The sequence below is a fragment of the Columba livia genome, chromosome 2 (assembly GCF_036013475.1).
Source record: "Columba livia isolate bColLiv1 breed racing homer chromosome 2, bColLiv1.pat.W.v2, whole genome shotgun sequence".
NCBI classification, from domain to species: domain Eukaryota; kingdom Metazoa; phylum Chordata; class Aves; order Columbiformes; family Columbidae; genus Columba; species Columba livia.
The window spans coordinates 155,987,407-156,059,495 of record NC_088603.1 but is presented as its reverse complement, the minus strand read 5'-3'; positions in this window follow the sequence as shown (position 1 = coordinate 156,059,495).

The following is a 72,089-nucleotide window of genomic DNA, read 5'->3' as shown; positions in this document are numbered from 1 at the left end:
AGAGTAAACATCTTGACATAGGGATCAGTTATTCTGTTATCCTGGTAAGTGCTAAAGGCAAGTATGCAGTAAAAAATCATATGTTTCTGCAGAACAAATATCCTCAGACCTTCAAAAATCTAATCTTTCAATAGCAATCTGTATTATATACTGATTTTCTAAGGTGAATAAGTTGCTTGACTGGATGATTGGTCATCAAGCACTCTTCTGAGATTTTGCTTCTCTCCATGCTGGAGAAAAATGAAATAAGTTCTTGACAGAGGATGCCTTTCCCTTTCATATAGCAATAGCTGTTGAGATTATTTAATGAAAACAATTGAGTGTCCACCACTTTTCTGTCTATTTTCACCCCAAATTACATCAGTAGGATGTTGCAGTACATCCTGTGGTTTAATCAAATGGAGTCTCTGTCATGTCAAGGGACTCTACACTGTCTTCCATCATGTGATATAGCCATGCTCAAAGAAATACTTTAAAAAGTTTAAACACTGTTCAAATCTTCACAAAAACATAAATTTTCTTTTTGACATATGCATGTGTACATCTTGAAATTTTCTCCTTTGAGCAGATGCAGAACTGTACGGATTTGAAAGAAGAGCTCAGAATATTTCTCATTTCCAAAGACCAATCAATACAATATTCATCGAGTCCCTCAATGGGTTTAACCAGCTAGGATCTCTTATTTAATAACAAAAACTGTCATGGTTGAGGTCTTTATAGATGTACTAGAGCAACAGACTTCTTCTTTTCATTGTAGTTTTCTTATTAAGATGATCCCTAGAGGAAGAAAATGATTAAACAATGGAAGTGACTTCTTTGGAATGTCTCAGAGATGCAATTCAATTATGGTCTTAGCTAAAATATAAAAACTGTCTTCAAAGAAGGAAAGACACAAAGACCGACTTCCCATGATGGGTCCCTTAAGCACTAAGGCAGGATGTCATGTTCCCCTCTGCAGTCGTTCTGGTCCACTCATTGAATAATTGCAATGTCATCCTGTAAGAAGGCATATATGGCAGATGAGTGGTTGCAGCTTGTTGTCAACTTGCTAGATGAATGTTCTGTAAACTGTTATGAGAAATGTGTTTGATGATTTTGAGAGCATTGACTTAGTGTATGTTTGTGTTTTATGAATTTTTAGCTCCATCACCAAGGCTGAAGCTCCTTCTCCTTTATCTTCCCTTCTCCATTACATTTTTCAGTCCTGAAGGCAACTGGGTATCTCTGTCTCCTTGTGTCACCTGTGTTTTTCCAGTATATCCTCAGCTCATTCTCAGTACTGACTCAAATCTGTGCTTCCTGGAGCTTTGCTATGCCATGCCTTATGGTTTGTGTGGGAACAATAATCAGTGAGCTTCTAGTCAAGTGGGGAAAAGCAAACAAAAATAATTCAAATGTTTAATTGAAATTGTTTGTAATTGAAAACTTTTTTTTTTTTTTTTTTTTTTTTAACCGGAATATAGTCCTGTTATAGGCTTTCTCAACAATCTAAGCATTTCATGTCATGAAATCTGTAGGAAATTAGGAGCTCTAATGTTCGTTCTTTTGAACTGAGCTGAGACTTGTCTATTAATTGAAGACATAAGATCAGACTGACAGACAGATAATGGCTTGACAGGCAGATGGAAAATGTGATTCCATTAAATGTTTCCTTGGAAAACCACTATCAGTCATAGCTGTGTCTGATATTACACTTCTCATCAACCAACAACCCCAAGTCCTTCCCCTCCGGGCTTCTCTCAATCCATTCTCTGCCCAGTCTGTGTTTGTGCTTGGGATTGCCCTGACCCACGTGCAGGACATTGGACTTGGCCTTGTTGAACTTTGTGAGGTTTGCAGAGACCAGAGATCTTTTCAGATAGTTATATACTTTTTCTGCAGCCATACTGTGAGGCTGACTTTAGTATTTTACACTATTAAAATTTAATATTGTGTAGTATTGTATACACAGACCATTCTATTTGAGCTGGCCTAGGTGCCAGAGCAGCATTCTTGTCCATGTTTCATAGCAAATATACACAACACAGAAGAGACAAAGTGGAAGCCTGGATTAGTACAGCCAGAAGACACCACTTAGGTTTGAGCAAAAATAGAATTTGAAGCAGAAAGGGAATAATGAAGTATGTAAGGAGATAAAAAGGAAGCCAAAAACCTAAAGAGAGCAGTAAGCAGCAAGAAAGAAGTGGGAGGGAATGGGAACACTCGAATTAACAGCATAGGACAAAACCACTCAGAGATTTGACAGGGAGCTTGAACTTTATTTGAAAGTCTGCATGTACCTTTCATATCATTGAACATTATTTTTATTTCACAGCTACTATGTTTCTTGACTAACAGAAACATTATAAAATCAAAACAACCAAGCTAGAAAAGAAAAGAACTGAAAACCTGAGATTTTAAAATAACACATTCTTTTTTTTCTAAGCCTAATTTTACCATTTATGATCAATTCTCTTCTGTGTTTGTAGCCTGTGGTTACCTAATGTATAGTGTTGTCCTATTAATGAAAAGAGTCATCACCCTCAGCTAAAATCCACCCACTCTGTCAAGTGCACATACATAAAATTCCCTTTCCCAAGTCCATTAGTGCACAGGGAGAGTTGTAATCTAGCTGAGTGTGGAGAATAGAAGCAATTATTACAATTACAAACATCGTAGATTTCCAAGTTTTCCATGTGATGTAAAACTTTTATTGAGATATTAAGAGGGAATTAGGTGAAGGCAAAATTTGGCTGAAGATCATGGAAAATTAACAAGATTTAACAGTTTACAAAATCATGCCCTTAGGGACATAGAAAGAATCCTACTGTTAGGAACATTTTAATCTAGAGAGGATAATTTTTTTCCTGCATATTAAATGCTTTCAAAAATATAATAAAAACTGTGTCTTCTTTCTGCTTATCTTTTTACTTTGCATAAGATATTCCACGTAAAATTTGTAAAGCCGTTATCTTCTTCAAAATCCTACTTCAAAACTTGGCTGGAATGATGACACTGGAGTTCCCAATGTCATTGGTATGTCTTGGACCAGCTCTGACAGCTAACATTTTAAATGACCAATGTGTATTATTGTATGGGTCACCCTATCTAGTACACTTGTACTGCTGTCTTGTGCACCAGGAATAGTGCAAGATGGTATTAGAAATAGCGATGGATAGGAACAGCACCTTTATCACTGTTACCTGTTATTCTCTGAAGGGAATGCTCTGTGCCCAAATTACTCTTTTCCACTTCTCATATGAAGTTAATACTCTTACATCTGTCTCTGTATTTCAGTTAATATTTGGACTATGGAAGAGGAGAACAAAGCCTGTGAAAATCCAGATAAATAGGACAAACTGTTTGTTTGTTTGTTTGTTTTGTTTGTTTGTTTGTTTTTGAAAGGGTCTGGTGACCTCTCCTTCCATTGAAAACAACAGTAAAATTTCCATTAACTTCACTATGGGCACAAATATGTTTCTTTGAGTCATTCTCTGCCTCTTCTCTCTCTTCATTCATATGCATGAACAGTACCTTAAGTAATCCATATTCATATTTTAGTAAGTGCTTTACATCACAAACAGCATGTCTGCATTTACAATCCTATTGCATTGGTCCTACTGTGCAGACATTTTCTTCCTTTCAAAACTATAATAAAAATCACTGTCAGCTTATGCTCAATCACAGATTATGCAAGTATATCATGGTGTGACTGGAAATAATCCTTGTGGATCCACTGAAAAAATTGCTACACTTTCCTACCCTCCTAAATTCACCTCCTCTCAGGTCTCACAGGATTTATTTTCTCCCATGTACTCTGACTCCCTGCGCAGCTAGACTTGACACTAGTGTTTCCCTCCTCCCACCTACCACTGTTGCTACTGCATGTATCTCCTACCAGGCGCAGCATTGTGTTAGTAGGAGCAGCAGCACAGTTGTAGTGTCAGGAGTCATGACAGCAGAACCAGGAAAAACCTATCTCAAGGCTTTAACACTAACTTGTCCAAAGGAGCAAAAGGGCTTACACTAGCAGCCAAAAATGATTTGTTCTGCTTGGGATGGGGGGGATGAGTCAGTTCATAATGAATTCTCAGTAAGTTTATCTTGATAGTTATGAATCATTCTGAACAACTGAAGTCTTTTACTCCCATGAGCAGTTCAGCCTTAATCTTGGCTTTCCACCTATTCTGTGAACAGTGTTGAACAATTTGGGTGGCATTAACTGCACGGATGGCTGGCAGATATGTATCAGGATATAGCGATTTAACTGAGGAGAGACTGGTTCTCCTCCTACCTTCAGCTAGTGCTGAGAACTGCCAAAAAAAAATATAAGGCTTATAATCAGCAGCTGTAAAAAACATTGATCCACACTAGTCATCTCAGATAATAAACATCAGAGCTAGACAGGTCACACTGTTGTTATTCTGTGGTCTCTGCAGACATGTCCATGCCTCTGTCAAAAGCAACAACTGCTGCTCTTCTGGGCACATCTCACCTATCATCTCTCTTCTGAGTTATTGACGTGGTTACTTCTATTTTTATGGTGTGTTTTAAAACCCATACCAAACCTGGAAATGCACTGTCTGTACAGCTATCAGTGTCTTAGGTCATTTATAGCAGACACATCCACAGTTATGTCTCCATTAGTTGTTTTTCCTTCCATCACTGGAACAGCTGAGGACTTCTAAATCAAAAAGAGAAGCTCAATACTGTGGTTTTAGAATAGGTTCCAGGGTGGCATATGGGCTTGCACCAGATGTTTCCAACCTTTATGGGAGGAAAAGCTGTATTATTGACCTCAGTGACATCTTTATAGGGCTCCTGGGAGAGGAGGAGCAGTGCTGTACATTTTAGAATATCACAGTTGCTGTTGTGCCCCTGGAGAAAGGCAGAAAGAAAAGTGGGAGGAAAGCACCCTGAATGGAAGAGACAAAGTCACTTAAGACCTGTCACTATTAAATATGCTTGCCCATGCTTCTCGGCATGTCCAGGCATATTTTCTAGCCCTTATAAGCTGGGTTGCCCATATGTTCCCAAACAATCATTTTAAAAGACAAGTTTACTTACTAGACAAGATTCCCCAGTCTCTTTGAGCTCTCTCACTGTTTGCTTCATTTAAAATGACATTTAATTAAATGAAGAAGGACAGACTTTGTTTCTCCATGGGAGTAGGGGTATGTGCAATATCTTGATGAGTTGTTAAAAAGAAAGAAAAAAAGAAACAGGAGTGGTCAGAAGATAATTACTTTTTATGCCTTTTCAGACATGAGCTCCTCTTCCAGACAACAATGTCGAAGTAACATTATTAAAAGTCATTTGTCTCAACCACGACTTTGCTACTAGCATTGAAATTTGAGGAGGCAAAATAAACTTCCATTCAATGCTTGCCAATTTTGTCTTAACAAAATAGATTTTTTTTTTTTTTCAAGATTTTTATCTTGCAAGGCATCATTTGTAGGTCATTCAGTCTAACCCCCAGCTCAAAGCAGAGACATCTAGAGGAGGTTGCTTAAGGCCACGTCCAGTTGGGTATGACTGTCTGCACGGCCTCCCTGGACAACCTGTTCCAGAGTTTGGCCACATATGACGTAATTTTTTATTGTTATGTTTAAATAGAATTTTTTGCGTATCATTTTCTGTTCATTTGTTCTTTTTGCAATGAAAAATTTAGTGGGTACTACCAATCTAAATTAAACTATATTCCCAGCTATGTCTGTGGAAAAAAGACCTTAATGTAATAATATCAAGGAGATGAATATATGTTTGCACCACTTTAAATGGTAGAGTGTGTTTCTTTGTTTGTTTTGGTTTATTTTGTTTTGGTTTTTTTCTAATAAAATTGAGCAACTGCCACCAAGATCAGGGCTAACTACAATATTTAGTTCAGGTCCAGTGGGAGCTATGTTTCTTGCATCTCATTGCTAATTGTGATATTTCCTCAAATTGTCTTACACAATAGTCTGGCCTTTCTGTTGGTCTGCTACAATACCAGCAGATCCATAGCAGCCCATTTCAAAAGCTCTGGAGAGTAAGCGGAAGGGAACAGAACAAGGGGAAATTTACAATTTGAGTCAAGCCTAAAAGAATTCAAGAGAGAAGAGTTATTTTAAATCTGAACATTTAGACCATGAACCTTTTGTTGTAGCCTCTAGCTAGAAGCACAGTAGAGTAGGTCTAAATAGCATGTTTCGTTGATCTTATTATACTTAAAAAAATGCACGTATACCTTCAGTTCTGAATTTCTGGTAGTTGATGCCATAAAAGCAGGCTAATCACCTCCTTGCTCAACAGACCCTTCAGTTATTCTTCAGGTTGTTGTTTGTTGTTGTTTTGTTTGTTGGTTTGGTTAGGTTTGGTTTGTTTGTTTGTTGGTGGTGTTGGTCATGTTTTTTTGTTTGTTTTTTGTTTGATTTTGTTTTGTGTTTGTTTTTAACAAATAGATAATGTTTACATTTCAGTCTACATTTTTAAAGAAAGGAAGAATTTGGGGGAGTTAATTTCAATGAAAGAATCCATGCAAGTGAAGCAGTAGAGCAAAGCAAACCTCCAGAAGCAAATTATTGTATTCCCTTTTGACTGTGCAAGAAGAACACCATGCTGAGGCTTCATCATTCAGTGGTGCAAAACCAGACAGTGAGCAGCAGGCCTGTAGTGTAATGCTGGAGAAGTGCCTTTTTTTCTATAAGGCAAAGCTGAAAATAACTCAGTGATGCCCCACAGTCAGTTTAGTTTATTGCTTAAATGGAATATTTAAGCTTGAAGCAAATCAAACTGTTAGATTTGGTTCATCTGAATTGGTTTTCAAACTTTTTTTAACACCTTATTTTTTTCTTTTTTTTTTTTTGGTAATAGAAATGGTGTAACCTTTTTAAACAGCAATTCTTTTAAATGGTCACTGGACCTCGAAATCTGAAGAAGTCCTCTGAAGTCCTTCAGCTAAGGAAACAGAGGAGTCCATTCACTAATGCTAGGTTAGATCTGTGTTGTAGAAACATATAAAGCTAAGAGTAAACAGTTAAATGGCTTTCCACAGAATGGAGCTACTGCATACCATTCTAATAAATGCAAAGTTTCCTATGGATTATAATTGCAAGATGTTCTGTCTCATAATGAACAATGAAAAGGCCAAGGATGAAATGCAGTTAGCTTGACCATTCCATTTTATTTCCCAAAATATAACATAACATAACATAGCATAACATAACATAACATAACATAACATAACATAACATAACACAACATAATCACATCACATCACATAACATGTACTATATAATATATGATGGATATTATATACTGTAGGAACGAGATAAGGACTCAGCAAAACAAGTCGATTCAATGTGAATCACGCTAAAGCCATTTATTACAGAAACAAGTCTCTTTATATACGTAACTATAGTCTAATCACGCGTCCACGCTCCAAGCATGGATTCGCTAAATGAGTATCGTGGGCTGTCCATGCGCTGGAGTCTCACTGATGATACGTCCGATGATTCACGCCACGCCAGGACCCCAGTGATTGAGGAACGCCTCTCTCTCTCACAGCAGATTCTGTTCTCAGCTTCTCTAAGAGGCCTTGAGATTCCTTTGAGCCTGACTAATTCAGCAACAAATCTTTATCTATCAAAACCCCTCCACAATATACTATGACCATATAAGGTATACCGTAGAATATTAATATATATGTGTGTATATAAAAATCAATAAACTTATACACACACCATTTTTATGCTTATATACATACAAACAGACATACTCCATTTTTTTTCCTTAATAATATTCATTGTTAATTAAAAAAAATAAAATATGAGAAGGTAAGATGTTGAGAACAATGATAAATGTTCCTAGAGAGAATCCTGTGCTTGCCTATGTGAAGAGAACAAGGTTCTTGGCTGATACTAAAACGTAATAAACACTGATCAAATATATGTCACTATTCAAGAGTCATTACAGATGTGTGATTTCTCTTTTGAGAAATTACTGACCAAAAACATGAACCAACCAGGAGCAGTCTTTTCCTGAACAGCTTCACTCAAAGTTCAATGATAGCAATGCCAATTGACTTAAGCCATTGGTTTGGATGAAGACTTTGGATGGAAACATCAGGTTACTTGTCACATTGAATTTTAAATATAGTCTTCACAGGTGGTCATGAATGACAAAAAAATCCATAACTAGAAAAAAATAAATGTTTCTTGGAACTTCAGGAAGTTCAATTCAGTTGCACTTTGCGCAAAATGCATTGCCAAAATATGAGCGTAAAAGGAGTTCTGCAAGATATGGAATTGAATCCATAGGAGACAAATCTTCTGGATCAGCTGCTGGAGGGTAGGTGCATATGATAGGGCATCTCCAAAGGTACAATGTACCTGTGTTCAGGCATATCCACTTTGCCTCTTTTGCAAAGATACACAATTACTTTGAAGATCTTGATGAAAAACTTTGCTAGCAATACTTTGTATTTTTTTGACCAGGTCTTATTGTGCCTTTAACAAACTGATTTCTTCAATAGTGTTTATCATTGCCTACTTATGAATAATCCCATCCTAAGTCTTTCCTTAATCAGTACTTGTGGAATATATCACAAATGGAAATGTCTAAAACCACACTGAGAGATAAATAAATAGAATGCATAATTGCACCTGATTTCTCACTCCAGCAGGTTAATTCAAGGAGTTGAAAGTACTGTCTTCACAAAGAAGGAAGGCTGACCTAGGGAATACATTTTTTTTCTTAGATTCAAGACGCTGGGACCCAAGTCTCAGTCTGCATCAACCTTTCTTTTATGAATATGTTAATCATCCTCTTTGTTCTTCAGCCTTCCAGCTATAAAGATGACTAGCTTTACTTTACTTTAATAGGATGAATATGCTAAAGACTGAGAGGTCTCGGTACCATAATAATGATGAGACATCAGTTCTCACACAAAGTTTTTTTTTGTCTCTGTTGGGATGAAGGTATAAATTTTATTTTGACTGTTAAAACAAAACAAAACAAAACAAAAACCAAGTAAACTTAAAAATTGTCTGGTTTATGTTCTGCATCTGTCTGGCAGTTGTTACTAGTGTTTTGGTCTCGTGAACATTTCCAGGCCTGTTTTGATCAAAATGAGCCCAGCTAGAGAATTCACACGGCTTAGAACTAGCAGTGTTCTCTGCGGCTACAATGCGTGAGGCTGATTAAAAAGCAGGACAACTACAAACAGAGTGGCAGCAAGTTGCTGAGGCAAGTTGGAAATGATAACTTCTCATTGGCCAGTGATTGCCATTGGTCTACCTTGAATCTTTTTGTTGTCTGAAATGACATAATCAATTGCATCATTTCCTCTTACTCATGTACAAAATATTCAGAAACTTGACTGTAAAAACATTTTTTTTTCCCCAATATTTCAGGTTTTCTTATTTTCTTTTTTTTTTTTTTTCTCATTCTTCTGTTTTCTGTTTAAACCAAAAACATAGCTATTATTAAAACATATTCTTTATATAATAAATCCATACTTTTACATACAATACTCTTCACTGAATGAAGATTGCTTTAATGCACGACCATTTTTTACCTATCAAGGAATCAAATGTATAAATGTTGTTTAATAAAATAACTTTAACTAAAGATTGATACAGCTACTAAAGGTATTCTCCCATATATAGTTAAGATGTAAAAGAAAAGAATAAAATTTTACCTTTCATAATAAAAATTAATTTAAAAAGTAGTTATTTTTGATCTGATAGCATTTGTGCCCAGTGATCATACAGTTAATTCTGTTCAGTTGATGGCAGACTTCATCAACTCCAAAAAAGTCCACTCACTATTACATTTTCATAAATCCAGAGATGAAAAATTGAGTAAAAATCCTGATAAAAGGGGATTTAAAACGGGATTCATAATCTTCTAAAGGACTTTGAGTTCATAAGGCTGGATGCACTTTTGCATTTGTCTATTGTACAAATCTAGATATACACACAGGCTTATACTTTGCTTTATTATGAAATGCAACACTTACAAATACTGTTCATTAGTGATTTCAGGTTAACCTCTTACTTTTTCTTTTAGAATCACCTGCTTTCTAAAGATGTAAGACTTTTCCATTGCCCTGTTGCTAGCCAGTTTCTTGATTTTAAAATTACTTAGACTAGTTAATTATATACAAGATTGTGAAATCTCCAGGGAGATAAAAAAAAAATCCTGATTGAGCAGATACAGCAGAGGCAAATGAATATTTGAGTTAATTAGATAAAGGTAACACATATAAGAGCACTTTAAGACTGAGACACATTATGTGATTCTCAAAAAAACTAAAACTACAATGTTGTTCTGTGGGAGAACTAGCACTCCCAGTTCATCAGCTTACAAAAACCAATATCAACTCAGCAGAATTAAGGGAGGAGAATGTTAGGGTGTTGAAACTATGGAGAGAATACGGTACTGATATAATCCTGTTATCAAAACCAACCATATTACAATATGTGTCTGCACGCACACACTACTAAAGGGAATTATATCATTTGAAAACAGATAACATTTAACAGCATTGTCTGCAAGTCAGGAGGTTCATCTAGTGTTTTATTGTTATATTGAAGAAGCTCTATCTGCAGCTCTTGGACCACTTCACCGCATCTAATTCTAAACACTTACATGAGGCTGTTAGCTCAGAAAATCCGGCTGTATGCAAATATTTGGTACTGTTTGAAGTGCCCTGGTACACCTTACCTGACCACTAAGAGGTCAGATCTTTCATAGGCTCTGTGTCAAAATGTTTGCCTTTCTGTAGGTATTTTGGATATCACAGAGCATCTTTGAGGGTTTTAGAAGTCCATGTGTGAGGATGTGAATCAAACCACCTGTCTCCCTTTATATTCAATCAAAAAAAACCCAGATAACTCAGTAGGGCAGCTGGGATCTGAATGATCATCTACATGTGATGTCCCTGCCTCTTCAGTAAATTTGCTTTAAGAAATTAAGTTGGCAGATTCTTCTGGCTAAAGATGGGTGTTTAATGTGAAGTTCTACAGCTAGGAAGACCACTCCTGGCTTCCTTCATAATCAGTAGAGAGTTAATTCTTACAGAAGTTGTTATTTAAGATGCATTTATTGACCTAAGGTTTACTTTTGTTTAGAGGAATTATATGTAAATTTTAATGTCTGTTGACAAGATCTACACTAACTAGAGTGGCAGCTGGGATAATTGGCTCAAAAGAAGATAATCTACATTATATATGCTCAAGGAGTTATTTAATTTCCTGAATAAAGAAATTTCTACTTTTAGCTGAGGTGCCCAAAAATATCTGAAGCATCAATACAGGACCTACATCCTTCTGGAGTACAAAAAGTAAAGATGCCTTATGAGTCTAAAATGACACTAAATAGGTATATGTGGACAATTGGGGTCCTCAAGTAAAGCTAGAAAGATTACTGTTCAGCTTATGCTCATAATTTCAACACTTCATTTTAGTAAAGTCAACTGAATTTAGGACTTGGTGTGGGATTGAGACTAGTGGCCATGACAGTGAGGAACAACATGAATTTATTGCTTCGTTTTCAGAAATTTTTGTACACTTTTGTTCAAGAAAAAGTTATTATATGGCAAACCAGTGTCATTTCAGGAAAAGAAAAAAAAATGCATCATGTTTTAATCTTCATACTGGCAGTTAGACATTTCAGAAATTTTCTTAAGGCTAGGAAAACACTTTCTATCAGCCTCAACTGCAGTTGGCCAAAATATCTTACATGACACTTATGTCTGTTCAAGCATAAATACCACAGTGACTACATATCACAGCCATTCATCAGCATGTAACCACACTCCAGCACCAGGACAGGAAAGGAGCAGTGCTGCAACCCACTTAATGTGCAAAGGAGATCAGCAGGAATCATCAGAATGCCTTTGGATTCAGATGCAGCAAGACTAATTTGTGTAAAATATCTGTTGATATTTAATGCTGCTATATGGGTTTGATTATGCTACTAGCAAGTACAACATAAAAGGAAGCAAAACACTTTTTGACATTCTGGGAGGTTATTTCCTTAAAATTGAATCATGGAAAAGAATTACACATGTGGAATCAAGAACTCCTGCAATAACAAAAGCCAAAAGTTTGGCATAATCTTGAATAGAAAGGTGTAGGTTTTGTATGGTTAAAAAAAATAAACTAGCAAGATTTTAGAAATATACCTCCAGAGATAAGGATACCTTGACTGGGTTGAATAGAGAAGATGAGGATTAGTAAAGTGGTTTCATTCTTGACAGTGACTTCAGTGACAGGAAAAGAAATCAACATAACAGGGAAGCACATTCACATTTCCATTTGTGATGCCGACAGAGACAATGACACGCTCATATTTTTCATTCCGCATTGCAAATGCGGTTCAGCTTTAACACCTCTATTTCAATGCAAAGAAAGCTGGTTACACACTGGCACTGAATTACTTCAATCCTCCCAGCTGCCAGCTGTCCAAGGAGCACTATGCCTTGCCAGTTGCTAGAAAAGATTATTGTCAATTAATTTTCTCAGATTTTTCAAACCAGCACATATAGCAGTTATGTATTTACTATGAATGTTTCCCACTCTAATCTGTCATGCAATAAACAGATTTTCTTCTTTCTGCTACGTAACCTAGTATTAACTTTCTTCATAATGGAACACAAGGGGATGAATATCACCTACCATTTGTCTCTTTGAAGTTGGAATACATTTTAGCAATGTTAAAAGTCAAGAAAAATATTTATTTATTTTGCTGAAACAAGGCAAAACAGGTGACAGAACACTGGCAGTGCAATCTCTTATTTCAAATATATTTTTTCATTCTGTTAGGAAAATGAAATTATTTCTTCAATGTCTGCTTCAGCAAATGCTGCCATCTCAAGACTGCTGTCTCTAAATTCAGATCATATGTATTCCTCCCTTCCATGAAAAATAGAAAATAAGTCATACTGTGAACTGGTCTCACTCCATTGAAATCAGTGACACCAGAAATGTGCATCTGTGGCTAGGAATTGTGCACGTAATGACCCTTTTAGAAATGACCAGGATGTATTTTGGGAAGATTTGTGGTCATAGTATAAGGGACTCTGAATATTCTTCCCTTAATCCTGATTTTACACTGGTATATGCCATCAGACTTCATCCTTTACACTCCCAACTTACCTCACATTAAGTAAGAAGGGAATCAGTCTTTTATAACTGAACAGAACAGATGTGTGGTTTCAAATTACTGAAAATTATATTTCTTCAGTGTAGATTAAACATCCTCCTACTGCTTCTTAAATGCACTTGTTCATTTGCTTGATTGACTAGAGATTCAAACAGTCTTCTTTTTTAGAAACTGATACCCTTAGACGTGGTAGTCTTAGCATTCAGTAGTATGTTGATGCTAAGTTTTCCACAGTACAACATGCTTTGAAATTTTCGCAAAATATTGTGTAGAATGTGAACAGAAAACAAACCAAATCAATCCCCCACCCCGTATCCCCAATATTGTTACCAATGGGCAGAAACTAGGTAATATAAAACAATAAAGTTTTATGGACAAATGAAGCCAATCTACACCTTTCTTATCCTGTATTTCCATACTGGGGAAAGGAAAAAAATCACATTTCACATAACAAACAAATCACATTAATGTGATCTAGCATCCACTGACAGAACCCGGGTTATTGTCTAAGTCTCATCATATGTCTCCAGGACTCCTGCATCTGGAAATTGACATGAATATGGCTTTTCTTGTAGAAACCCTGAATCTCTCAAGTCTAGAAACAGTCAACACATAATGTCCTGTTCAAAGACTTTTCAAGGTCACTCTAGTCAACGCAACATAATGTCGGGATAATGGTGATCTAGTGTCTTCCAAAACTGCTATCAGAGTCTACTGGGGAGTCAAGACACCTCATAAAGTCTAATGGCATTTTGGTATCTGCTCTAGAGATCTTCCCTGCCCCCTCCTTCCTTCCCCTTGTCCCTTCCTAAGAGAAGTGCAGCAGCTACATGACAGAAGGCTGGAAATGTAAGCATTAAGCAGCTAACCTGTGGTTCCTGTTACTATTTTTTTTATATCCTTTCTGCTTCTAAGGTTCACATAGCTCTGTCAGAATTTCAGTTTGAATGGAATAAGAGCCAATTCAGTTGATTCCCTGGTGGATCTGTAGAATGTGATTCCTGTGGAGCCAGTGTCCTTTACAGAACCTCTAAATCCTATATAGGTTGGTGCTACTTATTCCTGGATTAAATCTTTGCTTTCCGCCGCTGGTACTGACACATCTCAAAATAGCTCCCATTCATTTAGGGACTTTGGTAACCACTAAGGGAATTATCAAGGGGTTAGAAACAAAACAGCTCTCAGAAGAGCTCCGATTCATCCATCAGAAGCTTGCACAATTCCTCTGCATTTATTTTGACATAATATAGAGTTCTTAAACACAGCAAAGCTCTGTGACTATGCTGGATATTTTTGCACTGTATGAAGCAAAGGTAAAGGCAGACATAAAGTAATACCTACCAGCTTTGTTTAAAGAGATCTCAGCTATTAACTTAAAATGTGACATATGTTCAGTCTCTAATCTTCTGCTCCCTGATGAGAGCGTCACCACCAGATACAATAAGGACAAAGAACGGTATGGGAATTCAAAATGAAAAGACAGCGATGTGTGCTCTATCATAAAAGGCAAACTGAGTGCATGAATAGCTCTTCGGTGTACTATGTGAAGACAGAGTTCTACTTGTGAGTTTTCAGATGAGGAACTGATTTCCTTCAAACAAGTTATTGATGCTTTCTGGATTTATAGTTTGACCTGCCCCCATGTCACTGAGATGTTTACACAGTCAGTTCACAAGGCCATGCTATGAGGTTTTTAGACATATTGGTTTAGATTTTCTTAGGAGACACACTTTTGGGGAACAAATAGAATCTCTACTGCTCTCTGTTTCAGATAGTCTTGAGGGTAATTAAAAACTTTATCGTCATACTGAAAAATGAAACTGAATTAAAAGCTCATAAAACCTCTTTTCAAGTGCTTCCCATAGCTTGAGTCCTTCATTTTTATACCTTCATGTTCTTCTACTGCAGAGGTGTAACTATTACAGTAAAACAATAAAAATCTGAGTCCCTGTTCTATCCTATGGACTAGATATTCGCCTTAGATAAATGTTTTGCTCTTCAGACCAGTAGCATGCCCTCCTATGAGCTGGTGTACCACAGAAAAACTGCTCAGTTCATGCAATTTCAACCAAATCAAGTTTAAAGACATTTTGATTTCTTAATGACATCTAATCCACCCATAAACAGTGAAGTAGGCATTAAGGATCAATAACAGCAATGAATCGCAACAGATGAATCGCAATAGTAGAAACTTGTAAGATGTTAATAAAACTGTATGTTTCTAAACATCATTCAATATCTTATTCCAGAAAGTTATAATCATTTCAGTTATAAACACACAGTGGCATTCAGTGTGCATGTGTTGGTGTCTATGTGTCAGCAAGGAGGGTGTCATTATAGCCCGTGGGGATATAGTCAGTGAAGCTTTGTGGTAAATATGGTTTATTTGAAGGTAGACGCACAGGAAATCCATTCACTTATTTAAAGAGAGGCATCTAATCCCATTTCAGAACCTCTCCTTACCTTCAACTACTGCTCCAGAAACACATGGGTCTCTGACAGGTTGTTTTCTTCTGTCACATCTGTGAGCCCCATATGGATATTACATTTATAATCTTGGGTAACCTACAGCATTTAGCTGTGCCTATATTTAGCCAACTAGATCAAAACTTCTTTGCCTAATCAGCTGAGCATTTCTCAGTGTGCCAGTGGCTAATAAAGAGAGAACTCTGAAGCATGGTTTAGCTATTCAAATAAAAAAGTTTTCATCTAGGCTATTTGAGATGCTCTAGCATATCTATCACCAGTATTCAGCTGCTTCTCCAGGAGGACATGGATCAACCACCGGCACTGGATCAGGTCTGGAAGTCTAATCTGGATGTCTTCAGGCGTCAATAATGGCATCAAATTGTGATGTCTGATCAAATGAACTGAGCACAAATTGGATATAGAGGGAGCTTGAACTTCTAAACCAGATGCACATATGCTGATTTGGAAGATAATTCCGTTCTTTCAGCAAAATCTAACCTCTGCTCTCAGCTTTTACTATCCTCCCTGACTCCCATTCACCCATTTTTGTCCTACTGCACAATTATGGCTTTCTTTTTCTTAACACCCCTCTAACTCCCGCCAGAGAAAGGTAACAACAGCAGCTGTGGCTTGCTTACCTCCTGCAGTATAGATCTGCAGCAGACTCTTAACACACTGAAACTTTATTGCAGTTAGGTGACAAACATCAAAATTAAACATAGGCAAAGAGATATTTCAAGACAACATGTCCACCTTTGGGTTATATTTTGCAGGGATGCAAGTATTCTTTCACTGTCTCCAGAATGCACCCAACAAAAGGTAAAGTATTTATTTAACAAAGCTGCTGTAAGAATCTTACTCTGAACAAAATAATGCCTTATTTTCTTTTGCATTTATTTTCTTTTGTTCTCAAGAACAGATGGATCATTTCAGTTGAATCATAAATCAGATCATGGCTAATGATTGAAGTCAGGAAAGTTTTATGCTTTTGGAAACAACACCCTACCAGAAAATATCTGTGGGTATGCCATGTATACAATTCATGAAATTGCATATAGTTTCATAGTATCTAATATATATAATATGAATGCATATCTTTCAATATGAATGCGGATTAATGTGAAAAACTGGACCAGAGGCATAGGTGGCTCGAGGTTGCTTATTATTTATGTTTTGGTTTCATTTGGTTTGTTTTTTTTCCACGTACTTTTGTTATATTATTTCAAGAATATTTATTTCTTGAGAATAAATTTTCACAGTTGTAAATAAGCAATACATAACCTGGTCCTCATTAATTTTACAATCCAGATCCAGCAGGTCTCCCTAAAGAATGACGGAAAACAACATGTGGCATAAAATGCTGAAAGCAACTTAGAAGACAGTCTGGTATTTTTATTTGTAAGTACCAATATCATAACAACTGTAAATTTTGTTTTGAGTTTGGGCCACATATGCAGAGGGATGAGCGGTTAGATTTATTTTTTATATCTCTATTGGCTTCAGAAGAAGGTGAAGTGCTGGACTTCAGGAGGTTTTGAGCCTCATCCCTTTAAATATGGAACAAAACTCATTCTGGACTGGACTTCCTTGATTTCAATAATACCATCCATTTCAGCAGAACAACTCATTTCACCCACCTTGCAACCATGTATAATTTTGACCTGATGTACGTGATCTTGTGCAAATTTATGAACATAGATTTTCATATAAATCATGCAATTTTGCCTAACATTTTGAGGACTGTGTGGAAATTTAAGTGGATTATACATTTGAGGGTAGAGAAGACAGCAATACCATTTGTACAGTTCTCTCATTTTCAAACCGATATTTAAATAGGTTGAAGATACAGTAGCCATGTCCTTTTTTGTTTTTCAGTGTGAGCTTACAAATGACACTGATCATTATGGTTGAGCCTTCTACCATAAAATGAAAAACAATTCTCCTTTCTATTTTACAACAACAGGAATGAGAGAAAATGGAGTTTCTTGCTGCTCTGAGAATGATCTTTCTCAGTGCCTGAAGAGCTCTAAGCCACCTGCACTTCAGTTCTGAATGAAAAGTTGGGCAGTATTTTGAAAAGGTGTTTGACCAAGTAATGAAAAGAAGAGCAACGTAGTGAGGATAACTCATATAAAGGACTTGAAAAGGATCTCAAGGGATTCAGGGAATGTAATAGAAAATCGAAGACAGAAAAACTACCTGCATTCAAGCAAGCAAGTTTAATATGCTGAAGTTGGCAAAACTATTCACTTAAAACTGTCAGAAGAATTGATGCTGTACAACAAGAATATATTTCAAGAGGTCAAATAATAAAATAGAGGCAACAAAAGGATAAAATATCATTTGAGCAACAGAAAATCCAAGGTGACAGCTCTCACAGATAAAGATGACAGATAAGTCACTGACAGACAGAAATCAAAAAAGAGATGGAAGAATTCAATCAAGGTCTAGTTAACAAGAAAGTACACTTACCACTGAACCTTCATGGTGATGTATGAAGCAGGGAGAGGGTAGCTTCCTTTGAAGGACTGTAGGAGTCTGTTAAATATACATTTTGGATGTGGAAATGATGACAAGTGAATGAGGACAGCACAGCATCCTAATAGAAAATTTCAAAAGATGTACAGAAGTTATGAATACTGTGGGAGTATTTTTTTCCCCTTGGATAGATATTTAATTTATGCTTTCTGACTTTTTTACTTTTTTTATTTTTTTTTTTTTTAAGACAACCCCAAAGCAAAACCAGCACAAAGATAGTTCCTCTCAGAAGAATGTGTGCACTGTTCCCATTTCTTCAAAATTTGGAAGGTTTGCAGTTATACTATCCCCATCCCTCCAGGAGGAATGATAAAGCGGTTTTCCACATTCTGCGTTCAACAAACTTGCTAAGGCAGCATCTCGTAAAGTCTACCTAAACACATGTCCCTAGGAAAAAGACCTCATCAGCAGCTGATTTGTCCTTTCTAGGAGGATGTGATGCTGGGATCTGGACATTATTAACCTCATCAGGTTTTCAAAAATGAGCATTCAGATCTAAACTGAAACAGTGTGAAGAAATCAGCTTATTTGAAACCAGCTCTCATTCAAAGGTTTCCATATCTTTGCAGTGCTGGGCTATCTTAATTCAGAAAATATTTCAAAAGCATCTCTCAAATTATGTCATGTATTTCAAGCCACAGGAGCTGTTCACATTTATTTCAGCTGCAGTTCAGTGAAGGATTTGAGATCTTACAGCCCTCCACTCCCTGAGTGCAGGTTAGCGAACACATGCAAAGTTAAAAGAGAGCAGGACAGGCCCTGAAATTTCTAATCGGATGAAACTCCCATGCCTCAGTGAGAACTTTGGTAAGGTTAGAACTGCTAGACTTGGCTGAGCTCCAGTGCAGGATCTGTGAACTTTGCTTTACTTCAGGCCGATTAGAGCTTAGGGGCACAAAGGTACTGCAGAGATTTCACTGCCGATAACCCGAGGCCAGATCTTGAAGGTTTTCTTACTTTCTTTCTCAGCATATAGGCAAACTGCCACCGACTCTGGGAGCTGGCTGCCTAAGTGAAAACATCAGGGAGGGATTCATAAATCTGTTGCACAGATTCCGGTGGGAGCTTTGCTGGAGGGGATTTCAGCATTTACTTCAGACGCAATAAAAATCAATCAAAAATGTTAGCCTCAAAAATGTTAACCCCACACTCAGTTTCATTATTTAAATATTAGTAAAACTGGCTAGAACAACTCTACACTGTGTCTTATATGGACATTTTACACTCCTTTCTGTAAGTCTAACACTGTAGCTTAAATACGACAGATAAGTGATATATGAGAAAATTTTTCGATATTGTGCTATATGCAATTGCAGTAATCTTAGTCCCTGTTCATCGCAGAAGAATTATTTAGGATTGTGCTTTCTGCAGAGCAGTATTCAGATGATGTAAAGTGCAACTTAACAGAGTTTGGTGGTAAGGTTCACTCTAATACTTATTTCATAGAGGAAATGTGTCATGGAGAGTTAGGTAAGTTGTTTTAGAGTTATTTCTATGGGGACACGAGATGTGAAAGGGTAGAGAGACATCCTGCCATTGAGTCACAAGGTTCAGAATGGACCCTCTTTCTTTCTAAACTCCTTCTCAGAGAGAAGCCTAGGTGTGGCTGGATCCAAGCTTAGTCCCAGACTTGGTCAACGGTTCATGTCTAAGAGACATAAATGGCAAGGTAAACAGGTAAGGGATCATATGTATGTATGGCCAAAGGATTACATGTGAATACCCAATTCTTTATATTGCTTGACTAAGATTTTAAAGTTTCACCATGCTGCATCTCAGCCTGCTTTCCTCCCCTCCAAGGGTCTGGTGCCATATAATTTTGAAGTCTGGATCCCAGGTCTGTTGAAGTAAACTCTCAGTCATCAAAATTCATAGAAAGAAATAATTTAATGTAGTAGTAAAGCAGCAGGGTTGGTTTGAGCTGGGTGCCTTTGGAAAGGTGTCAACCAAATATAGAAACCCCTGAGTAATTATACACTTATAGCCTGTTTATCTGCCCCTCACGCAATGATTCAGTCCAGTGGCAATATTTGAGTCAGGGGTCTTCTTGCTTCTTTTTGGATTCTTTGACTGTAGTCAGAAAAGCCCCCATTTTGTTTAGCTGCAGACGTTGTTGACAGTCCATAGCCACTTCATGCTGGCCTTGAAAGCATTATTTTGTCCAAATGGATCTTACTTTGCACAATAAGATACAAAACAGGCCTTATCTTGCAGGTGTTTTTGATGGTCTGTAGCTGCTTTGTTTTACTCAAGTAGATAGAAGTTTGGTGAGTATGAGCAGAACTTTACAACACACATTTTAAGATTTCAGCAAATATAACTATTAAGTAAGGTGAAGAGGACAGTATATTAAAAATCACATGACTTTATAATTCTAAGTGATTAATTCTATTTCAAATGTACTTAAGTTAAAAGGTTAATATAAAACTTAAATTACGCTCATTTGGTGACCTGGCATTAGTAAAAGATCATTTCTGTACAGCCATGCTTGTCCAGAAACGGAGCTCAAGGTAGGCTCACCCACACTGTCATGTTTATGGAATAAAGTGATTGGCTTGTAGTCAAATGCATACAGTGGGAAAGGTCTGCACAGGACCCCTTTGCACTCACAACTTATCAGTGTTCACTGTGTCCTGTATCTTTGTGAGCTTCCTAAAAGTAGTTCTTAGCCTGGCTACAGCTCAGGCCTTTGCCTCCTTTGGAGCCTGTACCCAACTGCTGTTACTTTAGTTAAAGCGAGGGTCAAGTGCATCCATCACACTGTCTCATGACAGACTTATAGTGAATGCACTTATAGTGTATGAATTTATAATAATAATAATAAAAAAAGTGATTATATCATATATCTTATTCAAATGTTACCCTTATGACAACAATTATCATGATGAAATTATGTGTATACAGGGAGTCTTGATGATAGTGAAATATTCCACTAAATGAAATAGTGCCCAGAAGGCTTAAAGAGGAAGATCAGAATTTAAGTAAGAAGAATTTATTAGAATAAAAATTGTGCAAAATTGCAAGCTTTAAAATTGCAAGCTTTAACTTTCTTTACATGCTCCATTTTTCAGCTTCTGTGTGCTGTTTAGGAAAGGCTATACTATATTTTGCATTGAGTTATATAGTATTGGATTATCTATTCTAGGACACAGCTAAACTTTGTAAGGTTCTCCTGCATTGATACATATACAGACGTGTCCTAACAGAAAGCAGGCACCTCTGTCATCTGTGATTTTAATATTATTCAGTGGAATTCATCACAAAAGCCAAAAGTTGTTGGCATTTCAGAGCTGTAGGACTTCACATGTATATGATATATGTCAAAGAATGGAATGAAAAGAATGTCAAAAACAAGCAGTGAACCCAAACTTACACCAAAAAGTCTCATATCAGACATATCTAACACAGGTATTCTTGCTAAATGATGAAGTAGCAGTGGTAAAGTGCCATAACCACATTTCAGCTTTTTTCCTAGGTTTTGGATGAGTAACTTAACTAAACAGCAAGCTAGATTTTGGAATAAACTATTTTCATGCCATTCACTAAACCACAGAGAAATATGATAGCTGCCATGAATGGTATTTGAAGTTCCTGAAATACCAAAAAGTACAAAAACCCATTATCTGAAACAGACATTGAGTCTGAATGGCACAAACACACGCAAATTTTGCTATAAAAGCAGAATCAAGGGCAATATTAGCATAGTGAGCACTGCATGGCATGTTGGAAAAGAAGAACATGCCATCTCTTCTTGAACTGAAATCAGGAAGAGACTAATTTCAGTTTCATTGTCCAAAGCTACAAATCCAAGGTTTGGTTGTTAAACATCAAACTGCCTCATCATATCATGATGTCTGCTTTTGCTCTTCAAGAAGACTGTCCACATGACTTCTAGTGGTGTCTCTCCTTCAGGGAACTTCAGTGCCATGAAAAGCTACTGGAATAACCAGTCTGAATTACAACTCATCTGCGAGAAATGTGAGGGCCTCTTGTAAACTCTGTGTACTATTTTCATGCCCTCTGCAGATCTGCTATTTACCTGGGGGTATCTAAACTGGAACTACACACTTGTACTTCATCATCTTACTGTCTTTCCCAATGGTTCTTATCTCTGAAGTGGGATGCAGTGTTTTTCAGCTGGTGGAGAGCAGCTAAGAACCCTTGCTTATTAACATATGAAACTGCATGAGAAGTTTGGCTGTATTTTGAGAATGAAGTCAGACTGAATACGTTTTTGTGAATTTACAATTATATGAAAGTTCACAGTTCCTTTATTTAATGTCCAACTAACATACAGTTCCCATTAAATTGACTCTGATCAGATGGAACAATATTTTTTTTCTCAGCAGATTTTACCATGTCTGAATTTTCTTTCCTTGTGAAAACAACCTTCTGATCTGAGAGATCCAACAGAAAGGAAACTAAAGGGAGGATTGATTAAAAGTAAAACTAAATTAAAAAGAAATCAAACAAGTAAACAAAACAGTGTGTTACGTATGATATCACAGGCTATAGCTACATTAAGTTAAACAACCCTGGTCAATGCATCTAAGGACTGGAAATCAGCCATTAATATCATGTAACTGATTTTGTGTGTCCCCATATGGCTCTTCCAAGCAAATCCTGAGTAATTCACAAATCAATGTAGGGCACGAGCCATCCCCAGCAAGCAGGTTTGATGGCACTACCCTGTTTTCAAGGTTAAGAAAATTTAAGAATATAAACACAAATTCTTCTGTGCTCATTGGCCTTAGGTATCTAAGAGAAGTCCTAAACATATTTATTAAGAGTACTAGGATTACTTTTACACATGAGTATACCTCAGGTCTCTCATTGTGCTCATTTTCTGAGTCTGAGGTAGAAAACTATACATGTCCCTCCTTTGCAAACAAAACAATAAGCTGAGATACACAGGTGCAGACACTCAGATGTATTTCAATGCCTCAGTTTGCGAGTAGGCAGGCACTCAAATGCCTTGGGGAAACTCTGCTTGATCAAGTTCCATATAACTCTGCAGGATGCTTTTGAGAGAGCAGAGCTTGGTCTCTGCTTACACACCCTGTGCCAGGATCAGATTCTGCACTATTGTGCGACAAATTCTATACAAAGAGTTGTGCAACACATCTACTGGCTCTAAAACTGAGGACACGGCTGTGTGGGGTACAAGCGCTCAGCCACTGAGGTTCCTAAAACAATGCTCTGCCACCAGAAACTGCATGGCCAGAGCTATGTAACAGTTAATTAGATCCACAGAGAGGCAGGGCTCATTAGATGCCAGTCCTCATTGACACATTTTTGCTGCTTTTGAGATCCCAGCATCCTTTTATAAGGTTTAGTTTCCTCAGAGTTAACTCAAGGTCTTTAGTCCTGCATTGTCTCTGGAAACCTGCCTTGAATCCTTATTAGCTTAGCTTATTCTTTTTAAATCCTCTTCTGGATTTCCATTTTTTTAAGGACTAAAACCTGGAATATGCCAATCATTACATTTTTAAAATATATTTTCCAATAATGAGACAAAATCCCTGGGTGTAAGTATGTGGATGCATAGAAATTGATGTTCCTTCAATGAAGAAACAGTTAATTTTTCTTTTGATATTAAATCTATTATTCATATTAATATGACATGCATGTAACTGTCATTACAAGATCATTACAAGGAATTTCTTTATCTGAGACTATGCTAGGAGGGATTATAATTATTATTGCTAATAAAAGTAACTGCTATTACTTGGATTTTAAAACATAACTACATGCCAGGAATACTTTGCTGCCATTTACTTACACAACCCATGTAATAACCATATAACTAAATTATAAATGGATGAGGTGGATAGTGGAGATTAAATCAAGATTTACCCCTTCTGATAGTATGCAGACAGTTTTTTGAGTCACTGAATAAAGAGCACAGAGTTAGTGGGGAGACATTTTCAGCCTCGCAACAGATACAGATGATCAGAAGATGAACAAGGCAGTCGCTCACACTGGGCTGGCTATTGCTGCTGACAGTAAATCTGAAGGCTCCTCTGTCAGGTTTATGCTACTGACTCCCTCTGTTCCTGTATATCCATATGGCTGTTCATACACACATGTATATTGCTTCTGTAATGCCTTCTCTGTTCTTCCAAACCTCCCTGGTGCCAACTGCTCCATGATCATAGGATGCTGTGAGGGTCACCTGCATTGACAGGGCTAAGAAAAATAACACATATATTTCTCCCACTCAAAAAAACATAATTAAGAAAGTCTATGATTTCTCTGTACTACAGAAAGTTTACCTGAGGAATGTGGTAAATAATAATGTGATTTGTTATCTGACTAAAGCTAAATATAGAGTATATAAATACCAGACACAGAAAGAACATTTTCTATCTGCAGTAGTTAGAGTGTAATAAATATTTTATTGTCCACAAGTTATTGTGAGTGTGGCATTTTTAACTGATGGAACTGAAATATAAAGTGAGGGCCAGATTCAATCAAAAATATGTCAGGCTTCTGTAACATGCCAGTGCTATTAAATTTATTTTTATATGTGTATAAAAATAAATTTTATGTAGCTCTGCCATGCACCACCTCTTTACCTTTTCTCATTCTGTTTCTCTGCTCTGGAAAATGATATAGCTATGTCTATATGTGTGTCTCTGTGTGTGGTGGGGATCTTTCTGTTGAGGGAGAGACAGAAAAAGGTAATTGAATGAGCTTGACGAACTTTCCTTGATGAGCTAAGAGTGAGAGATTTTGAGAACCAGTAGAATCCTTTGGGGAATAGGGGAAATCATCCCATTCCTTACAGTGTGCCTGTGGTCTATCACAGACACTTCTCACCTGGGATTATACTTAGTGCCTTTGTTAATTATCTGGAAGACGGAGAAGATTAATTCACCTTGCAGAAGTGGGAAGTGTTGCAAAATACAATGTAAGGAGAGAGAAACAACAGAAGGGGCCTAAAAAGGAGATTAGGAGAGGCAGGAAATGAGATTCAAGCAGGGAAAATGCATTTGTGGGAAAGAAACAGCTCAGAACTCAGCTGAAGCTGGGGAGTAATTTAAAGTCTGATTAAAAGCCTCTTGACATTAGTAGAAAAGATGCACACTGATTTTAATGGGCCTTGAAACTGATGTCTTTTAAAGCACTTTGAGTTCCTTGAATGAAGGAGGCAATACGCTGCAGGTCTGATCCCGTAGAGGAGAATTTGCAGCGTATGCCAGTAGCAGGAAGAGTCAGGGAAGCATTTACAGAGTTATTTGGGACTATGGAAGTAATAACAGCATTTTCATTCTCTCTTGTAACCTATCTCCCATGTTTCTTGCAGCTATGGAGGTGAATAGGGCATAAGGGGGCTTGTTTATGAGCACAGGACACTCCAGTTATGTTCACGAAATCCCCAAAGTCACCTTTGTTATTATGCTCATGTTTGAAAATGATGCCCTTCCACCCCAAAAATATTCTTTAATGGAGTTGGAATGGTGCAATAGAGAACGGCATTTCAGTAGTGTGTAGTACTGCTGATATATAATAACTGCTTGGAGGATGTCTTGCAACAAACTTTGTAGACGTACTTAGTAGATTATATAAATGAAATATATATATGAAGTAGTAAAATAATTATTTTTCTTCACAAAATCTTAATACAAAGGATTCCACCACTGGATTTATTAAACAGACATTATAGGTTGTAGACGAAGTCATACATTTGAAGTAGCCACTATTTATCCACGCCTTGAACACTTGATCCTTTTTGTTTTCTAAATCGAGGATATGCACAAAGCAGGAAGATCATCTTTGATATTAACATAACCACTAGCTCACCTGGTTGCCCATGAACACTACTTAAAGCTAATTTATTAATTTTAATTGTGCAACATGCTGAGACATTAATGAAGCAATCTGAAATGTTATTTTAGAAGCCAATGTGACCACTACAACTGTGTATACTCACATCAGTGTTAGGTGTTTTGGACATCTCTGTACAGAATGTTTTTTAACACTTAGTGTGAATAACCTAGTTTTGAAATATGGATATGTATATTATCATATTTCTAAAAAATGTATTTTATCTGTACTATTTTGAATGTTTTTATTTATTTCTGTGTTGGCTTCTCACTTTGATTTTTTTTTCTTTCCATTTTCACCTTTCCTTCTGTATTTTTCCTTTTCTTTTTGGTCCCAAAGAGAAGGAAATGAAAAAGACTAAAGAAAAAATAAATGGGTGAAAGAGAAAGTGAAATATCAACTTTCTTTAAAAAATTAGCACTACAAAACTAAATGCAAAACAAGGGGAAAAAATTTTATATGTTCCCTTTTTGCCAGTTTTGTTAAAACAAGTAGCAAGAAGAGAGGATGAAAACTTCCAAGTTTTAATTAACAAGAAATATCTTAATAAACATACACACTTATGTAAGGTTTTAAACTTTGTTAATTGGAAAAGTAGGGATGTACACTAATGTCGCACTTCACTGAATCCAAACAATTATAAAAGACAGTGAAACTGAAAGTGATAATGAGAATCTCCATTTGCAACTGTGCAGAAATGTCTGCCTAGATCCTCTCTGGGGCATTAATATACCACATGTTTCTAGTGAATTGGTCACAGAATTTTCTTCAAAATTTACATCTCTCAAATGTTAAAGGCTTGATTTTGGTTTGTACTTAGCATCATTCTACAAATGCAAAATAAGTCATTTATTTTTGTCTTACACCAAGGCCTTTTCCCACTTCAAGAGTCACTAGCACAGGTAAGATGCTCAGGTTTCCTGCTGAGCTGCCCACTCAGCAGGGTGCCTGCGTGGGTGGTAACCACAGTGAAAACCTCTCACCATCAGCAACATGACAGTCAAGAAGTTTCAAGGGTTAAATTCTCAGGTTTGTCATATTTTCTGATTCGACCATATTCTTTGTTGTGTTCTAGCAGAGAGTTGTTTTTGTTGACGATCTTGTTGCCAACCTCAGTCGGAGTCACCTGGCTCAAAAGAACATCTAAACGCAGTGCCATATTGGAGAGCCCCATTGTCATAGAAGCATAGAATGTCCTGAGTTGGAAGGGACCCACAAGGATCATCGAGTCCAACACCTGTCCCTGCACATGACAACCCACTGATAGCCCTGTATCACCATGACCCAAACAACTACACACCGTATGCCTACTAGGAAGAATAACCACCTTTGCTTGTTTGCCCTGCATGCCAGCTGGCAGGGACATGTCAGATGCTTGCACAAGAGTGGAGAACTTCTGCTTCCAAGCAGATACCTGCATGAGTGTGACCTTGGGTAAAATATGTAGGAGAATGTCCTGCAGGAGAGGGTGACCGCCTTCTGCTTGGAGGGCTGCTTCAAGGGTCAGGGTGGCAGCGGACCTTCAGGTGAAGCCATCTGAAAAAGATCTGAAGAGGACAAAGGAGCCCCTTAGTGCAACAAAGGAACACAGGGCTGGTAAGTGTTGCATGTCAGACAAATGCTGTGACACTCAAAACTCCTTCAGCTCCATGGCAGCAAAGTATGATTTACAACAGTTGTTGCAACTACATCACCCCTAAACACTTCTAAAGTACAGGTGGTGAAGTAGCAGTTTTTTCCAGACATACCTTTTTTTGGCATTTTATATGACTTGACATGTGATATAACAAAACAGCTTTTTTGACCCACATGGGAATTTTCCTAAAGGGCATCTTCCTTTAAGAAGGATGAGCAATATGACTGAAAATAATTGTGGTGCAAGAAAACAGAACACATTCTATTCCTCCAGAGCTGACACAAGGATTTTGGAAATAATGGAAATCTCTCCAGTGATACAACTGACCACAAAACCAGGCCTTTAGAAAAGAGAAAAAAAAATATATCTATAGAGACCATGACAAATCCTTAGCTGAGCTAAGTCAGGATCTCCCCAGTGACTTACACTGAAAATCTAACCTTCTGACAGCACTCTATTCTCATTCCTGAATCTTTCTGGATTAAGGTATGGAATAACTCTTCTTTCAGAATTACTAACTTTACATTTGCTTGTTAATTGTTTGTTTCAGTGTATAGAATGTCTGTATCCAGGTGTTGGCAGTGGAGTCTGCAGGGGTGGCTCTATGGCCAGGGGCTGCCCTGTGCAAGACACAGATTTTAGTGATAAACTGACATGATACTGGCAAGGAAAGGTGCTCTGTGACCAAGGAATGCATATCCTCTGCTTTACCAAATGTTTATTAGAAAATGTAATCCTAGTATTCAGGTCTTTAAAATAAATGTTTGCCTTGGAAAAAATGTAAATAGCAGCATGAGGTGAGGGTAAATATGTACATGAAATTTAAAAATAGAAGAAAAACAATATTGTAATGTGATTTTTATACAAACTCTCCCTGTGGTATTTTTCACCTGGGGATTTGATAGTCATTTAGCAAATGTTAATGAAATAGAGGTAAGTCATAATCAGTCATGATTTGTTATTCATAAGAAATTAATTCTTTTGGGTTAAAATCACATTGTGATTGAGCTGCTGAAATAGTTGGAAAAAAAGCTATATCAGTCTTTACACAAATATTTCCATATTTTTGTTTAAACTGAGAGCTAGTGGCAGAGCAAACTAAACTAGAGGACTAAAACTTGCCAAGTGTGCATCTCTAACACCATTCATGGAATATTGTGAGTGAAAAAGAACATAAAGTGGTTCTTTGCTTGCATTTCCTAGGCTATTATTTATACTCCTTTGAGTCCTCTTTCTGATGCAATTGTAAACAGTTGTTTTACACTATATTGTTTCCTACTTCCATACTCCATTTTCTCAACCCCTGTCCCCATCCAAGCCTTACTTTGACTGTGGGCTGGATTTAATTTCCTGTACATTTAACCATCTAAAATGTAGAAATCCAGAGTATAAATCCTCGATGTGTTGTGCATAATCAGCTAACCCGCTTTGCATTCCACTGTGGAGATTTAAGAGGACCATGGTGTTGGATTATGTGATAAAAACTCATTTTATACTCACAAAGGAGTACAGAGAGACAATAGCAGGTGGGAGACCCCCAATAATACCCTGTCCTGACTGCTCAGAGGCCAGTTTCAGGAGCTGATGAGTCCATCAAAGGCCCATCCTCCATAGGAAACATAGAATAGAATCATTTTGGTTGGAAGACACCCTTATGATCATAGAGTCCAACCATAACCTAACTCTTGGCACTGAACAGTGTTTCTAAGGACTTAATCTATATGTCTTTTAAACACCTCCAGGGATAGTGACTCCACCACTTCCCTGGGCAGCCTGTTCCAATGCCTAACAACCCTTTCTGTGAATATATTTTTCCTAATATCCAATCTAAACATCCCCTAGTGCAAACTGAGACCATTTCCTCTCGCCCTATCACTTGCTACTAGTCCAAGTCCAGAGGAGCACAGGGGCACAAAGGCAGGTGGGAACATAGGTTAAGGACTCTGAAGAAGTGACATCCTGATTGGGCCTCTCCCAGGGTTTTCACAGGAAACCCTCAGCCCCACTGTCTGGGAGGGAGACCCATCCTGATGAGTCAGTGCTGGAGCAACTTTGGGACCAAGGGTTTGCTGCCTGGGGCTATAGGACACGCTACGGGATGCAGGGGAAAACATTTTGGGACTGAATATTATTTATTGTGGATAAAGTTGGGGAAAGAGAAGGATCTCGCTAGTTTGAGGAGAAACGACTGTATGAAAACATGGGACAAAAGGATTGGTCCTGTGTATATAGCTGCGTCTCAGTATACTGAATAAATTTCTTTCTAACAGCTTTCTTGGGTCTGTATTCTGCAACCAATGGGGTCTGGGTGCCAGCAGCTGGGCTGGGACCAAAGCTAGAGGTTTCTTGGCTGGAGAGATGAGAGTGCGTGAAATCAAACAGAAGCTACTGGGATGGGACCAGGGAAGAGCGGACCATGTGAACCACTTGGAGCATGTGTGAGTGTGCGAGTGAGTTTGTGAGTGTCAGCAAAGATCAAGCTGGAGTATCCAGAGAGCAGGTGATGTGCTCAGGGAGCCAGATGTGTCTCTGGGGATACTGAGATTCAAGGCAGCTGCTCAATAGGCTGAGTGCTGAGCCCAGCTGCTAGCAGGAGCCACCTTGTGTAGATATCTATCTGTGTGATTTCAAGAATGTCTTTTATCCTGCTCAGCCAGAGACAAAAACAAGATGAAGCTTTTGGTGCTGTGTTTATGTGACTGCTCTGTGTGTCTGTCTGTAGCCTGTATGTCCAAGCTATGTATATATGTATATATAATATGGTGTATATGTATGTTCTGTGTACATGTGCTTACTGGGAATGCATTTTCAGCATTGCTGTTGGTTAGACCCAGGGGACACGGATCTGCAGCAGCTTCCCTTTGTTCAGGCTGCCAAATCTGGCATTATCCCCTAATGCATGTGATGTCCTAAAAATACATGAACTTTGTCTCAGAGCTGAGACCCCCAGCTTTAGGCCTTTCCCCCACTTAAGGGCTATTGTTATTCTCTCAGTCATGCATGTCAGGATGGGCTGAATCTGGAAGTAACTAACCCTCCTTCATTCCTTTCAGGAGTCTATGGTGACTGCTTTAGATGGGTAGTTAGAGTCTGATGAGGAGTATCTTATCCTTGTTCTGCTGTTTAACTGAGCGTTGGGGTGATGGGGGGGATTGCTTGCCCAAGTAGAAGAACCAAAATCAACAATTCCAATGTGTTTCAGCTCAGATTCCAGAGAAAACAGAAACTGAAAAAAAGTCTGACCTTAAGGATTCCCATAAAGTGTAGGGAGAAAAAATCTTGTGTATTTTTCATCACACCTTGAAATCTTCTTACTAACAAATGGTCATTACGTAAGCAATGTGTGACCATTGACTCCTCTGACCTGAACTTTCTAAATTATTCTTTTGCTACTTAACTGGACCCTTCTAAGGACTGGTGTGAATTTATTTTCTCTTCCCTACCCTTGTCTTCTCTTGTGTTTGGTTGGTTGGTTTTTGGTTTTGTTATTTTGTTTTAGTTTGGCTTTGGTTTGTTTTTGCTTTGATTTGTGTTTGTTTTGGGTTTTGTTTTTGTTTATTTGTTTGGTGTTTATGTTTTGTTGTTGTTGTTTTGGGTTTGGTTTGGTTTGTTTGTTTGTTTGTTTGTTTATTTCCCTTCACTGGCATGCCAAGTTTACTTATTTGTTTGTGATGTGGTTACTAAGAGAATGACAGTTGCTAGAGTGTCAATATTATAGTTTTGAGAAACTTGTTCATTAGTTATAGCTGGTTCAACTTCTATATTAAGAAACTTATGAGTGCACTTAATATGCAGACTTTCAATTTTCTTTTTTTTCAGTTCATTAATCTGAACAGTAATTTCATCCATTTCAACACTCAACTGCAATCATACACTGTCTGGGTAGAATACTCTGCTGATAAATCCAATAATTTTCCTTAGACTAGCTGTTGCACTTAGATTATATATATTAGCGTAACCTAAGATGCACCTGCTGAGCTAAAAGCTAGAAATTGATACAAATATACAGGTTTATGTTATTTTTTTTTTTTTTTCTAAACAAGATGTTAGCCTGACACTCAAGCCATTATCTCAGAGGAATCTTATTGCTTGGGAATTAGGAACTTTCAAAAAGTATACTTAATTGTTTTATTTATAAGCTATATTGATCAACTTTTAGGGCTTTGAGTCTTCCCACTCTTGCTTCATGTCCTATCACATCTGTGGCAATGTGTATGTTGTTAACATCTGCTACTGCAATTTATGTGGACTGAATATCACAAATTAATGTATACAGAAAAAAAAAAATGATATTTCATTTATAATAGTCAAAGAACAGATGAGGAGTTTTTTTCCTAGCTTTTCTACAAAACAACCCTGGTGAGCCCTTTTAATAATCTAGACTGAGATACATTGAAATCAGAGCCAAACCTCTTCTAGACCACTGCATTGCCATATTGCCCCTTCGATCTTGGCAGGCAACCTATTCCTCCAACTGTGAAACATGATTGAAAACATTAATGCTCCACAGCTTTACTGTGAGGACAATTTTATGCATAATGGTGACACATTTAGGAAGTTTTGGGTCCAGAAAGATGACAGAATAGTATCTGATCGTTTGAGAAGATGGTAAACATACTATTAGCACTTCAACACCAATAATATTGCTATCTTCCAAAGTAACATCAGACTGTGCAACCGGCAGTACTGGATTAGACTTCATTGGTACTGATCTCTGACAGTATCAAATATTTTGAGAAAAACTGTAATCGAGGAACATCCATCTACCCTTGACTGCTTTCTCATCATCCAGCCTTCTACAGCTTTGGGGAAAAGATTTGTAAGATTATCAGATCCCACTGTTAACCTAGCACTGCCAAGTCCACCATTAAACCATGTTCCTAGGCACCACATCTACATGTCTTTTATGGTGACTCAACCACTTCCCTGGGCAGTCTGTTCCAATGCCTGACAACCCTTTCCATGAAGAAATTTTTCCTAATATCCAGTCTAAAACCTCCTTGGCGCTACTTGAGGCCTTTTTTCCTTGCCCTATCACTGGTTACTTGAGAAACAAGACCAACATCCACCTCAATACGACCGCCTTTCAAGTAGTTGTAAAGAGTGATTATCTCCCCTGACTAGAACACCCCAGTTCCCTCATTTGCTCTTCAGAAGACTTATGCTCCAGGCCCTTCACTAGCCCTGTTGCCCTTCTCTGAATTCTCTCCAGCACCTCAATGTCTTTCTTGTAGTGAGGGGCCCAAAACTGAAGACAGCATTCAAGTTGGAGCCTTACCAGTGCCCAGTGTAGTGGCACAATTACTTCCACAGTCCTGCTGGCCACACTATTCCTGATACAAGCCAGGATGCTGTTCTTTTTTGGCCATCTGGGCACACACTGGCTCATATTCAGCTGCTGTCAATCAACATCCCCAGATCCTTTTCCTCCAGGCATTTTCCAGCCACTCTTCCCCAAGCCTGTAGTGCTGCTTGGGGTTGTTGTGGCCCAAGTTCAGGACCCGGCACTTGGCATTATTGAATCTCATACAATTGGCTTCAGCCCAATGATCCAGCTGGTCCAGATCCCTCTGTATGGCCATCCTACCCTCGAGCAGGTCAACACTCCTACCCAACTTGGTGTCATCTGTAACATTGCTGACGGTGCACTCAATCACCTCATCTAGATCATGGACAAAAAGATTAAACAGAATTGGCCTCAATAGTGAGCCCTGGGGAACACCACTTGTGACCAGTCACAAAGTGTGTTTACCTCCATTTACCACAACTCTCTTGGCCTGGCCAGCCAGCCAATTTTTTACTCAATGAAGAGTAAACCTGTCCAGGCACGAACAGCCAGTTTCTCCAGGAGAATGATGTGGGAAACAGTGTCAAACACTTTACTAAATTCTAGGTAGACCACACCTACAGCTTTTCCCACACCCACTAAGTAGACCACCTTGTCATAGAAGGAGATCAGGTCAGTCAGGAAGGGCCTGACTTTCATAAACCCGGTCTGACTGAGCCTGTATGTGCAACATGATGGCACCCAAGAGGTCAGGCTGACAGGCCTGTGGTTTCCTGAATTCTCCTTCTGGCCCATCTTGTAGACGTGTGTCACATATGCCAACTTTCAGCCAACTGGGACCTCTCCAGTTAGCTGGGACTGCTGATAAATGATGAAAAGAGGCTTTGTGAGCATGTCTGCCAGCTCCCTCAGAACCCTTGAGTGGATCTCATTCAGCCCCACAGACTTTGTATGTCTAAATGGTGTAGCATGTTGCTAAACATTTCCCTTTGGATTATCACAGTATCATAGTATGTTTGGGATTGGAAGGGACCTCAAAAGATCATCTAGTCCAATCCCCCTGCTGGAGCAGGAACACCTAGGTGAGGTCACACAGGAACATGTCCAGGTGGGTTTTGAATGTCTCCAGAGAAGGAGACTCCACAACCTCCCTGGGCAGCCTGTTCCAGTGCTCTGTCACCCTCACTGAGAAGAAGTTTTTTCTCTAATTTAACTGGAACCTCTTGTGTTCCAGCTTGATCCCATTACCCCTTGTCCTATCATTGTTTGCCACCAAGAAGAGCCTGACTCCATCCTTATGGCACTCACCCTTTATATATTTATAAACATTAATAAGGTCACCCCTCAGTCTCCTTTTCTCCAAACTAAAGAGACACAGCTCCCTCAGCCTTTCTTCATAAGGGAGGTGCTCCACTCCCTTAATCATCTTTGTTGCCCTGCGCTGGGCCCTCTCTAGCAGTTCCCTGTCCTTCTGGAACTGAGGGGCCCAGAACTGGACACAATATTCCAGATGTGGTCTCACCAGGGCGGAGTAGAGGGGAAGGAGGACCTCTCTCGATCTACTAGCCACTCCCCTTGTAATACACCCAAGGGTGCCATTGGCCTTCCTGGTCACAAGGGCACAGTGCTTGATCATGGTCATATTATTGGGGCTTCATGCTCCCCACCCCTGTCTTCCACCCCATGGGCTGTGTAACCTGAGCACAACTAGTCTTAAAGACTGAGGGAAAGAAGGCGTTAAGTACCTCAGCCTTTTCTGATAAAGGATGCAGATTCTCATTAGCCCTTCTTTTGTTGCTAATGCACTTATAGAAACAGTTTTTGTTTTCTTTTACAGCAGCAGTATCATTAAGTTCTAGTTGGGTTTTAGCCCTTCTAATTTTCTACCTGAATAACCTCACAACATCCTTTTAGTCTTCCTGAGTCATCTGCCCCTTCTTCCAAAGGTCATACCTTCTCCTTTTACTCCTGAGTTCCAATCAGAGTTGCTTTCTGTTAGTCAAGCCTGTTTTCTTCCCCTCCAGTTCGTCTTTTGGCATATGGGGACAGCCTGGTCCTGTGCCTTTAAGATTTCCTTCTTGAAGAATGTCCATCTTTCCTGGACTCCTGTGCCCTTCAGAGCTGCCTCTCAGGGGACTCTCTCAACCAGCCTCCTAAAGAGGCCGAAGTCTGTCCTTCAAAAGTCCAGGGTAATAGTTCTGCTGACCTTCATCCTTACTTCTCCAAGAATTGAAAACTCAATCATTTTGTGTTCACTATGACCTAGGTGGCCTCCGATCATCACATCATCCACAAGTCCTTGTCTGTTCACAAAGAACAGGTCCACTGGGACACCTTCGTTGGCTCACTGACCAGCTGTGTCAGGAAGTTGCCTTCCACACACTCCAGGAGCGTCCTAGGCTGTTTCTTCTCTGCTGTGTTGTATTTCCAGTAGACATCTGCAAGTTGAAGACCTCCACAAGAACAAGGGGTAGTGGTTGTTAGACTTCTCTCATCTTCTTAATAAATCTTTTGTATCTTCTTCCTGGTGGATGGTCTATATCACACTCATGCCATGATATCTGCTTTGTTGGCACATTTGCCTGCTCCAGCATGGGGTTCTCCATGGGCCCTATGGCTGTGGGTAGGCCATAGGTGGATATCTGCTCCACCATGTCACTCCATGGGCTGCAAGGGGACAACCTGTGCCACCTGTCTTCACCACAGGTTGCAGGGGAATCTTTGCTCTGGCACAGCTGCTGCACAGCAGTTGTCTCCCTTTCTTAAATGGTTTATCAGAGAGATGCTACTAACAACACTGATTGTCTTATATTTGGCCCATCTTGCAGTTGGCTGGAGTTAGTTCTGTCAGACATGGGGGCAGCATCTGGTCTCTTCACACAGAAGTCTCCCTTGCAGCCCACCTGCTACCAAAACTTTGCCATGTAAACCCCATGCAACAGTTAAGAAGCTAATGGTTTATTTTCTGTACTGTTAAGCAAGGACAGTGGGGTTGGATAAGATGAGCTTTGAAGGTCCCTTCCAACCCCAATTGTTTTATGATTCTATGATTTTAGGATTCTGTGATGAGGCTTTTGTGTTTTGTTTCTCAGTATTTCCATTATTTTGTGAGCCAGGCTTGGGAAAATACAACATAATCTTAGTCACTTATATCAAATGATCCTGGCTATTTGTGGACACCCTTTCATGTCAGAAGCCCCAGATTTTCAGAGCCTCCTTGTGAAAGCAAAGTGTAAGAACTACACCTTAGAGGAGGTATTTGAACTTCACAGGGCTTGGTTCTTAGGGTTTGAAAGAAGTTTGGTTTGTAGGAATTGGAAGTGATTCAGCTTATATCAGAGCACAGGGAATGAATCTTCAGAGGTATTCCTTACATCAAGGTTCTCCTTATCTCTACAGTCAGGAGGTTTTATCTGTGCCCAGCAGAGCACTGAAACCCAAGAAGCCAAGAAGTTTAAGCGGTCTGCCACACAGAAATCACTTCTTTCTCCATCTGTCATTTAAATGTAGACATGATCTGATCGGTGCTAGCTTTGAAAGAGTCATCACTATTTCTTCAGGTTGCTGAGTTGTTGCAGCTTCAGAATAGTCTGGAAACTGATCAGCTTTTTTTTGTGAGCCTTTCCAACCACTTTAGAGATGGCCATAGAGACTGGAGTCATTATCTAAAGCTGGAAAGTGAACAGATTTATCATCGTAAAATGAAAAAGTGGGTGGACCCCTTCTTCTTGCCAGAAAGAGAAGCTTCTTACTTTGAGAGAGAAATGAGTTTGATAGGAAAAAAAACAATTCAGCAAAGATGCTTCGGTTTAAGACACTATCCTGTAAAGAGGACAATTTTCTCAACACGTTTGCTTGTAATGCTTGGAGTAGCCCCAGGGAACAACAGAATCTCTGTTAGAGTCTGATTATTGTCAGAGCTGTTATTTGTGCAGTTGTTATTTACTACTGTTTATTATAACTTTCTCATACCTTCCCACACTGCTTACAAATAAGGATATGTACTTTCCTTGGGATCCTTAAATTTCCAGTTTTCTAGTGAAAGTGAGAATTTTGAGTTGTCAACAAGTTACTGAGGGGTAAAAACTCTGTGCATCAAGATGGCATTCGAACAGATGGGGTAAGCACAGCTAACTGTTTGAAATAATTGAAAAGGAGAATGAGCTTGTTTTTCCTCCCCATCCTGCTTCATCAATCCCTTTTTCTCATCTTATGCTCTCTCATGTTGGCTTTGGTGCCTGTCTGGCTCCCTGATATAACAGATAAGATTAACACTAATTTGGCAGAAAAGGGAAATGGTTTTTCAGCAGGTTATCACGATATATCAGCTGCCTAAGGGATCAAATTTTCTATCTCTGCATCCACTCCTGGAGGGTTGACATTATGTGTTCAAAGGGGTAGATGTTTTCACCGGATATAGTGAATAAATGGATGGGACATTCCTGAACCTAGTTAACAAGGCAAGGGCTAATTATATTTTCTTCTGATGGACTCATCTTTTGTCAAAGATCAAATAATTGAGAAACAGGCAATCTCAGCTGCTGAGTTGGCAACTCTACTTCTACACAGTCTTATATATTTGTTTCTAAAGACAGTTTAAAAAATATATTTATTAATGCATATGAAATGGCTTAAAGACAGAAAATTCCTTTCTAGGAAAAAGAAAAATGTTCAATTATTATTTTTGTAAAGTGAAGTATATAAGAAAACAAAGCTCTGAAAATGTGTAAGTGCCTGTTACTGCATCCTGCAAGGCAAAATACAAGTTCTCTGTCAAGATATGAACGTCTTCTGCCATTTTATATATGCCAAGGGTATCTGAAACTCCTGCATGGGGTTAGCAGACTTAGCAGAACTTGTGAAGGTGTGTGCTCCCTCGAGTGGCAAATGGAATATAGGAAGACCAGCTTATCACACCCAAATGGCACTGTTTTTCTGTGCATCTGGGTCCCTAAGTTTCTGAAGTGTACAAATATTTACTCATTTATTTTTCTGATGCGTTTAAGTCTACTGAGGGAGACAATACTCTTTTTATTTTTAAATTGAAAGCTATAAATAATGTACAACTTTCCTGCTTTCTTACTATTATTATTGTTATTACATTCCACAATATTTTTAATTACTGCATCTCAAAAAGTTTTCCAGATGTCTTACACAGACCATCCCCACTAAAAAATCCCAGTGTACTAGAATAGTTGTGATGTCTTGTCCCTTTCCATAAGGTTCTGAGGAGTGGACAGTCATATTTTGCAAACTTTTCTACTTCATATAAAATATGAGTAAAACTGTGATTTCTGTTACTCTTCAAAACACTCCAAATATGTCTAGAGTAAGGTAGCTGTTACACATAAACACATTGACAGGATCAAGTGTGATTTGAAAACTTCAAAGAAATCTTTTAGGATAGAGAGGTAAATAGATTATAGAAATGATTGTGCATTATAGTTCACAGGTATCTTTTCCATTAACATCTACTGAAGTTAATAATTCAGGAAGTTGTGCAAAGATTTTAAATGTGTACTAGCATTTAGCTAATTGCAGTGTAAACTGCTAAACCTGAGGGAATTTCAGTATCAAAGTTGCATTTTTGCTTTCATTTCTTTTTTAAATAAACACTCGCTATAAGCAATATCTTTTTTCTTCTTCCTTCCCTCTACTAGAAACTAGAAAACTAGTCTAGAAAATTGATAATTTTCTTTAAAAAAACACAAAAATACAAACAAACAAACCAACAAACAAAAAACCCAAAGAAAAACAAAAATCTAATTTCAAACATTTGGTTAGTTTAACAGAATGGTGATACTCTAATTTGACTATGTGGTTTTCCAAAACTACCAAAAAAATAAACCAAACAAAAATGAACCAAACAAAAATGACCCCAAACAAACAAAACCCAAACACCCTACTTTTTAGACAGTTATTCCAGTTCCTCAAATGATGCCAAGCCACATGCCTGACTTCCTTATGTTATGCTCCCAAGGTTGTAAGCAGTTGTGTTTTCCATCTCAGATACTTAATTATAACAATCCCAGCACTGATATTGCGTATTCGTGCAGAATGGAAAAGAAGATATGCTGAATAGCTGTCAGTGTACAATAACTATCTTAATAGATTCTCTCTCATGTCTCTGGAAGGAAACTTTGCATAGGCTTCAGGTTTTTAGGCTACATGTTTCTCAATTCAGTATATTATTTAATGACTGCAAAAGACATTTTTCTTGTTATACTAGAAGAAAAAGGAACTGTAGAAAGTTAAACACAAAATACATTTTAAAAGCTCAGAAGGACAATTATAAAACCATCAAAAACTGTAGCTTATCTAATATAAGCATCTTTCGTTGAACTGCATGACTAGTTCCTATGAATAGTGAAATATTATGCAGCATTGTATTTCTCTTGCAAAAAAAAAATAATTAAATGAACTGAGTAAAAATATTGATGACTTGGGAAATATGGATGGGCTTGGTTTCATCATCTCAAATCGTGTATTATTATTCAGTGAATTATAGCAAAAGGGAGGAAACAGAGGGGTAAGTTGCTTGTAGATATTAGGGTTCACACCAAGAAATCCTATTTGCGGTTATTCAGGATAGCTTTTTCTTAAAGAATTGATCAAACCAAAAAGAGATAGTACTGAGCAGACTTTTCAGAGGCAGTTTATTAAGACAAAGGGGAGAGTTAAAGGCGGTAAGGAATCTTTTATTGTGGCCTTGACTTACCATGTATTCAAAGGTCAGCTAAAAGTTGCAAAGAAAATCAATTTGTCACATGCTGTTCTGCATGAGAGTTTCTGCTGTCAATGACCTGGAGTGAAACTGCTCCACAGACAGTGCCTGACAACCTCACAATAATAAACACACACCTTTGACTTTTAAACCCTGATGTAATGCTTTTCTCCCCTCCTAACCTCCCTATGTCTATCTCACTCTGGCAAGCCCTCTCACTTGGGTATCTTGTGGCAATGAAAAACAAAATCTGCTTTCTGTGGCTGAAAGAAAAGCAGAAAGTGGTTGATAAAACCTAACCCATACTGTCTACATCTTCAGACAAAGTTGCTGATGTGAATCCAGGTTACTGTTCACCTTTCACTGAAAGCGCTTTTGCAGGTGAGAGAGTCTATAGACTAAAGATAGGTGAATATCAGAGAATGTTATGAAGCACAGATTTATTGAGGAGATAATGCTTGGAGTGGCTAATGAAGCTGTAACACTGACATTAACAAATCTCCCAGAGTCCTCCCTGGGATTCCTTAAACCTTATGATGTTTATCTGGCTTTTTAGTCCCCCTGTATATCCCAACTCTGCAATACAAAGCTCAAAAACAAAAGCACAGAAGCTTGGCCAGAAGCACCATCAGGAAGCTGAAACTGCATGTTGTAAACCTGACAAAGGTCTTACAACAGTGGCGTGGGTGGTCCCCCAGCACATGCAGTGATGTAAGAAACAGCAGGACATTAGTCAACTTTAATGCAATGGCACATTGAGCTGCAGGTTCCCATTCTGTTGACATCAGGGATGTGTCTGTAAAAAAAATCTTTCACATGTCTTTATTTGAATTTATTGAATTTAAGAATGAAGTTTTTTAATTGACATGAAGTTGCTGTTTTTGTGGGGTTTTGTTTGTTTATTTGTTTTCCACAACACTCAACACAATGTTTAATGAAAAAGGATTTTTAATAGTGACCACTCCATCGCAATAAGCCTGCTAGTGTGAGTACCCTCACCTGTACTGGATGAATATGGACCACTTGAAAGCACTTTAGAAGTTATCTCCTTCTATAAATAGAAATAAATATATCCTTTTGCAATATAAAAAATGTAAGTCTTATTTAGATAGGAAACTGTAAATCCTGAAGAAGAAGTCATGCTGAGATCATAAGAACTGAGCAGGGGAAAAAAATGAGGTAATAAACTGATCGTTCAGTCAGGGGTGGAATTAATGAAGCTTGAGTACTGATGCTTCCCCTTCCTGCGCACCCCCACCTCCCTCCCTCCCCACCCCCTGTAGATTCTCTGATGTCTAGTAATGATGTTCTGAGCCTTTTCATCAGTGGGAAATCTTCTCCTCTCCTCAGTCACCTACTTTCATGGAAATTGTAGGACTGTGGTACAGCTTGAGCCATGAGTCCATAAACTTCCACTGAAGTTGGCTAACAGATTCAAAAGTTATATGGGGAATGAAAGAGAAAATGGAAATACAGATTGATGTGAAAACACACAAATATTTATACACCCATCCTGATCATCCAGCAGTTTTTTCCATAGGGAACCAATTATGAATAAATATATTTTTAATGACTTCTTAATATATATATTTTTAATCACAATTATTTCCATTAAATTTTAACATCTTGCATAAAGAAAGTCCAGGATAACTACAATATAGTCTGCTCCAAAAATAGATGGGAATTTTAGTTCCATTGCATTGACATAAAATGAAAGACCAAAGGGCATGCTTGATTTTAGAGCACTTCTGAATTACTTCAGTGAGGCCAGTTCTACAAAGAGAGAATGAAATAATTTTCTAATCAGTCATGCTTGTTTCCTGGTTCTGTATTCAGATGTTTTGGAGGAAAGCATAGTTTTCCTAATACCCTCTCTAACACCCACCCCCATAGGTAACAGGAATATTGGGTATGGCAAATGAAACATGCTAGGAGTAATCAGCTATTATCACTAGGGATTTAGTTGTATTATGAGAAGGTGTTATCTAGATTAAGCTACATCTGCTTGGGTCTAGGAAATAATGGTGATTTACTTGTATCAGATTTCAACAGCTAAAACCATGTCTTCCCTACGAGAAAGATGTGGGTTTGTTCTTATAAAGATTACAGTCTGGAAATATGCATACATATTACATATGTAGACAACCAATTGAAACTTTTACATTTTCACTAAATAACATTCATAGTGTTCAACAACTAAATAGTCCATTCAGTTAATATATTTGTTGAGAAAACTATTTTTCCTTCAAAAGTACATTCTGTTTTCCTGTTTTACGTGACAGATTTCCTTTGATACTTGGGAAATTTGTGGCTTTGTTTGGCTGGGGCATTGGTAGGTTTTTTTTTGAGTTCATTATTAAACATTTGACAGAGGACAAAATAGGAAGGATAACTTTTTAGGAAACTTCCATTCATAAAAGAAATGTAAGGAGTTATCGATCAGAAACTGATTATCAAATTGAAACTTAAACTTTGTAAGGAGACATCATACAGACAGTACCTATTAGAACAGGGATGTGATAAGAAGAAGAAATTGCCCTCAGGTACAGTAAATGTGCAAAATGAGAAACTTACTATACTTGCTGTGTTTTCTCTAGGCTGAAGGCTTTCTCAACTGCATCAGGGAAGTGTAGATTGATAACTGAATTAATAATGGAAATAATGTATATTTTTTCATGGCATTTTGTGCTTTTCTTTGGAGACTCCCTCCTGACAGCCCTTGACTTTACAGGGAGCCCTGCTTCTTGTCGGTAGGATTCAACAAAGGTCTGGCACAGGAACAACCCAGGAGACTTTTCCAAGGGTAACCCTCAGCAGCACCAGGACCTACAATAACCTTTCCTATCTTGCCTCACCCACCATCTTTATTTACCATGCAAACAGATGATAAATCTCAAGCTGTCCTACCTCTCCTTGCAGAGAAGGAAACAAGTAGAAAATTTGCCTTCTTGAGAGGCAGAAGGGTTCTCCCAGAAAAACTGCTGACACAGCCTTACCCACAAACCAGGTGGGATTTTTCCATCATTTTGTACAGTGATTCGATGCAAACTTTGTGTATTGATTATAAGGAAACAACATGTTTCTTACGGCACCACATTGATTGGCAGTCCATCAGTGAAATCACATTTTTTCTCTCTGTGAACTGCCTGGTGGTGAGTTCAGCATTAATCCACAGCCCACAAAATCTGTGTGATCCTTCTTGGTCTCCAAACACTCAGCTGAGTGGTCTCATGTATTCTCCAGATATTGACCTTCTTCCTTTCCTGTAGACTGCGCATAGGGAAAGAATAATTGGTTATTCCTTGTAATTAAACAGTGATTACTTTTGTTATTGAAATGCCCTCTTTGAACAATATTAATAAAATATCTAAAAATAAAGTCTTAACACTTGGTTCCTTTATGCAATTTGGTAAGCTTTCTTTTCATGGAAAATCTTTTACCTCTGATACTGTGTGTGTCTGACTGCAAGTCAAAGACAAGACTATGCATTTTTAGAGAGCGTAGTATCAGTAATAAAGACCTGTCATGCAGATCTGCTGGGAGAAGTTTGCCTTTATTGTCTCTGCGTTAACAAGCTGGTACTTGGTACATGTCAGTGGGACTCATTTGATGTGATATAATGAGAGAAGTGGTTGTGTCAGTCCTGTGAGAAGTAAAAAACAGGTCAGAAAAGTTTACTAAGGATCATGCTAATGAGTTCAGAGCCCAAGATGTACCAAGAAAAAGTCTTTTCTCAAATGTTGCTGTTAGACAAGCAGCTTTATTCTTCTGCCAATTTTACAGCCTCCTACTCAGCATCCACTTAATTTAAAAAAGAGGGATACCTAGTTCAGTCCAGTCTCCTGTGAATTCCCATGGATTAGATGGAAGAGCATAACTTTTTACCTACAGCGAAAGAAAGTGAAGGTTAGATCTGAGTAAGGACTACAACTCTATGTAGGGCTTTTTTTAGTGGTTTGTTGTATTTGAAAACAACTACTGTGGTAATTCACAGTATTTTACAGCTTCCTGACTGAGCTTACAGCTGTTCTTATGTATACTTTGCTGGCATCCTAAAATTTTGTGCGTAGTTTTGCTAAAACCATGTATCCAAAGAAAACTACAAAAATCTTTCAAATCTCATTCTATTTTATTATGTCTCAAGGCTTTGGGAGTGTGTGTGGGAGGTGTGTGTGTGGGAGGTGTGTGTGTGTTTGTGCGTCCAACTTTCCAAATTTTGAGCATTTAGCTTACATTTAAGTCAAATTTTCTGTTTATATTTTCATAGTAGAAAGATGGTGGTTACAGACATAGCTTTACTTAAAATTGATTGAAATAAACATAAAAATTATCAGATGTTATAACTAAGAGACTCAATGTAAAATTACGAAGATGAGTGACAAGGCCCTCAGGATAGAAGTGCTGCTGTGCTGTGTGCAGGGCAAATCTGTGCTGCCATCCTCACCAAGCAAATGTGACTGCTTAAAAAACTCCAACTTGATGTGAAAGCGGTCATTTAGACTCTGACCTCAGACACTGTAGAAGTCCTTTTTTATCATGTGCCTTACCTGATTTAGCATCATTAACTGATTAGCAGCTTGTTCATTCCACCTTTTTCTCTCTTTCTTGAACATACAGGATGCACTCACCTATATTGGTAATATTCAAGTGTTTAAAAAACATATTATTATATTTCTATCTTGTCAGTATCTGTCAGGAAAATGTTATACTGTTTTGCAGACAGGAAAAGGACTCACTAACTGTGGGATTTATCTCAATCTAATTTAGACGCCTGTAATGAAGCTCTCTCCATCTGAGTTTCTCAAGGGAACTCTGTATGTAGCAAATGGAGAGAAATGGGTATAATTCATCGTCCCTGTTCTGTATCACCTGTAAGATGGAGGGACTCCTGCACTAGAAATGCTTCTTTATTTCCCTTGACCATAAAAGAGAGCTCAAATACAGATGTCTGCAAACTGAAGGTGTGATGTACCCCGTCCTAACAGAGTGAACAATCTTCCCAAAATAACGTTTGTATTCTACGGATCTTTCTATACAAAGCATTCAAATAGCAAGATAAGTTCACACTAGTTCTCACTGTAGGTTGATGTACTTTGCTCAGAACTGTTATAATCACACTGGAAATGCCTGAACAGCAGTGTATATATGTTTTCAACACCAGCAAGGCACTAAACCCCTGTGCTTAAGCTTAAAGTCTTGACCTCTGAATTATTTTTCTTTTCTTTCCAGACACAGTCTTCTTTATCACAATCAGTCAGAATTATAAAGCCATAGAATGGCTTGGATTGGAAGGGACCTTAAAGTTTGTCTATTTCCAACCCCCCTGCCATAGGCAGAAACACCTTCCACTAGACCAGGTTGCTCCATACAGGCCCCATCCAACCTGGCCTTGAACACTTCCAGGAGTGGGCACCCACAGCTTCTCTGGGCAGCCTGTTCTAGTGCTTAGGCACCTTCACGGTGAAAAATTTCTTCCTTATGTCTAATCTAAATCTACCTTTCTTCCATTTAAAGCCATTACCCCTTGTCCTGTCGCTACATGTCCTTGTAAAAAGTCCCTCTCCAGCTTTCTTGTAGGTCCCTTTTAGATACTGGGAAGGCTGCTATAGGGACTCCTTAAAGCCTTCTCTTCTCCAAGCTGAACAACACCTGTCTTCATGGGAGAGTTGCTCCAGCCCTCTGATTATCTTTGTGGCCCTCCTCTGGACTCACTCCAACAAGTCCATGTCCCTCTTATTTTTGGGGCCTCAGAGCTGGATGCAGTATTCCAGATGGGGTCTTGCAAGAGTGGAGTAGAGGAGCAGAATCACCTCTCTTGACCTGCTGGTCCTGGTTCTTTTGATGCAGTCCAGGACATGACTGGCTTTCTGGGCTGCGACCACACATTGCCAGGTCATGTTGCACTTCTCATCAACCAACACACCCAAGTCCTTCTCCTCAGGGCTGCTCTCAATTCATTCTCCACCCAGCCTGTATTTGTGCTTGGGATTGTCCTGACCCATGTGCAGGACCTTACACTTGGCCTTTTTGAACTTCATGAGGTTCATGCAGGCCCACCTCTCAAGCCTGTTAAGGTCCCTCTGGATGGCATCCCTTCCCTCCAGTGTGTCGACTTCACCTCATAGCTTGGTGGCATCAGCAAACTTGCTGAGGGTGCACTCAATCCCACTGTCCATCTTGCCAACAAAGATGTTAAACAAAACCAGTCCCAATATCAGCCCCTGAGGAACACCAGTCGTCACTGGTCTCCACTTAGACATTGAGCTGTTGACAAGTCTTTACATGTGACCATCTAGACAATCTCTTATCCACCAAGCCGTTCATCCATTTCCAATTTAGAGAGAAGAATGTTGTGCAGGACAGTGTCAATTACTTTGCACAAGTCTGGGTAGATGATGCCAGTTACTATTCCCTTATACACCAAAATTGTAACCTCACCACAGAAGTCTGCCAAATTTGTCAGGCACTGGAGTCATGTGGGCTGTCACCAATCACCTCCTTATTTTCCATGTGCCTTAGCACAGTTCCTATCAGGATCTGCTCCATCATCTTCCCAGGCAGAGAGGTGAGACTTAGTAGCCTGTGGTTCTGTGGGTGTACCTTTCCCCCTTTTTCCCTTTTCCAGTCACTGGGAACTTCAGCAGAATCCTACAATTTGTCAGATATGATGTATAGTGGCTTAGCAGCTTCTTATGCCATTTCCCTCAAGACCTGTGGATGCACTTCATCAGGTTTCATGGACTTGTGCACCTTCATGTTCCTTAGATGGTCTTGAACCTGACCTTCTTCTACAGTGCCATTTTACAATGTCAAAAAGTAATCAGTTTATAATTGCAGTGTATCCTTTATTGCAAGAGCAACTTGCCCAACAGTGGTCAGGGTAAAGGAAGAAAAGACATTAAAAATATGTATTTTAAGCTTGTCTATTTCTTGTCTTACAGCACTGGTAATACAATTTATTCCCTGTTTTGGTCTATAAAGACTTGTGTTTACTATAAAGAAGAATACTCAGACTGAAATTCCTTCAGGAGACTTGCGGAGGGGGGAAAACATACAGTAGTATCCTCACATCACAGAGAATCTCAATATTCATTAGAAGCAACTTGATTATTCTAGTTACATTACAGAAATCTGAGTCTTTGTTTAGAAGAAAACATCATTCATTACCTTCTACATGAATAATTTGCCCTCTCCTGCAACCCATCCCTTTGGGGGGCCCTTGCTTTAGATGATCTAATTCTGTCAATATAAAGACATCAGTACCTCTGTGGAAATGGTATGCCTTTATAAATCACAGCAACTATGTGGAACTGTGAGAGGGCTGTGCTATGACAAGCTAAATATTGAGACCTCAAGCATTTGTTATACTCTGAAACAATCTTTTTACCCGTTACTGAACTTAAAAGCAAGTGGCACACACTCAGTTAGAAGAACGGTTTGCGTATTATTGGCAAGAAGTACAAAGTGTCCAGCATATTGTGGTTGCCATCCAAGGCTATGATCCTATCAGATCTCATAAAGCACAGATTATGAGATCAACCCAATACCCAAGGAGAACAGCTTTGAAGGAGAAGTTCGTGAAGATGCTGTGCATGTGGTTAATTCTCGCTGTTACTCTTTTTGTTCAGTCCCTAAAGAAGTAGAGTTTCTTATTGATCTTGTGGCTGAATTACCTTTTTTCCTTCCCTTTCCTTTCCTCCCTTCCCTCATACAAAATCAGTGTTCTTACAACTTACCCCATTGTTAGTTCTGCTACTGTAGCTTGGTTTGAATTTGGATTAAGCAAATGCCCTCACCAAATGACCCATTAGATTTGAATTTTCAGTAGTCTTTTGTCCTAATATATTTCTTAGAACTTCTTTAAAAGTTCATCTGGTATAATACAAGCTTGTTTCCACTTTTCACTGTGAAAAATGGTAGCACTGGGATTTATCTACCCATGAAACAGTATGGATAAAGAGATATACATTTAAAGTAGGATGAACATTCCATATTAGCATGTCAATATATTCTTATTTAGAATGAAGACAATTTCTTACCAGTCTAGTTAAATCTATTTTGGAATAATAAAAATATTTCAGAATAGCAGCATCCACATACACTATTGTGTAGAATGTTTAGTCCTAGCTGACTATGGGTACAGATAAACCTCAGCTGCTGGTATGTCAAAACTTCACCAGCTGAAGAGAAAAAAATGATTGAGAATGAATCAAGTTGCACCACATATATTGCCTACTGAAAGCTCTTTGCATTTATGTGGTCTTTATCCTCGTCCAGGTCAACTGCTAATGAGATTAATTAAGTTCTTGACTTTCTTTCTGGAGCAGCATGTATTCAAAGCCATTGTGTAAATTATAGTTGTTGTAATTAACTAGAGTCTTCAGACTAAGAACAGGGCAGTTATTTTCAGTCCTAGTTTGTGGAAAAGGCAGTATGTGTTTAGAAAATATATGTAAAGATATGCATGATTGTGTCACAAAGTCTCGGTCTGAAAAGTATTTCCTTCAGTGACTGAGTGAAAAACAAATTATGGTAACATAATTGTCCTAAATTGTGCTGCTAAAGTACAGAAGCACTGAGATAACAGTCTTGTAGTAGGACAGAAATTTGGTCCATATATAACAATTCTTGACTACTAAAGGATAGTGTTCTTTCATGTCTAATAAACACTTGGATACATACAACTTACATATCAAGACATAAGAAATGGTTTCTTCACCTAGGAGCTAGTTTGTCTTACATGAGAATATTTTACAGAATTTTGAGGGAGGTGATCCTGCCCCTCTACTCAGCAGTGGTGAGGCCACACCTGGAGTGCTGCGTCTAGTGCTGAGGTCTCCAGCACAAGAGATGCATGAAGGTTGTCGAGTGAAGGACCACAAAGGTGATAAAGGGACTGGAACACCTGACTTACAAGAAAAAGCTGAGAGAGCTGGAACTGTTCAGCCTGAAGAAGAGAAGAAACTGAAGAGAGGGGGCAAAGAGGATGGAGCCAGACGCTTCAGTGGTGCCCAGCGAAAGGACCAGAGGCAACAGGCGAGAACGGCAACACATGAGGTTCCTTCTGAACATCAGGAAAATTTTTTTACTGTGAGGGTGATCAATCAGTGGCACAGGTTGCTCAGAGAGGTTGTGGAGTCTCCCTCCTTGGCGATATTCAAAAGCTGTCCAGACACGGTCCTGGGCAACTGGATCTAGGCGTCCCTGCTTGAGCAGGGAGGTTGGACAATATGACCTCCAGAGGTCCTTTCTGACCTCAACCATTCTGTCATTCTCTGATTCTGTTATATGCTGGCCTTCCCAAGAACCCAGAAGCAACTGAGCTGCAGGACCTCCTTCTTCATCAACAGTGATGATTTTTATTTCTAAAGACTCTCAGAGAGCAAAGTCCTTGTGATCCCTGTAGCACAGTACCTGTTATCTTGGTTGAAAGGTGTGTAGAAGAAAAGAAAGATTCCTGCACACAAAAATGTCACATATGCATCCATGCAAAGTCCAGGTCAAATCTTGTTCACGGTGCCTTCACAGGCAGAATATTTCAGTCTCCTTTCTGCTGTCTTGTTCTATCTATGATCTATGATGCCATTTGCAGAAATTGCCATTCATATCGTCCCTGCTCCTCTCAGAAAGGTTACCAGCCCTTCTGACCCACTGGCTGAGCTGTTTCTTGGTCCTGATTTAACCCAGTTCAGTAAAAATGGGACAGGTGAGTTTAAAAATAGCATATCTTTGTTAACATGGCTCATGGAGACTGAAATAATTTGGGTAGCTACATTTCAAGCACATGAAACAGAGATCAAATGGACACTTTGATGGGGAGGTGCTGGGAAGAAGCTATAATAGGCTGTGGCGAAAGGGTCTTCACTGGCACAGCTGCATCTGCAAATATAAACCTCTCAATAGTTGGAATAGCAGCTCAGTAGTTGACACCCACGGTGTTCTCACCTCTGTTAGCGAAATGCAGTGAAATGAGAGGAAATAATCAGATTCACTTGGTTTTCCTCAAACTAGTGTTTGAACTCCACAGATTCTTTGATGAAACTGTTTTTACTTTCACATGGAAAAACACTACAGACAGAGACAAAAGTTCTTAATTTGTCATGTCTGACCTTGGGCATGGAGCTGAAACACAAACACCTGGAAAGCTCTCCTATGCTCTCTGTAGCACTAGTGAGTTCAGGCCACCAAAGATCTCTTTGTCTCAGATGGCATTTCTCTCTTCGATGTCTTTTGAGACATGCAGGAGCAGTTACACTCTCGCATTTAGGACGCATTTATTTACTGAGAGGGTGGTCAACACTGGAACAGGCTTCCTAGGAAAGTGGCCAATGCCCCAAGCCTCTCAGTGTTTAAGAGGCATTTGGACAATGCCCTTAACAACATGCTTTAACTTTTGGTCAGCGCTGAATTGGTTAGGCAGTTGGACTAGACGATTGTCGTAGGTCCCTTCCAACTGCGGTATCTCCACACCGCTCCACCCCACTTTTTCTTAGTGCTAGCAAACTGAGCTTCGACAATTAGTTTCAATAATTTGCCCCCAGGTGATATGGGCCAAAACTGTGCCAAGGAAGTGCTGAGCATTAAAGGGTGTGGATGATCATGTGACAACATTTGAGTCATTTCCCTGCCCGTAAATTTCTAGTATAGATACAGTCATTAAGGAGACATGATAAACAAAGGCAATTTGAATCCCTACTTTCTCTTTTGTTTTATAATAGCATTATGCTACAATCCTGTTGCAAAGCAAGTGAAGACAACATTAGCACAGCTACTAAGGACAGACCATTTACAAATACATCCTCAAAACATGGGGAGGGATTCTGTACTGACTTCCTCAGATTTTAATCCAGGCCACATTCCCATTATTTCCAGTATCTACATGGAACTTCTAAAGAACCAGACCTGTGCAGGTGTGATGGAGGCCATGAAGGAAAATAAATATTTAGGTTTATTGCATAAAATTTCATCTTTCATTCAAATTGTTATTCATGTGTGCCAATATCTAGACTTCCAAATGCAGCAGCTATTAAGTTTACATCCTGCAGATCACACAATAGCATAAGCAGAATTAAGTTACATACATTTTTTGTAAATACAATTATGAGAAAGTGAGATAAAAAAGGATAAAAGAGAACTGGAACAAGAGAAAAGCATTGGCTTCCCTTTCAAATCCTGCACACAATCTGCTCTATCCATATTCCATTCCAGCACAGGACAACATGCCACCTGCATATGGCATTACATCACAATCCCATTTCTCTGTTTGAATTGTATCTTCCAAAATTTGCAATCAAGACACCAATATTTTAATCTTTAATTTTCCAGTAGGATAAGAGATATAATAAGTAACGTAGACATTAGTCAAGATTTCCATATAACAAACCTCCTGAGCCTCTCTTGCAGACTCATTCTCTGAAGATGTGGCTAAAAAAAAAAAAAAAAAAAAAAGGAAAAAGGATAAAAACACCCCACTCAACTTTCTGATAAGAGTAGCTTTCAATTGTAATGATAATAGCAGTTTTCCAAGGATTGTAGATCCCCCTTTTTAGAGGGGGCGCTTCAGCGTCAGGGTCTCACGAGCACTCCAGCTCAGATTTGGACACTAAGTCACACTTCCTGCTATCTATGTGGCTTTGTCGTTGCTTTTGTTGTTGTTGTTTTTGTTTTTTGTTTGTGTTTTGTGTATATGTGTGTTTTGTTTTGTTTTGTTTTTCTTTTGGATTTCAGATCTTGAAGAATTAGACCAAAATTTCCTGGAACTGTTTCACATTGTCACTTATTCTGACAGAATATAATGTATTTAACTATAAACAAATTCTCTAGAAAATGAAATGTTGTCTTACATGGAATATTAAGTGTTGTATAAGGGAAATCACAAAACTATTTGTCTGCTTCAAAGCAAATCAGGGTAAGGTTGCTCTTGTTCTAAACAAGAAAGTAGAGTTATGTACTTGTAGATATTAAAGAAAGTTGGATTTTGGAATAACAAAAAACAACCAAAACCAACCAATCAACCAAAACAACAATAAACTTAACAAAACAAGTCAAAAAAAACCCTAAACCCAAACTAAAAAAAGCAAGATCGTTTAATTACTGGTTACAATATTAATGTATCAGAACAGAGTGCAGATTGTAACAGAGAAAGAACCGTTTAGGTGATAAATCAATAATTTGCTGTACATAAAATTTGCAAGATCATCTTTATTAAAAGTTTATTAAAATTTTATTTTATAGTACACTTTATGGTGAACAAAAAAGAATGTATTAAAACTAACATTTAAAACAAAAAAATAATTGCTAAAGAATGTCTAAATTACATTTAATAATTTTCAAACAATATTTTAATAAATAAATAGATTTTTAAAAATAAGGGCTTATTTATTAAGAATGCATATTGATTTATTTAAAAGATTTGCACTAATAAAAAATGTACTCCAGGCTCAAATGAGATTTTTCTATAGATATGTAAAATCTCAAAAGAATTGGTATTTTCAAACTGTTTATTTCCAGTATCATCTTCGAAGCATGTTATTTTGCTTTGCCTTTTCTACTAGTATATCGCTAGCAACAACCTGACCGCATAGGTAAACTGAATCTCTCCAAAATCCGCTTCTTCCTTCTCTTTCGCTATGATAAATTAAATAAAGTTAGGGCTAGCTCCCAATAAATACACAGATTAGTTTAGGGAACGGCAATCTGCAGTATTCTTTGGGTGTGAGACAGGTGGGTTTGAGCCCATGCCATCCTTGAGGATGAAATTTAGCCAATATCACTGTTTCCTAAGTGAATACGCCAACCCCTACACAACTACAGATGCACACTCAGAGGTGCAAAGGGAAATCTTGCAGAAGCACATACCTGTGAACTTCAGTTTGTTTCCCAAGTGTGTTTGTGGGAGACATAATTCAAACATAAACCTTCTGACAGTCATAGAATGGCTCAATACATTGCATTTTGCCACTCCTGCGTGAAACACCTACTCGTGTTCGTTTCAGCACACTGAATTCATGCAACTGTGAATTTATGTCCTGGAGGAAAAGATGCCATCATTAGACATTGAAATACTCAGGGTGCTAACATCTAAATTCTATGTGAATTTCAGACAAAACCAGGTAACTGGAATCAAAGCATTACCTAAATAATTCATTTGCATTATCCAGGCTTTGTGAGTGTGCAAAATACGTGTGTACATTATGCTCAATTTCTTTGGGGAAAGAAAAAAAAAGGGGGGAAAAAAAAGAAAATGTTTTTTTTTTTTCCCTCTATACCTAAAATGGGAGAAAGCTCCCACTAGTAACAGCACTTTGTTAGTGACTTTTATTTTCAAGCCAGCTGCAGAAAATGATGCAATAAATATATCAGCATGCTTTGTCGCCACCATAACCAAATGACACAAAAGGAAAAAGTTGCGAGAATGGGTAACTAATACAGGAGAAAGTTCTAACTGCTGAAATAAACTTAGAGCTCAGCAAAAAATGATGGGAAAAGCCTGGGGAAGCAGTCTCATTTTGTAGCTTGGTTTCATGGTGATTACAGTAGCAATAAAACTAATTATATCACATAACACCTCTGTGAGGCAGGTGAGAAATGCTGGCAGGGAAGTAATGTCAAGATAGCAGTTGAACATGCATAATAGGGAAGTCAAATGAAGTTTTTGCTCCCATGTAACTATGTAAAAAACCCTAGAAAGGGGGAGTTAAGTGGCTGGAAAAAATGACTTTTCTAGAAAAGTAGTCATAGGATGCTTTAAGTGATTATTGCTTATTTGATAAAGGCTTATAACTACAAAAAGAGGCAAAGAGATTTCTTGAATGTCTGCAGTAGCCAGCTAAAGTGATGGTACCAAGAGCTTTGATTATCAGACAGCCAAGGCTAGACAATGTGGTTAGAAGAGACATGAGATGATAAAAGTGGTTGCTGATGCTCAAAGGAGAAGTGCCAGCCTCTTTGTCCTCATCCCTTCCTTGCTGTGTACTCCACTTATACTTCGAGGTGACTTGAGCATCTATCCAGATTCTGACAAAAAAGGTGACAGAACATTATTCTACTTTTGGTAGATTATATTCCTGTCTGTTTAATAATTTTAAACAAATCACAGAAGGGCTAAACAGCTATCATCTGATGTTAACAGGGAAGTATTAATGCACACCTGGGATCAAGAGTAGCAGAAGTGGGATTGGGAGGCAGGACACCTGGAGAAAGTGGACATTTTCTGCATCAGGTAAAGATTAGACAGGCTCATTTAACAGAGGATGTCTCTGTGCAGTGCTGGTACAAAGACGAGAACATATTTCTGGTCTTTCCATGACTGCCAAAATTAGGTGTTGTGGTTGTTTGCCCAGTCATAGCACTGAGGTACAAGATCTGGCTGAATCATTGTGATGTGTCTTGAATGTTGGTGGGCACCTGGTACCAGACAGGATCAACTCACCACCTCAACTGTAAAGACAAGGTAACTATCTCAGCTGCATTTTTAAAAATATTTTTTTCTTAGCACACCAAAACTTTTAGAATCATGAAGTATGACAAACTTTTAATCATGATTTGAGAAAAAAGTCAAAATGCTCAGTATGAACAAAATATATTTAAAACAAAAATGAAAAATGAAACCCTGGGAAGGAAGAAATATGGACAGATAAGTCAAAACATTTCAGTTTAAAAATTTGAAAGGATTTTCTATCAATATGGTATGCATGACAATATAAATTAATCAGAAATTCAAAATAAAAAGTTTCTAAAAACCAGGGTGGGAGGGAGTAAAGTCCCTAGACACATATTATATTAATAGTATCCACAACTTCATTTTTCAAAGTTTGACTGAAGATATCAATCAAATAATTTTGCTGCCTTCAGAAGTGTAGCTTCTGATAAATCAGTATTGTCTACTGGAGAAAAAAATTATGCTAAAAATGAATTACCAGCCAGCTGTGGTAAATATCAGCCTTTCTTTGTACAACCCGGGAACTGAAGCATGGAACAAGAATAATTGTAATAGATGGTTAACAGAATTAAATCTTTATGAGGACATTTTGAAACACTGATCTAGAGCCAAGAGAAAGGAATAGGAAAAATTCAGTTATTTTCTTCTGGCTCTGAAATCAAGCCTTTAATTGAACACCTCATGGGTTTAAATTATCTGGTTGAGACTCTGAGGGGAAGGCAGCTGCACTGTCTAACAGAGTATAAGTTTCATCAGGTGGATACGGGGAAGACCCTCTCACTGTTACCAACAACAAGGAAGAAATATTCATAGGAGGCTAATTTAATTACTGTGATCTGTGCAAACTCATTGTACAGTGTTTATTTTAATCTGGATCAACTTGATTAGGAACTTGTGTGATTGCCCACTACTTACTCATTTCTATTGTATTTTCTCAGTACACTTGGTAGCTTTTAGCAACATCTCCTTTGTACTTCAGTAATATCAAAACAGTGGAGAATATAGCGGGAAGTAGAAAGGGTTAAGTACCACATTTATGTTCTGTTTTACCAACCTCATTAGTCTTTGTACTGGATACCTTAACTGGCCACACAACTTACGTCCTTCTCTCCTTTCTTGCCCATGACTGGATATAACAAGAAAAGAAACAAATCTTCAGTATTAAGCAACCAAAAAAAGCTTGTTTTGAGCATCAGTGCTATCATCCTGAAGCTAATAATTCTGTGCTTGATCAGCCTCAGAAATGTCTACTTCAGACATATCATTTAATAACATGAGGTTTTCTGCTCCAGGATGATTTTCCTCTTGAAAATCACCAGGTGATCTGACAAACAAGCAAACTGAAATTAAACACATTATGTTTTTGTCTTTATGAGAAAAAATTATAAGGGTGACCACTATGTACAGAAGTCCAGTCAGGAGTTGCCTTTCCAAGAAGAATGTCTGTACTGTCTCAGCTGCCCTGGCTGACTCTGTGGTAGCACCATGTGGCTTTATCTCTATGGTGACATGGCCTCAGGTCCATACTTCCCTGCGGTCTAGCAGTGAAGATCTGGGGCTCTTATTTAGGTGACCCAGACTGGACATGGGGTTTGGACCACCTTGGATGAAAAGAAGAAGGCAAATTGCTTTCAGAAGTATCCACACTCCCCAAGGCAACATGTCCAGATGTAGGCAGCTACAAAGTGGGGCAGCCTTGTCACTACTTTCTTTATCAGTGACTTGCAAAATTCCCCTGGGACACGGATGTTACTTACCAAGAAAAATGTAAATGTAGTCTTTAAAAGAGTCAGGTTGGGTACTCCAGGTTCAGTTTATTAAGAAGAATGCAGAAAACATCAGGATGAACCCAGAGGAATCAACTTTACTGTCCCGGTCTGCTGCATTCCAGAGTGATACATTCCGACAGCAACAAGTTCAGAGAATGGCTACTAGGAACACAAAAAGAATACAAAAAAGCTGTTACAGAAAGGGGGCCTTGCAAAAATACCTTTTAGCTTAGCTAAATAAAGATTAGATGGGGATTGGATCATACTCAAGAGGGCTAAACATTAAGGAGGGAAAAGAACTACTTAAATTAACTGTCAATATTGACATAAGAATAAATGGTGCACATTTAAGCTAGAAAATAGAAGAAGGATTCTAATAATTTAAGTGACATATTAAATAGCTTTCTGCAAGGTGTACAGGGACCACAAGTCAATCTAGTTTTAAAATGGAATTTGTGAGATGAAAAAAAACACTTTGTGAGGTGGTTACTTTAAGAAGCCACAAGATGTGATGGCTTTAAAAGTCACACACATTCCTATCTACCAAGTGAAAAAGAGAATGACTATTCTTTCCCTCACAAACTTCATGAATTTCCAGGATTTCCTCTGACCGTTGTGGTGGTTACCTGCTAGATTTTTGTCCTACGACTGACAGCAGAAATGTAAATACACTGCAGTTTTGACAGTAAGCAATAAAGCTGGTATTAATGACTCAAGCAAATTTTAACATACGTACATTATGTTAATATATCTGTCTGAATTCTGCAGTCTAATGGATTGGGTGGACTAAATTTATAGAGAAAATATTTGTCACAGAATTAAAAATGGTTGAGGCCTGAAGGGACTCTCGAGGTCATCTTGTCTGACACCCCTGCTTGAGCAGGACCACCTACATGTGGTTACCCAGGACTGTGTCTGGATAGCTTTTGAATGCCTGTGACAAGGAAGACTCCACAACCTCTCTAAGGTTCCTGTTGGATCATTTTTTTCAGCCTGTTGAGATCCTTCTGGATATCAGCATACCCCTCTGGTGTATCAGCCACTCCTCACAGTTTGGTGTTGTGAAAACTTGCCCAGGTTACACTCTGACCCATAATCTAGATCAGTGATAAAAATGTTGAGAAGGACTGGACCCAGTATTTATCCCTAGGATATACCACTGGTCACTGGCCTCCAATTAGACTTTGCGCCACTGACCACCACCCTCTGGATATGGCCATTCAACCAGTTTTAAATACACCTCCCTGTACCTGCTTCAGCAGGTGGGTTGGACTACATGATCTCCAGAGGTACCTTCAACCCGAACCATTCTGTGATTCTGTGATTCCATCTGCTCATCCAGCCCGTACATCAACAGCTTTTCTATGAGGATGTTACAGCAGACAGTGTCAAATGCCTTCCTAAAGTCCAGGTAGACAACATCCACTGTTCTCTCCTCATCCACCAAGGCCAGTCACTTCACTGTAGAAATTTATTAACTGGTCAAGCAGAACTTCACTATGGTGAAGCCACGCTGATGACTCCTTATTATTTTCTTGTCCTTAATGTGCCTAGAAATGGTTTCCAGGATTAGCTGCTGCATCAAAGCAACTCTTTCCTTTTTTTAGAGTGTCTAACCAATTTTATTTCCATTACTGTATCAGGTACTAAAACCATATCCATCAACATTTCCATTTCACTTTTAGACAGGTGAACAAAGATCCTCTGTATTGAAAATTCAGAAAGTGATGTATTCCAGCAGAATTTTAGTAAGACTAGAGCAGGTTTTACTTGTGGTTTAAACCCAGCTGACAATTAAAGCACCATGTAGCCACTTGCTCACTCCTTCCCTCATAGGATGGAGGAGAGAATCAGAAAAGAGAGAAAACTTGTGGGTTGAGATAAAGACAGTTTTGTTCATAAAGAAAAAGCTGTGCACACAAGCAAAGCAAAACAAATAATTGATTCACTACTTCCCATCGCCAGGCAGGTGTTCAGCCATCTCCAGGAAAGCCAGGCTCCATCACACGTAGCTGCTACTTAGGAAGACAAATGCTATAACTCTGACCATCTCCCCCTTCCTTTTTCTTCTCCCAGCTTATACAGTGAACGTGACATCATATAGTATGGAACGTTCCCTTGGTTAGTTGGGGCCATTCTTCTCATACTAAATCCAACACAGCACTATACCAGCTATACCAGTCACATAATTTTTGCAGACAAAATGTATTTATGTCCATGTCTAGTGACATGAAGATAAAAAGATTAGTATGGAAAAAGTTGATATTTTGTATGCATTATTAAAAAAAAAAATCTTTATCTGAGCAAAGGGAATCCACAATTTTTCCCTATGGTTTGGTAATGATGATGATATTCTTTGTTTTATATGATGATTCACTGCTAGCTACCATCATCATAATGTTGTTAGTCATGTTCAAGACTGGTATTGTGATCTGCACCTAGAAATTACAAACTGCTGTAATCTATAGCATTCGGGGAGAATACAATTGGGAAATAAGCTGAGTTTACTCCTACCATAAATATAAGAACAACATTAATAAATTCAATCGATTACACTGCAGTGTAAATTACACTGTTCTAATGGATTCCAGCATCGTAGTGAAATAGTAACCAGTGTGATTAAGTTTTGATACTTTGAAGATAGTAATTTTTAATTTTCCCAAAATACTAATATGTTTTTATAATTAGTGATCTAGATTTCTCATATCTGAGGTAATAATCAGAATTTATTCACTGGAATTTCTTGTGTGTGCATAAACATAAGCTTGGGATAAGGAAAACAAATAAGACCATAGCACAATTCAAGCAGTAAGAAAGTCAGATGAAAAATGAACCAAAGTGATTTTGGATCAAAAGGCAGATTACCTTGACATTCTGTTAACTTTGACAGAAGTTACATTGGGATCCTACTGATGACTAAACCATAGACATCACAGCCAGTGTTCTCCTCTGTAAACTGTAACTCTGTAAAACCCTTACTGAAATAAAGCAAACTTTTAAAATGCCTCATTTTTGCAATATTACAGACAAAAATCTTTTTTCTTCCCTTCCCACCTCCCAGTCCCACACCCCACTCCCAATCTGAGAGTCTCATTAAGAAAATAAGTACTAAGTGCTTTAAAGCACATGGTGTATGCTTTGTACTGTAGCTGTTCCCAGCAAATTTGGAATGTGTTTTATACATTATGTCATTCCAAGGAGCCTATCCAGTATATTTCACCTTCCAGATCGAGAGACAATGGAAAGTCAAAGAGGAGAATTCTGGGTAGAAGACTAAGTTGCTGACAAAGGGCAAAGTTTAAATAAAACATGTTCAGTGGAGTTGAATCAATACTTTATTTGTTAAGGAGAAGTAAAAGTACAAAAAAGCTTGTACAACTAGGCATAAAAAAGTGGGAAATCAATTCCAGTTAATTCAAAATGCTTGAAGAGTCACCTATGCCATTATGTATGAATAATTCAGGAACAGAAATTTATTGCAGACACATATTGTTTGGTTTGGATTTAGTTTTGCCCCTCATTTGACCTGAATCTTGTAAAGAATTATATTCAACTAATTGAAATAACATTTTGCAAGTAAGACAATACCTTAGGGATATTTCAAGACTAATCCTGAAATAAAATTTGAAAGATGAAATGTCTGATAATGTTTATACAAATAATGTTATTTTACAGTGTGTTAAATGTTGTACGTGAGGGTCTTCTCATGCAAGTTGTGTTTGCCTGTTGAAAACAGATCAGATTTCTTTCCTCTTTTCTCAATCTCTTTTTACTTCTCCCTGTAGTGCTCTCTCTCGTGGCAAGTGTTGATCATGTTTGGAAATACATATTGCCCTCCATCTTTTATTCACAACAGGATTTTTTGCAAGACATTATTGAGAATAACTGAAATAAGCACAATGCTACAAAATGCTATCAGATGAAATCAACACAAACATATTACTCACGTCCTGAGATGCTGCACAGATATCCAAAACCATAAAAGGCACTAGTTGACTACACATGTGTTGCAGCGACTACCTATGTTGCTGTCATTGCAATGATCTCTCAAAAAACAAGCAACATGGAATAAAAATGTTTTATTACTGTATTATGGTGGCATTTATTTGTTTTAGTGTAGGTCTATGTCTGTAAGCATCTCAAAATTTTAAAAGTATAAATGGATACAAAAAGCAAAACAGCAACCTCGGTGTCAAAAAAGGCATAATCACTGGTTCACAGTTATATTAAAGTTGCTTCAGTTCTGGGTTTAGAAGCCAGACAAAGGAAACAATTTTGCATCTTGCTCACTAAATTAAATATCTGCCCTCAAACAGGAAATTAAAATCATTGATACAGATCAGGACTCTATTCATTGGATTGAAGATTTTCCATGTATTGAATCTATTCAGATACAGGTTTTCAAGAGATTACTGCTGTACCTCATATAAAACTTAGTGCCACCGAACATCAGTGTCTGCATTGACAGTAGTCAGAGAAATCCAGATGCTTAATTTGAGATTTAAGAATTGATGCACATACATGTCTTCCGGATGGCTAAATCCCCAACATAGCCTCATCTTTGGCACACATAAAAATCTGTGGTGCTTCTCTGGTTGGTCTGAATATTCCTTATATGTCTTCACTCACATATGCATATGCTCAGAAACACTCAACTTTGGCACTAGTACTCTGTTGCAAATCACACTCCAGCAGAGGAACCCACACCAGGACACCAGCTTTCATTAGATATTGATAGGAATGAGCTAACTAAAAAAATGGGCAGAGGAAAGTGGCAGTACTTACACTTTTCAGAATAGTTTTCTGGCTAGAGCACATGCATAGAGTGTGACCTTGCTCTGCTTAGAGACTTCAACCCACATCTCTGGAGAGCGCTCTGATCGTAATGTGGAAGGTCAGACAGTGGAACAAGGAAAAGTGAGAGATACAAGATTTAATTTATCTTGACAGATGGATTCCCCATTCACTCAAGAATATGAAATAAACTGAACAAAGTTTCCAAGAAAAAGTAAGTTTAGTTCAGGAGACTACGGCTGACTGATACTTGCACACTAAACTAGTTTTATTTCTAACAGAAAATACATAAACGGCATGAACACCCTGAGTTTGAACTCTCCCATATTGAAGATGGGTGAAAAACAAAGTTTTCCTTTCTGGACATGTGTCCTAGCCTTTGGACTATTAGGAAGACATTTCTTCACAAATCTTTCAGCTCAACATGCTCAGCTTCCATAAGATTTCTTTTGAGAGGTCTTACAGTTGTTAAAACACTTAGAATACAGATTACGTGTCTCTGGAGATGCAAGAGCAGATTAACTACTTCTACTTTTAATCTGGTAATCAGAACCTTTTTTCTCAAACTAGGTTTCTTCTGAAGATCTAGAATTTCCATAGTTGTGGAAGAACTTTCAGGCAGAGCAGGCAGGGATCCAATAGCCATAGCTATAGCAGTAAGACAAGGTAATGGTCTGGTTTTTAATCCTGAGGCCAAGCAATATGGTATGGATTGGTTAGTCCAACTGAAATATCTTAGGCTACAAAAGAGGGAAACAGCATCTGACCAGCCTTTTGAAAATGACCTCTCATCTGTGCTAACTTCTGGATGAGTTGAATAGGACCTGACCACAGTAATACTGTGCCAAAAAACAGCCAAACAATTTAATAGTGTTGGCAATCACACCGAGTCTGTCCTCTGACACCATGTTTTTTATTAATATAAGCATAGCCATTGAGTTTTAGACACCTGCTCTGTGCTGAAGAATAGAAGCCTAAATCATTCTGTGGGATATTGTGCTCATGCTACACCATACCCACGGTTCAAGTAGAACAAAGGCATCATTGATATCTCTCATGAGCATTTTTTGCTTGTGGAAAATAGAGTACAGTCACTAGAACTACCTTGCAATTTCAAGCTTTTAACCCAATCCATGACAACTCAGGCACTTCACACTACCACTACTACTATTTTCCAAAGCTGTTATATTTTCTTGCAGGTAATTGCATCACACAGGTCCCTGCAGTATTTAGCTGCCAACGATGCTGTCTTGTTATTTACTGGTGTTCTGTGAACAACTTCTTGCTTAGGGTTTAGACTGAAGAGAGTCTCAGAGCAGGTACTATCTTTACATTCTCAGCTTTTTGGGGGCCCAGCATGAAGAGTGAGACTTCTGTGTTCTACATCACTGCTCTTAGGGAGTAACCAACTGTGTTGTAGGAAGTAGGATTCTATTGACTACACAGAAAAATGTTCTTCTCCAATTGCATCTAGCTCCAATATTAATTTCAACACCATCACAGAAGCATGGTTTCTACCCCAAAAGTAAATACTTAGCTGCACTTTTGTTACAGCTTCACTGAAAATGCAATCCAAGCTGGCAGCTTTAACTTTACTTAGCAAAGACAATAAGAGTTCTGTTTGTATAAGAAAACAAAATGAACAAAATCAAGATCTGAGAAAAACATTTTTTCTTCAATCATTTTTATGCAACAGAGGACTCCAACAAACCAAAGCCAGAGTTTTCATATGAAGTTTGCAGTTATAATTGTAGGCAGCAAAGTTCAGAACTGATATAGTAGGGAAAATCAAAGTAACTGGGGAAAACACCCACCAAAGTACCTTCAGTGAGCGTAAGATAAGTGGCTTGTGAATAAAACTGTAATTATAACAAACATTTGTTATTGAGGCACACATCATTATCCTCTGGATAAATCATTCAGTGATTCATAGTCTACAGAAATTTGCATAATTTATCACTTCTGAAACAATTATTGAAAAGCATTGTCTTGCTTTTATATTCTATGGGAATCCTTGTATACGAGAAACAACCCTTTTGAGGACACACAGGAAACTCATATCTAATGTTGTTAACAGATATAAAATGCGGAGCAACAGTACCACTGGAGACTTTGTGAGCTCTGCTAACTCCTGATGCCACTCATCCAAGTCATTAAAGTGATTTTAATGTGTTTGGAGCAGGCAGTGTGAGAACATTCAGTAATTGAGAAAGAAAAGGAAATCTAGTTTTACCATGAACTGGTCAGCATTTCTTCACTACGTTAGTTGTCTCAGCCTAACAATTTGCCAATTTACTACACATACACAGCAATTTTTTTTCCCCATGAATTTTAGGTGCACATTCTAAGTCAAAATAAGAGCTGTCTTTATCTTTACCAGTTTTAATACTGTCATTAGAAAAATAAAACCAGCATAGGATAGACTGCTTCAGATTACAGTGCTGTTGAAAGCATATTTATTAATACTTAACCAACACTGTTCTTGAATTATCTCTACAATATTTAGGGTACTTGTATGTACAAGTAGGAAACATTAATATCTCTCCTTTTTTTTTTTTTTTTTTTTTTTTGTCTTTTTCCTAAAATGATTTGGGATTGTTAAACTTTTTCTCTACAGAAACAGTGTGTTTGAAACTACATATTTGCTCAAATAGGGATAAAATCTGATTTCTCAGGGGAAAAAAAAGTGTTCAGATAAAGCATGTTGATTCAAGCAAGGTTAAGCACAAGGGCCGTATAATTTTTGGCACATAAGTGAGCTAGCTAATTTAGGGATATAACTACCCTACACTTATTAAAATGAATAGAGAGAGATAGGAAATCAATGGAGAAATATAGGACATTCCAGAGGCCATTTAGATTTCAGGTGGATAGCATCAATCTCTTTCTGTGGAGTACAGAGGAAGCCTAAGCTGACTGTATTCCTATCTTACACACTTCAGTCAGGTGCTCAAAGTTCAATGAGAAGGATGCAGGAATAACCTCCACTGAAATAAAATGAAAAGCTTCTGCAGACTTGAGTGGCAGTCAGGGTTAGGCCTTAGATCAAACCTCCTGCCTTGTGCAGAACTAGATGGCACCATTTGCCTTCTTGGTGCCCTGGAGAAAAGACCATGTTATGCTGACTGAGTTTGAGGAGACACGGTTATGCAGAGTTGTTGATAAGCTGTTGTTTGTTCTGCCATCCATGATTCAGTAAGTTATGTATAAAATACAGGCTTATTGGAGCAAATACCTACACCTTGAATGCTCAAGCCTCCTGTGTGTCCCTGCCTAGAACACTGAGGCTTTCACAATTTTCTAATGGACATCCTGCTCAGCAGCTCCTGAACTTTATGCTTTGTGTTCTTTAGAACTGGTTCTTCCATATGGTTTTGATTCCCCCCCCTCCCTGGAAATATGCAATTAGTGGGAATTTTGAATACTGTGATCAGTTTTGGGCCCCTCACTACAAGAAAGACATCAAGGTGCTGCAGAGTGTCCAAAGAAGAACAATGAAGCTTGTGAGAGGTCAAGAGAACAAGTCTTATGAGGAGCAGCTGAGTGAAGTGGAGTTGTTTAGTATGGAGAAAAGGAGACTGAGAAGAGACCTTATTGCTGTCTACAACTATCTGGAAAGAGGTTGTAGTGTGGAGGGCGCTGGTCTCTTTTCCCAAGTAGCAAGTGATAGCACAAGGGGAAATTACCTCAAGTTGTGTGAGGGAAAGTTCAGATTGGATATTAGGAAAAATTTCTTCATGGAAAGGCTTGTCAGGCATTGGAACAGACTGCCCAGGGAAGTGGTGGAGTCACCATCCCTGGAGGTGTTACAAAGATGTGTAGATGTGGTGCTTAGAGACATGGCTTAGTGCTACACTTAGGAGTGTTAGGTTTATGGTTGGACTTGATGACCTTAGAGGATTTTTCCTACCTGAATGATTCTATAATTCTATATTCAACCCCTTTTGATAAGGCTGTACCTTTTTCCATTTTGGAGATGGCACACTCATCTGTAATTTTATCAGTACAGTCAAATTAATACAAATGTTCATAAAAGTAAAACTCAGGTCAAGTTTGAAATCCAATAATAGCAATGCAGAGTACTTTATTGGCTCAGTAACGCAGGTAGCCATGGGAAATTAGAGATGTTATCTTACTCACTAGAGAACCCTGGTATTTGATACAATAAAGTGTATGTATCATGCATTCATTGTTAGCCAAATAAAAATAAATGCACAGAAAAAAAATATAAATTAGGAGATGACTACACCTGCTCTCTCTTCTGGTCAGGAAATTCTCTGTAGAGATGTTACTTACAACACTATGGTTGTGAAGATAGTTTCTCACCAACCTTATAAGCTGCTGTCATGTATAGCTTCTCCTGAGAATATCTGTGAGAATAAATAGAGAATATTAATGTTGTTTTCAGGTGTCCGAAACTGGCTTTCTCTGCCAATATCTGCCTGGTACACAATATGTGCATTAGGAACTGTCTGTATCCTTGCTGATTATGGCTATATTAATAAATTAGATAGCATCTGAGATGATGCTCTGACACCATAATACAATTGTTACATTTTTTATATATTTTTTTTAATGTACTCCTAAGCAATTATAATGGTTTCTTGCTTGGAAAAGCAGCATTCTCCCACACAATTCCTGGTCACAGCTCTGATGTTAGTCTGGTCAGGAACTATTCCCAATAAACAATTTCAGAGCGGTGAATTGGTTTTGGAAGCTGAGAGAGTCCAACAGCACAGATGGGGGCTTTTCCTTGCCAGTTACTCTCAATGCCTGGAAAAGTTCTCAAAGGTATTTACTAGTCTTAGACATAGCCTCTATGTCTCAGCTGGGAAAGAGAACTGGGGAAAAATGTGGTGAGTTTTGGGGCCTACAGGTGTCATATATCCCAGAAGCCAGTCTAGCTTGAAATCTTTAAAGAGTACGAGCAGTTTCAGGGATCCTGAAGACAAACTTTTCCCCACAGATCCAAGTTTTCCTAAGCTGGAATTCTAGGGAAGAAAGAAGAAAGTTTTCACCCCTTCCAATTATTAAAAATCTGACTGTTTGTCCCTAGAAATCCATTGTAACTTCTAGAATGAAATTCATTTTCTGTGGAGTCTCAAAATTTGTCTATCTTCCTAGGCTGCATTATTTTACAAAGGGTTTTTTTTTTGTTTGAAAACAGCTTCTGTATTCTGCCTCACAACTGAGGCATTCAGGGGGTCTGCACAAATCACATCCTTCAAACAAATTCTGTTTTGCTCGCTTTCAGTATAATGTCTTCTAAGAGGAAGGTCCTAGCTGCTGACTGTAACACCTACTACTGGTACTATCATACACATGAATATAGAGGTGCATATACACACACACACAGGCACACACATAAACTTTCTTTTAAAACAGCTCTTCTGTGCTAGCAAGACCATCAGATCAGTAAGGCATTATCATTATGTTTCTTCGATAAAGAAATAAGACTGTGAATAAATCTTTCTCTATGTGTTAGTTATAGGTCTTCATAATGATGTATATAAATAAAACATTAAAGAAAGTGCCAGTTTTTATTACAATCATCTGTCATGATCTGCAAAAACTACCTCTGTAAGAATTGCAGGTTGTCAGAGGCAGACCCTCCAGTTCAAAGTGCTTCTGGTCTGAAAACTGAGACCTTCTTCCTCTGTTTTCTCACCTGCACAATACTGTTGAGTTAAGGATCACCAGCCAACTCCCTGCCTTGTGAGCTGAAATCCCAGGAGACCTGTCACAGTGAGATGTCAGCAGGAAGACAGACACTACCATTCCCTAGTTCAGCAATCAAAGGGCAGGAGGAAACATTGTCCACCGAAGCTCTCATAGGATGTAGAGATCTGAAGTAGATCTATTTAATTTTCCTCTTTGTCACAGGCCTGTACTCAAGGTTAGGTAACTGGACAGTAGCTCTACTGTCCTCACACACACAAAAAAAAATTAAAATAAAATAAAAAATAAAAATAAAAAATTGTGTAATACTAAGGAAGCAGTTTTCATTATTTCTTCATCAGGCACCCGTGTGTTCATCTCTGTTAGGAAAAAAATGTATAGAGTTATCTTAACGACATTCTCTGCCTCTTTTAATCCTCTTCTGCATCTGTTTCCATGAGTCACTGAAACAGGGAAGTGGTGGAGTCACCATCCCTGGAGGTGTTTGAAAGACACATAGATGCGGTTCTCAGGCACATGGTTTAGTGACAGTGTTGGGTTAACCATTGGACTCAATGATCTTGAGGGTTTATTCCAACCCAAATGATTCTATGATTCTATGACTGAGAGTGGGGGTGTCTGTCAGCAGATGCAGACACTCCTGCTCCTCTGATGCCCCTTGCTATGCAGCCACAGCTGAGCTCTGGCTGGCGATGCCCAGCAGTTTCTGATTTGTGCTTCCTGTGTGCCAGAGACAGCAAGGCACACAGCAGGACCCAATAGCCTCTCAGAGGCAAATGTGACACCCATGGCGCAATTAAAATAAGCAAACTGTGAACATGTGGCTTTCTTGCAGAAACCGGGCATGGTCATGTGTTCACTGTAGCATGCAAGCTTTATAGAGGCGGTTCAGTGGGTGTCCAGCTTAGATATTTCACTGTAAAGAGAAGTGGAAACTAATCTAAAACCAAACCAAACAAAACCAAATCAACAACAAGAAAGAAAAAAAAGAAAAAAAAAACCACAACAAAACAACAGCATCAACAAACCAAACCAACCAACCAAACCAACAAAAAAACCCCAAGAAACCCAGAAGAAACTCACAAAGGTTAATTGCGGGCTTAAACCACATGCTCTAAAATGTAGGTTATTGTCTCTGTTCTTTAAAAGAAGAGATTCCATGGGTGCTGATTGACCCACTGCATTTACACTGTCTCTGATGGTTGTATCCCTTGGCTGGTATGGTGGAGCCCAGCTACATCATTGCATGCACATCAGTATAAAAAGGTTTGGCAGCTACTCAGACACATACTAGGGCAATAACATCAATGCTCCTTCCCCAGTCTTCTAAGGTTCTGCCTTCTTTGCTCAGAGGAGAAATAGGTTTTTATAGTCTTTACTTATACCAGTGCTGCCGTGAACAGCACCAAGCAAGACATCTTTTTTTTTTTTCCTCCTTGTACTAGAAAATGGCACTTCCTTAACCCAAACATAAATAATTTCTATTGTGTAGGTGTAAGGTTTGTCTGAATCCTTTCTTTCCTGAGGACAGAATATTAATGCATTGCACTGGCAAAGTATTCCTGGTACAGACGCAGGTAAACAGCACCGACTAAAGAAACCTGTGCCAGTCACAGAAAGATTTGGCTTGTCTTTACCTGAGGAACTTCTGCCAGCTCATGCTTGCCAGTCAGATTATCAGCCCTATTGCCATTCTTACTACTGAGGCTGTGCCAACAGAAGTCAATATAAAAACAGTTTTTTGGAAGTGAAACCTTCCTTGAGTGACAGGAAGGGATATCAGGTATTTGCATGCCAGGGTGACTGCATGACTGTCCAAAATGCAGCTGCACATTAAACTAGATCTACCTGTAGGGCAGACCTCAGGCTGTGACAGTCTAGGTTTTGGCAAAAACAGAAAGGTGTGAAATGGTGTTAACAGAAATCCAGGACTCCTGCTGCCTCACAGCTCTCCCTTGAGAACATGTACATGCTCCTGGAACTTTATAGCATCTGTTGTGAGATCGGCTCAGTGGCACAGTAGACGGCAAGTTCCTCCCTGTCCTCCCCTTCTATTTGCCTATACCTGTTTTTAGGCTGCAACACACGTCTGCATTTCTGGCCAATCTCTGTGCTACTCATTAGCTCACAAAGTGCTGTGTTGTTTCTCTGTCAAGAGTTTTGTTTGTTTTCTGATTGCCATGCACAGATTCCACTGGGAAATCAGGGAAGGCTGAATGGGGTTTTGAGCAACCTAGTCTAATGGAAGTTGTTCCTGTCCATGGCAGAGGGTTGGAACTAGATGGTCTTTATGGTCCCTTCCAGTCTAAACCATTTTATGATTCTATAAATAGCGGTGGACTTTCTCATTGTTGCTTTGTTGTCATTATGGTAGTCTTTAAAAAAAAAAATAAAAAATCCTACAAATGCACAAAAATAAACAACAGAAATGTCATGTAACATTCTTGTCCGAAGGAAGGTGCCTCTTTTGACTCTGAGAAAAGATCTGTGTGCGTAAAATTAAATACACTAAGTACTTTATCTAACTGTTAGTTCACCTCTTTCACTCTTGACAGTCTGAAATAAGCTTCAGAAACTGGAAATGTGTACAAACAGGTAAGAGATGTGACAATTATTATCTCAAGCATTAAAATAGTGTGTAACTTTCCATGGGAAATCTCATAGTACATCATGATAATTTTTCAAATGATGGTCTTGAGAGTAATTTTATTTTTTGTTATTCCCAATGCCTAAAGGTTCTAGCTGAAGGGAAGCTTCATTAATCTCTTGAAATAGGAGGACTTGGTTATTGTTGCAGGCAAAGGCAGAGACAGCTGGGAGACAAGAAGTACTATTTCTGTTAGAATTATGGGAGGATGAGAGATGAAAGGATTTTCTGTGGATCCAATGGAACTTATATCTATATTTGTGAGCTAGCAGCACTACAGTATGGGCTTAAATACAGACTATGATCATCCATACTATTCGGTAGCATGGTCTCTGGTACAGTTATAGCCTGTGCCAAGACACACTATTCTGCTGGACAGAGTTCGTAGGAGAACATCAACCCTCATGTTAAGAGCACTGTCACCCTGTTCGAGGAGAAACAAAGTTAACCCTTAAGGTTGCCAGTTGTACGGTGTCACTTGAACAGAAATAGAGTCGGTCCTTTATTTAGCTTATTAGACCAAGAACTGGTTTGATATCTGCTGAATCTTAAATAAAAACTTGAACTTCAAATGGAAGCAGGAGATGCTTGCCTGTGAAAGCATTCTTCTTTATTTCTTCAGGAGCAGTTTTCCTTCCAAACATAAGTACCAATATAATAGCAGCTGTATCTTTTCATTCCTTCCTGGGTTAGCAAAGGGAGTTAGCAACGTGCAAATAAATCCACATGAGAGGGAGATGTTGTTTAATTAGATGGGACTAGATGAAACCTAGAAGGTTTTTACTGGATACGATTAGTAGCGCGCAGCCAATTTACCTGCTCTCTCATTCATGAGACATATTTATGGTTTGGATATTCATAGTAATCATTAGCATGGATAAGTGTTGCTTTATTACAAAATAACGATTTACAGCATGTTTTCTGAACTTTTTTTTCCTGGTTTGACTGCTAAAAAAAAGCTGCAAAGAAATCTCTGTAGGGAAAAAGTACAATAGCTATTATTTCAAAGTACCTGCATTTCCAAGTACACACTGTTTTCTTTGTGAACATAAATACTAGCATTTTCAGAAATAAAATAGCCATTACAGATCCTGTCCCATTTATGTCATCTGTGTGTCATTCATGTCCATGACTGCCTGTGCTGTAGTGGAAGGCTGACAGGGAAAGATATGTGCTGCCATTAGCTGCACAAATTAGCTAAGTGGTTGGACATAAAGTCCCCAGTATCTTAAACAGGAAAGAAGACTTTTTGACAACATGTGTGAATGGCATCTCAAATTGTTGTTTGGGTTTTTTTTTAACTGCTTTAAAGCAAAATTTTGACTTAGAAAATACTTGGCTGTCATTCAGAAAGTAATCTTTTGCAGGCTAATGTATGTCTGCATCACCAAAGGTTTTGTATGTGGAAAACATTTGTTGTTCAAACATTCTTTCTTATTTCATGATGGGGAGAAAGAGGGAAGATACCTGTCTATAACTGAGCAGTGGTGGGTGAATAAGGGATTGTGTGACATACTGAAGCAAAATTTCTGCTGGCTTCCTCTATCCAGCTGACCTGTGATCTGATGTGACCAATCCACCACACACATGATCCACTGTTATTGAATATCTTAAACTTTGTATGAAAAGTAGTTTAACAATGTGAACTATTTACAAAAGACTGTCCTACCCGACTGTCTCTGTTTCTGCAGGAGCAACTCCTATTGATCATTCACAAGCATCTTGTCTGTGTTCAGTTTGGTGGATTCTGCAGAGACTCTGGAACAACCAGAATGCTCACCAAAGATGTTAATCAGCACACTGAAGCACACAAATAGCTGGTCAGAGGAAACCTGTGAGACTGTCCAAAATTTCCACAGTAGAGAGCTGCTGTAGCAATGAGTCGAATGAGTTGCTGTGAAGCCATTTACAAGTTCAGTCCATTACCTTGTTTCAGGTGGGTCCATTGTATCACCAGTTCAGCTCACTAGATAAAGACCAGTCTTATGGGAATTATGAATTACGTTTACACAGAGCCCAGATGCATAGCTCTATCACAATTATAACAGAAACTTGAATTTGATCCTTATTTTGCTTTTATAGCTTATATTCTATAGTTCTTACCACAGTCCTGACAATGTTAACTCATATTTTGGCAGACTTTCTCAGCAGTATCTTTGGATTCAGTTTTGCAACGGATGAAACATCCTCTGGTCCTTCCATTCATTTCATCATGAATTATTTGCTCTGATTCAAACACGAGCCACTGAATTTGTATATTTTGGGAACCAGCTGTTAGTTCAATTTTCACACTAGCAGGTGACTTTAGAGAACTCCAATAAACAATTTTACATTCCTCATAAGGTTTGAAAATGTTGACCATTGTGACTGCCTTATTATTCTTGACTTATATATATTTTTGTTTGTTTTTTGTAGTTTTTGTTGTTGTTGCTGTTTTTTGTTTGTTTTGGGTTTGTTTTTCTAGATTTGAGTGCTTTCTTGGGTTTTGATTGGGGTTTTGAGGGTACGTGTGGGGAATTTCATGAGATCACAAACAGCCTTCTGACTTCCTTTATTCATCTTCCTTTATTCATCTGACTGGTTCTTCAAGAAACAGGCATATATGCTTTTAAGATTGGGAACTTCAGTGTGAATTTAGTAAAACATTCTAAGACAAAAATAAGCCCCACTAATGCAGTGAAAGTCTGCTTTCAAATAATGAAGAAACAAGCCTCCAAACAACTTATTCAACAAACCCTAGCTAAACATTTAATTCTCACCTACAGTTAAAAGTACGTGGCCCACTTTAGTGCTTATCTAGCTGTATCTTTAAAGTTGTAGGCCTATAAACATCACAGTTAATATAACATCTTGAAAACTTTTTCCTATTTGAAAATGTGCATTCATTTCTGATTTAAGAAGTATGATATATTCAAAATCACCTATTCCTCCCATGTCTCTGGTTAGAAATAACGTGATCTGTTACTTTGAAAATGTTGGCACAATAGATCTGCTACTCTCATAAGTTGTCAACATGGAAGAATGTAAGTTATTTGCAAGATGTAGCAAAATGCTTGCAGTTTGAACTCAGGATGGGAGACTGTATCATTTAAAGATCAGCAGCTGGTGATATTTGTGCCCAGTAGAGAACAATGTGTGCTTTTCCCTG